This window comes from Prinia subflava, chromosome 1 (genome assembly GCF_021018805.1).
Source record: "Prinia subflava isolate CZ2003 ecotype Zambia chromosome 1, Cam_Psub_1.2, whole genome shotgun sequence".
In the NCBI taxonomy this organism is placed as follows: Eukaryota; Metazoa; Chordata; class Aves; order Passeriformes; family Cisticolidae; genus Prinia; species Prinia subflava.
This window is the reverse complement of record NC_086247.1, coordinates 39,787,011-39,846,919: the sequence shown is the minus strand read 5'-3', so window position 1 is coordinate 39,846,919 and position 59,909 is coordinate 39,787,011. Positions and strand designations below refer to the sequence as shown.

The following is a 59,909-nucleotide window of genomic DNA, read 5'->3' as shown; positions in this document are numbered from 1 at the left end:
TATACCTGCTCATGGAGCATAAACTTCTCAGGGCAAAAGAAAAGTGCATTGGAAAGAAGTTTCCATGGACAAGCTGTTACATGAATAGCAGGAGAAAATAATCATATTGACATAAGAGGTTATTTAATCATTAAGATTATTAATGCAGAAATTATCACAAAATCAATTTATCCTAGGTAGAAAATGAGCATGGTTGGTTTGCCTTGGCATTTATGGAACTGCAGGATATCATTAAGCTGTAACAACTTTCCAGTCCACTGGCATTCTTCCTTCAATGTCTGCACATCATAAAGCAGTAACTCCCACAGAACATGCATACTGTTAAAGACTGCTCTTTTCACCAGCCTGCTAAGCACCATTAAAATTGCATGGGCTCCTTCAGCCAACATACTGTGCTTTACAGTGACCTTTAAATTCCAAAGTCATTAGTACAGTACAAATGGAGAGAAAAAATTATATATATATTCTGAAGGGCTCGACCATATAAAGTTAGATTAAAATTCATCACATAAGCATCATGTACTTACGCAGTTTCTGATTACAAAGGATATCAGAAAAAAGATAAAGTGATGAGAAAGGCTATCATATCACGACGTTAAGTAATTTTGAAACAACTTTGCTGCAAGCTGTTCTTAAGAATGTGTCTTCTGCCATAAAAGGTATGAGTATCATTTCAATGACATTATAAAAGATCTTTTATACTAATGTTGTAACTAAATTAATCCCAAACTCTTTGAAATGAGAAAAGAATTTAAGAGTAGTGATGACCTAGTGAAACAGAAGCTAATATACAGATGTATAAAGTTGTGATTAAAAGAAGTGAAACTCCTCAGGTTTGTTTATATGAATGACTACTATTTCAAGATTCATTTCCAGAGGCATGTGTTTGAAAGGTAATGCAACCACATTTTACAGAATGAAGACTTCATGTTGATGAATTGAGTCCTGTCTAGGCTGCTAAGGGTTGTGAATTTCAATTTAAAATTCATGTATGTGATCCCAAGTGGAATCCTGAACTCTGGATAAAAACTAGGCCCTTCCTTGGATACAAAAAAACCCCAAGATCACTGGACAGATATTTCCCTTCTGCTTAGTGATAGTCAAAAAGAACCATTCAGTACAAGATAGTTTAAAACTCATACTTTCTCCTGAACAAGGTAACCGAATATATGAGCAAATGCATTATATGTGAGAAAATGTCTTCTAATGAAGGATCCAGAAGTAGTGTTTTCTGAGCAACGGGATTCTCAGAAGGAATGTGGCCTCCTCTTTCTCTCTATTAGAATTGTGTACAAACTACCTCAACTTGAAGGACAACTCTGTTCCATCTGAGAGAACTGAAGTGTCCATAAAGGTAATAACCAAACGTGCTATTCTTAGATGGGAGAGATTAATCACCACACTGCTGGCATGTTTCAGTGCATGAAATATCCCAGTGTACTGGGTCAGTCACAGCACAACTGCAGCCCATTAGACAAGGCAGCCAGCTGGAGAAATGAGACAGTCCCAGCCCCACCTTTGCATCCTCTCCCATACAGGAGGGCAGTTTCAGACAGCTGTGAAAACTGCAGCCACTGTTAAACAGAGGTCCATCCAAAGATCAGTCCCAGAAAGTTTTATTTTTCCATTTGGGTAACCAAAATAAATCATAAATAGAACAGACGCATTTTTGAATTAAGTTGTTGCACTCCATCTTTCACTGCGCTCTTTTTACCATGGGAGCAGAAGAGAGAAGGATGAAGGCTGCTACTCAGCCATCAGGTATCATCAGGTGAAATCACACTTTATTTCAACTCCTACTAGGATATATCTGCATCACAGAAAGTGCTACCACAGTTCCGATTCTTTTAATAAAGTCCAGATATAATCTGGTGACTGCAGAAGGACAATTACTACATTTTCTCAAAAGATATTTCTTCTAAGTGTCACAACCAGACACAAAGATTAAAGCACACAAAGTATGAGCAAGGCTATGCAAACCAACCAGTGCCTGCCCAGTATATATATGCTATGAACAGCTGTGGAAATTTAGGTCTACTCTGCATCCAATTTGCTGTCATATTTAACACAATCTTTTGGATTTATTATTTTACAAAGGTCCCCAAACAAAACACTAATTGACAGTAAACATGTGTAATTGGTTTGTTGTCCTCAACAACTTGAAAAAAATTAATTTTACATCTTTTAGTAACTCTTAGGGAGCAAAGTTCCCAAAGGACCTACACACAGGCTAAAAATTAACCCATGCTGCCAGTAGAAAAAAATGTTTCCTAAAGGGTAGTAGTGTAAGCTGAGCTAAAATGTTTATATATAAAAAGCTATGCAAGAAACTTCAAATGCTAAGCAATTTTCTCCTAAAAAAATAGTTTGTAACAAAACTTTTTAAATAATTTTTCCCTTCAGCAGAAAAGCCACACTTCCTTGCATAAGCTGACTAGAAAAGCTTGCTGTATAAAGTATTAACCAAACACTTTTTGTCTCTCAAAGCTCAAGTGTCATCATACTATTTCCAATTCATTTGTTGCCACCAACACACAAAAAACATTCAACGTAGAAAAACTTGTTCTTCCTTTACATTCAAGGAATTTATTCTCCAGGAGCTGTGTATACTCTTCTCATCTCCTCAAGAATAATTTATACAGTGCCAAAATAGACCTCCTCAGCCCCAAACTCCAGCAAATTAAGTAATATAAAATTAGATTTAATGAGAGAATTTAACCTCTTCTAAAGATGTTGACGTGTTTTTCCTTGAAAACACATTTGCAAATATTTCTAAACATGCACTGTTAAAATGCAAACTCTAAAAAAGCAGCATTTATATCATTTCTCATATGGAAAAGATCACAACTTTAATAATTTATTCCCACTTGCAGGTCTATGATTGACACTGGCTACCCTACATCTCAAAAATCATTTCATGAACAAAATCAATTGCATTTAAACGAAAGGAGTACAGCATTATCTCCTCAGCCAGTTTAATGTGATGAATTGGTTAGCTGGTGTTATTAGGATAGTCTAGAACACAATGCCTTCGCTTATTTACAAAGTCTAAACCCAAGTTGGTCGTCAAGCACAATAAGCAAGACTGAACACTCAAATCAGATTTTGACCACTCTTCTAAGACATTCTTAGAAATAATGCCTACTGAGAGAATGTAAAATACATGCTTTGGGCAATAAAATATATTGCATTGATTAAAGCTGGTTACATAAACAAGCTTAACCAACCACTGCAAAAGAGGTCATCATATCCATTAGTAAATATTCAAACGCCATGACTGCAAATTTAGTCCTAGTCCAGAAAGAACACATACAAACTAGAGAATTAATTAAATTGTGTTTTAGTTAACAACTGAGTTTAATGTTATGAGGAACTTATATACCTTTTCTGCTTGCAAAGCAAATTGAACAGAGCAGACAGAGAGAAACAGATTTCATTCTTACAACCGAGCAAATGTGGAGAGGCAAAATACACACAGGAGGAGCGTGTATATTTCAGACCACAAAAAATACAGTACATTATTCACATAGTTAGAAAAAAACCAAGACAATTACCAAAATGTTTAACTGGTAAAAGTTTAATGTCAACTTACTTATAAAAATGAAAAAATATTTTAAAATTCACCATACAATTGAGCAACCTGGCCCTACTGACTACCAGCTATAGGAAGGCATTTAAGGAAATGATGGTTGTGTCAAAATGAAGGCTAATTTGAGGCATGTATGCTGCTTTGAAACAAAAAGAAAAGAAAAACCAAAAATCCCTCTCACTTGCAGGAAGCTAGATTGCTTAGCCTAGTTTTTAAAGCTAATTACAAAATCCTCGTTCATACTGGTCCAGATGTCTTGACATTTTCTTCTTCTAACAGAACTGTCAAAAGAAAAGAATTTTTTATGAGATCTTCATATAGCTTAGTTCTAAATCTTTGCAAGAAGAAACAGAAATACAACACCATGCTTAGGATATGGAAATTGTTGATTAAAAGCATTTGCTTACATTTTAACCATTCCAACAGGCATCTGTATACAGACACTTCTGTAACTGGCACCTTACAAAAGGTTTTAAGGACAGTTTTCAGGTACTGCAAACAAATTTAACTGATTCCATCAAACAACTTCTAAGCTTTATATATTATTTAGATGTCTCAGAGCATGTATTTGAACAATATTCAGCAATAAGCTATGTAAACCAAGATGCATAAAGTATTTTTTATGTGGCAGTTTAATGTATACCGTGGCATGGCCCTGTGGAGCTGCAGCATTCTCAACACAGAAAAATAAGAGAACGAGGTTATCATGCTTCCTATGGCATGCCATCACACCCTAAACTGTAAATTTTACAAGCCTTTATTTCAGTGTTTCTCTGTTTTATTGAACTACCAGTGTTTCTCAGAAGCTTTATAAACTCCTGTTTCACAAACTTAAAAAAAAGATTCAATCAAGTTATCACTGCTCTACACTTGTCCTGGCAGAGGAATACAGCAGCAGTCATCTCTCTTTTATTGCTTTTTCTTTTCAGAATAACAAGAAACCAGAAAAAACAATAGCAACAAAAGGTCTAAAAAAGGCCTGTTACACTCACCAAAGCAGAGATTAAAACCAGTTAAAAGAACTTTGGGTGAAGAAAGAGAAAACACAGTGACTAGCTTGTCACCACTTCGTATGGCAAAGCTCTATTGTAACCAAATGTCTCAAGGACTAAGTCCTGGCTTCTCCCTTTGCCACCAACCTACTTGAGAGATCTCACATCTTCAGTCAAAAATACATTTCTAATTTAAAGCTATTTTGCAATCTCAAAATGTAACACCATTAATGGGTTAAGAAGTAACTAAAAGTCAACAGAAAGTGGTTTGTCACATTTACTGTAAACCCAAATTAACCACAGAGGCTGGCTGCCTGCTATCAAATATGCAGAGCAGTCTAACCGTCTTACCTTCCATCTGTTTCCACATTCATTACAGACAACAAACGTTGTCATGGGTTCATCAGCGCTGCGGGTTTGAACCTTTGGCAAAGGCAAGAGCCAGAGGGGAAAGAGAAAATTAGTATCTTCAATTTTTGTTAGTGTGTGTTCAATGTAATTGTTTAAATCAAAGTTTAACATTAAGGAAACAAATTGCATAAAAATACAAGTTAACTTTATGTATCAACTGAAACACGGCTTTTTGCCTCACTATAAGCCATTATAAACTTAGATTTGGAGAGATTTAGAAGCACTAAAATTCGAATTTCTGCATTGAAACCGTACATGTATTTCTAGGAGTAGATTCTGCACTGAAAGTACAATGTCCAGTACAGCTTCACATACATTTACTGATGCAAAGGCTTAAATGTCTCATGACTGAAAAACAGTTTGCTATTTAAAACATCTTATAAACTATATAAAATATAAATGCAGCTGATCCTATAATGAAAATTACATTCCCTGAAGCACTGTTAAGCAAATTAAAGCACCCTTTCTATGGTTGTAGGAATGACTGTAAATCAGGGTCTAGTGTTAGTCAAATGATACATTAAATATATATATAAAATATACATGTGTATATACATATATATCATTTTCTACTATTAAGTCCCTCTGTAAAAATAAGCTTACACACATTAAAAACAGTCACTCTCCACCACATAAAACCTTCATTAATGTGACATATTAAGAAGAGTTAGCAAAAATTCCGCACTGTAAAGAAAGTGAAGTTTCAGTCTATACAGATACTCAGCTTGGATCTACATAAAATTTTTGGCAAATAAATACAACAAACTTGCTTTATCTAAGCACAACTAAGTAGATACAGCTGTCTTCACATTTTGTAATTTGTCAGCATTTCATTAAAAGTTCATTTCACCATTCCATTTTTTTGTCTGACAATCTTTATATAGGACTTAAGGTTTGAAAAAAGGAAACGAAGAGCAAATAATCACACACCTGGGTGTATGTACAGTTCTTCTTTTTGCACTTGCCACATGTAAACAGATCAGTTTGGGTACCTCCTGTTTTAGCCATCTGGTGCTCTCTGATAGCTTCTTTGGTCAGATTTTTGCGCATTTCTTTCAGCTCATCACTTGCCATTTCCTATAAAGGACAAAGAGCAGACAGAGTTTACTAGAGAATTTTAGCTTTAGAACAAGTTACCACTGTGTGAGCCAATACAATTTTTTATTTAGAATCCATGAACAACAATTCTGCTGAAGGGCAATGTAATTCTACACATTTTTAATTTTACAAGACTTAAGCTGGGATATTTCACAGCACAGAAGCTACAAGAAGTTAAAAATGTTCTCGTTTTAACACAGATAGGAAAAAAAAGCACAAGTCACAACATCAAACATCTAGAAACATTTCTATGATGCAAATACACTTCTGAAGTTCAGAAATGTAAGCAAGGCAAGGTAGAGGACTGAAAAGTCCTCTAAAGAGGCAATAAAGAGGCCCTCCCTAGGTTAGATCCTTGGATAATTATCTCATTAACCTACATAACATTTACTACAGGAAAAATTTACATTACTTTGACTACTTCCATATTTGTACTGATAAATACAGTACAGTCATAATTTATCGTATGTCATCAGAAATCACATAAACTTAGTTTCTAAACACTAACTAAAGAGCCCAGAATCACCTGATTTCTTTTCCCTTTAAAATAGTTTTAGTGCACAAGATGTCTACTAGGTCTAGCAATCAAGTGTGCACAGCAAAACCAATCTGTTACATTTTTCTTCCATACAGTTTTATCAGTTTTATTTGCCATCCCATGTAGATGTGGAATGAGAATCTTGTATCAATGCTGTTTCACTTCAGAAGTAATCTTAACATGAAGAGGGTTTTAACCATTGACATTTTAATCCAAAACATTAATCAAACAAAGAATGTGCACTGGACAGGACAAAAGATATGTTTGTGCATATGTACATAAATATTTAGAACAAAGAAAATCAAAATACATACTGAAGGTACAATTTGCTTTTTTTACACGTTCTTTCACCAGCCTCTGTTTGCCCTAACTTTTATGTAAAGCTATATTAAAAAAAACAAACAACAAACCAAACACAAACAAACAAACACAAAACCTCTCAAAACCCACTCAAGAAACCAACAAAAAACCCCAACACAACCTTCTTTTGGAATAAAGTTAGTCACGATTTTCATTAGTTGGCCACAACTAATTTCTCTCAGTCTCCTTTATACTTCATTTGAGGGGGCAGAATCTAACACATAGAAGCAGAACTACAGAACTGAAACAAAATGTTAACAAGATGCACTTTCATTTTTCTCTCCCATAAAATCTAATTTTCCATTTGACTTTCTAGATCTATTTTGACTTGTAAAGGCACTTTCATGCCCTCTACCCCAACACAACCCTATAATTCAGATTCTGCAAGCCACAATCTTTCAGACATACGGGCAGTTTACATGAATTACTTTTATGGCTAATAAATATAGGTCAGATGTAAGTCCAAGAGGGAAATAGTTCAAGACCTGAGCTTTACTTACCTCTGCTGTCATTTTGGCAAACTTGTCAGGAGGAATGTTTCCACATAATACATTTTTCCTTAGGTTAGGATTCTTTGCATCCTTGAGATTCGCTATCCTACTTCGTACCCTATTTTTGTATTTCATATCAGTGTTTTTTAATTCTTGAAAAATAGGTGCTTGGGATTTAAGGAACAAAACATGGATAAGTAAAATAGAGTAAAACATTAACAAGTAAAAAAGAGCATTAGAAAGGATTCATTCTGTGGGGCAAGTTCTAAACCAATGTACTTGTCCACTGTCCATCAAGTCTTCCCCCCCCCAACCAACAGCTACTTTCCTGTTCGACACAGCAGAATTCACAACCTTCTGAAGCCTAATCATAGTTTAGTACAGGGTCAGTGAAATATGAATTTTTGGGTAGCAGGACCTCAACTGTAATTGTGAAAAGTCACCCGTAAGTTTATGTCCAGTTTCTTGGCCACATCCTGAGAATTAATTAATTTCTGAACCAAATTATTTCAAACAATGACAGTTTACTAACATAATATTTTTGTTGTTGTTGTTAAAAACGAAGCCCAGACCTCTGTTCTGGAACTATTCAAACACTGCTACCAGAACCACCCTTATTCATACTTCGAATTCATTTAGAAATCAATTTGTAGAAAATGAAATAAAGACACTAAAAAATTATTAAGTCTGTTAACAAGAAAAGATTTTTAAATAGCATAGAAGAGCCCAGCATTTTATGTAAGAATGCTTCAGAAGGTACAATATTGCTGCTACAAGAAAAACACATTGAACCGAAAAGAACCCCCACACACTCACCTACATGCATTCCTACATATTTTAAGTCAAATCATTTAAGCTGGGCTGTTTTTTCAAACACTGAATTTATGTACCAATGTGTTGAACACAGTTGCCATTTTTGTTTTATATGAAATATAAAAACACTCAATAATATATAGATCAAGTTAATTCATTTGAAAATTACTGCATTTTTAAAAAAAATACTCCTGCTCTAGAGCATACAGATATACAACAAAGGATATCTTCTTCAATCTGAGAACCCAGCTCTTCTTCATCAGCACCAATAGCAATGTAATCATCTGACAAAAAAAAAAGATAAAATATTAGCAACCTGACACACTGTTCTATATCCCTGAGATCCCTATAGTTCCAGAACTCTGAAACTCAGCAAATTATAAAACACCTGCAGTGAGTCTTCTTTTTGTATATGTAGTTTTAATTTACTGTGTATATAACCTCTCAAAATTTATTACTTGGAAGAACACAATTAAGTGAAAAAAAGCAGAACAGAAGTTTAATAGAATTAAAAACATTTAAAAACAAAAAAACTTCTGACACCTAGTTGTAAACACAAATAGAAACAAAAAATATTCCAACAGGCTTGGCATCTCTCCCATCTCCACAGCCTGTGCACAGAACAGGCTATTATAAAAGGAAAACATTTTATATTGTGTTTAATCAGTTGTTTTAGTTCCACACAATACAAGAATAAGCAAATAAATGTTTTGCATACATGGAAGAGAAAGATTTCATTAGAAACATAGCAATTAAATAACAAACAATCTTACTAGATTTTTTCTAATGAAAAGCAGAGATGTGTCATAAACCACATAAATTAGAGGAAATAGACCACAGCAGTCTTGAAGGCAATACAACACTTGAACTAGAATGTCTCAAGATAACTGTTTATTGTTTCTGCCCAAAATGCTTCCTCACAAAGACATCTACCTTTCCAAGACAGCTTAAGAACAAATTAGATAGTGTATGCCTCCTCATTTCAACACGGGGGTATTTCAGTGAGTAATCCAAACATCATTTGTCCTTTGATCTCATACCAAAGTCCATAAAACAAGAAAAAAAACCTTATTTTTTTAACTCATGGATCATCAGTTTACATGTGCTGTAGAAAACAGCACAGCAAAAAAGGTTTTTGGAAAATGATCTAAAATGAAGACTACATAGAATTATGAATACTGTATATTCATACATAGTATGTGACTGTCTGGTCCCAAAAGAAGTGGATGAACTCTATATCCAGATGACCACAAATTCATGGTCTTTAGTCAGCTTTGCTTATTGTCTATACCTGAATTTATATGAATTAAAAGAAACAATAAAAGAGTGAAAAGAGCACAGATTATTCAGAAGTCTAGTTACATTGGGCTACAAGTTACACTAAGCTAAGAACAGAGAAACAGAAGTTGGGTCACAATTCTGATAAAGAGGAGGATGTATCAGAAAAAAATCAGGTAATTCTGAAAAGTCCAGCTTCCAGTTTGCACCTTATAGCAAAGCATTCAATTTTTCAGTTTAAAGACACCCAAGTGTTCATGAGAGAGAAAAAAACCCAGAACAGTTCAGGAATTTACAGATACTCAGATGGCATGACTCTCTTATTGCAAATTATTTTGATGCAATGTCAAGAACAAATCAAAATAGAAAGGCAGCCTTCAAAAACTAAAATCTGAAGGTTCCCAGGACTTCTGTTGTAAGAAAGACAGTCTTGTATATGGTCACACCCTCTCAGTCAAAAAGGCAGAGAAAAAAAAATAGCAGCCTCTACAAAAAGATTTAAATGAAGCATTAAGGAGGCAGTAACATCCCTGAAAAGATCCCCTGTTGGTATCAGATGAACTGAGCCACACAATGTCCTGAATTAGCAGCACCAAAAATGCACTTTGAAATATTCCTGTGCTGTCAAGGTTTCTCATTACTTGCACCTTGGGTGAACTGGTTTCTGGGTCTACACACACAAAGGGACACAAACAGGGTTTATTCCACTGTACACGACAGGAGAAAAAGTAGAGTGGGAAAGACAGAAGTAGAGAAGAAGGAAACAGTTAAACTTGAAAATATAGTCTACAAAGCTCACCTCCTGTTCTGAGAGCTGCAGAGAGCATTTCTCTGCATTTCACTCGTACAGAGTCTGAAGTGCTTGGAGCCCGGGGAAAAGAAGGGATGAAAGAATTTGAGGGAGCACTACCCTCCTCCTTCCTGCTGCTGGAATTGCTACTTGAACTGCTAAAGAAAGGCAAAATGAAAATCAATATCAATGGTTTTTCCCCCTTCTTCAAATAACTTTGATTCTGGGCAAAATACAGGTCTTTTGCCACATCCATTTGATGGTATTCCAAAATAAGAACACAGGCCACCTTTTAGAAGTTATTTATAGCTCTAGAGTCAATACAATTTTTAAAGTGTCTTTAGACTATTCACTAGGGTATTCCACACAATAGAAACACAGCAGGTATTTCATTCCATTATGTGGCACATAAGCTTTAATTCTCAGTTCTTTATATTAACATGAAATTTTTTTTCCTCCCACGATACATCTCACCAACATTCACTCTGCAGCAAATACCTTGCATTCAATCTGCTTCCTGTTCTGAAGGGGTGCCATGGCCACCCCCCCCAGCCCAATTTATGTAGTTTTGCAAACTGTAAACCAAGTTTTCAGCTTCCATCTGGACATACAGTTAGAGGCTAAACTTCAATTTTAAAATGGTTGTGGAAAAGAGATCACTAAATTCAGAAATGTATAGAAGAAATGGGCTTGCAAATACTCTTTTATAGATGTTCTTCAGCTCCTGCAGTGACATTAATGTATGCTTCTTTTTCTGGTAACACATTTTGTGTTTACCAAAAAAAGTGCAAAATGTTTATTAAACATAAAAGCTAACCCAAAAAAGAAGCATATGCAATTACCACAAAGCAGAGACTGAAAGTTGTTTTACAGTTCTCAAAGCTGGGTGCTAGTACTGAGAGAGGACAGAGCATTGACAGACCCAACAGATGGAGTAAACAATAAACTTGTCTGGCCGTATCTTGACCTATGGGGGTTTTTTTTCATGTCAACAGTAGCACAGTTTACATCCCTAACGACACACTGTTTCTTGTACAACTCTGTCTTTCAGAAAAGAACATGGCAGCTGTCTCTCATATAACAAAATCAGACCAAAGAGTTTAATGTTAATTTATAATGAGTGAGGTTATTTGCACAGCCATTAAGAATTAAGCACCTTTCTTCTCTGGCTTCAGGGCTGTTTTGTGAGGAAGATGCAGGCTCCTTCTTCTTTTCTTCAGAATCTTTATCAGTTGAGGGTCCATCTGGAAACACAAAACATGAGAAACTCTCTTCTACCCAGAAATAGTAACTGATTTAAAGCAGTGATAAAATATCATGATTTCTCCTGAGCCAGTTGGAAATGCTATCAGCTCCCACACTCTGCTTTGACCTTCTCTTGCAGTACAGCCTTCCACTTCCCAACACCCTCCCAATGCAGGAAATGGAAAACAAGTCAACACTTCAGATCCTTCAAGACAAGTCCAGCATCTGCTTAAACAGGCAGTGAAGACATGATGGAAACATAGACTTTTATGATTTATTTTTTCCAACACTCCTGCATTAGGTAACAGTAACTTCCTAGGTATTGCGTCAAGTCTCTGGAATTTGTCTTCCATGCTTTATATATTTAAGTTCCTACTACATACATGCTGTTCTTTTTAATTATGTTGAGGAAGACACCATGGTTGGCAAAATATAATGTCATTTTCATATTTTCAAAGGACTTTTCCAGACATACAGACACTATTTTGTGTCATAGCTCTTAAATTATTTGCCTCAGTATTTAAATAGATTTGAATCTGCCATTCCCATACAGGTTATGTTTCACTACAATTTTATAGAGAATAAAGACAAAAGTCTTTCTGGAAGAGAGCAATCACAACATTTAACTCTAGCACAGCAAGAATGCATACACCCTTCTATTGTAAAGAGGATTTCAGAGTGGCTAAATTGAGTGCCTGCTTTGATTTGTTCTCTAGACAGGCTGGCTCTCTACTGCCTACAGAGAAAGACGAGTGAGATTTGCATCACTGATTGACAGATTTTGTGAATTCCTCTTTCCAAGCCCTTATAAAGCTGTTATTACACTTCTAAATTCGTAGACTGTATTACTGGAATGAGCATATATTACAAACTTTAAAATTAATTAAAAACAGAACAAGAAAAGGAGGGAAATCTGTTAAGGCTCAGTCTTGCCAACAAAGATATCCTGAACTAAGCATGTAAATCCTTGTTTAAGCATCTGAAAGTATCCTTATTTCCAAAGGAACCCCATCCCTGTGCTTCTCAGAGGAACTTGGTTGTACATAACACACAAATTTGGGTCTCTTCAAACATGGAGCTTTTAAATTTTATTTTTATAGAGTAGAAAATAACTGTACTGGCTTTCTTTTTATAGGAACAATAAAGTGAATGTGATTTTGATCCTTTCCTTAACCTGTGAGTTAAGGAATTTATCCAATCAAATACCGCTTTATTAAAAAATCATCATAAAAGGAGAGCAGAGACAGCAGTACTGGATCAGATCAGGTCTACTCTCCTGTCTCCAGCTGCACCTATACAGAGATGCACACAAAATAGTATAGGAACCAAAAAAGCAAAAGAAGCTCCTTCTCCAGAGTATTCCCCCAGGCTTCAAGAGCTTACCCATTGTTTGCAATGTTGTATTCAACTCTTGATGAATTTAGTTTAAGAAAAAAAAAAGATAACTAAACACAGATGATGCACTCAGGCTGACTGTCTTTAATAAGCCTAAATTGTTATTCAAAAAAATTCCTAATAAAGACACCAATTTAAAAAAATAATTTAACTAAGAAAGCAAACAAGACTATAAGCTGAATGGATCACATGAGTTCTCTGCTATGACAACTGAAGTGCACTAAGAGAAAGAAAACAACTCCCATTTTTAACATGCATACTCACTCTCTCTATGGCAACAACTGATTACATGATATAATCTTTAAAGATGTTCCAAATATGCATGCAATCTCACTTAACTTCATAATGTTTTAAGTACATGCTCATTTTTGTCAGACGCTTTAAGACAAACCAGCAGATCAAAGAGGGATTTTGGGGTACAGCTCAAGTCCTGCACAACAGGAGCTCTGCTTCAGCCCATTTATCTACACTTTTTTTTTCCTGGCACACAAGTTGTCAAATTCAGAACTGACCTGTGTATCTCTGCTTATTATGCACCATACACACCACAGTGGCATAGCTGGCACTCTTTTCTCAAACACTTCCATTTAGCCCAGCACCATTTCACCGAGGGCAGGCACCTGCCAATACCCCAATGGCTTCTCTCCCTTACAGAGGGCAGGGTATACACAAGGCACAGAGATAAAGGCACAGCTCCTCCTATAGCTGCAGACCAGTCTATGCAGGGATGTCTCAAACCAAGGTCACACTTGAGCAGCTGAGACTGGAGTCTCAAAAGTATGTCTTCAAAACTGCAGCTTCTTTAATCACTTAGGAGTTTATAGATATTTTTTGTTCAATCTAGCTTCTGAAAGCTGAAAATAAAGTTAATATTATCCTGAGTGTTTAAGTCGCTCTTATGGATTATAAATTGGAAAGCACTGCAAGAGATGCTTTCCATCTTTAAACTCACACAGTAATAAGGATGTCTTGTTTTATTGAAATACTGTATTGACAAAAGAACAGAGTGCAATTAACAGCCTGCTAGGCAGCATTTCATCTATCCTCTGGGGAAAGAAAAATTATCCTTGACAAATTAAAAGTCCCTACTAATTAGCTTATTTTACATCCAATGACCAGACTCTAATAGAAAGGAAGAATGACATCTAATGCGAACTATGAACAACCACAGAAATTCTAACAAAGTAAGATGGAAAAAAATGTCCCTTCGGTAAAATATCTTTAAAATTTCCAATGTGATTCACCTCAGGAAGTCCACAGAACATTATAAATATCTGTATAAAATAAACTACAAGTTGTGCAGTTCCTTTTTGCAACTCCATACAGCTATTCAAACTTACCAATTTTTTTTTCAGAAACAAATGGAAACTGTCACTGATTTTAGGACTGAAAACTGTAAATTTACAGTTTTAGGTACTGCATCTTAAGGCAGCCATAAAAAGATCTCAAAGCTTAGGTTTTTTATAATAGAAGTTCATTTATATCCATACTTCTTTAAAATACAAAGAACATGGTGGTAACAAGAATAGACTATTAGCCATTGGAATAAGACAAAGTTTAACAACTGCACTGCAGTTTGTATCTGGGACTTGCAATTAATTTGAAAGATACTTGAAGCTTCACCAGTGAAAAATCTCTCTAGGGTCAAATAAGACGTAACAGTAGTTTGTGTTATCAAACTAAAAATTTTAATGTAATAACATACAGCCAGATAACATAATTAATCTGAATGTTAGAAGCCATTAATAACTTTCTCCTAGATTTTTCTAACTGTATTACAAGCCAACACTAGACATTTGCTAGTAACAAGAAAAAATTAGAAAATATAAATACATAATGTTATTAATTTATAAATCTAACTTCAAATTAAGAAAAATATTAATTTTTTTTCCCAGAAGTATTAATAAAAGGTGGCTAGTTATTACCTGGAAGCACATGAAAATTTAATTTAGCGGGATATCGTGCGTTGCCTACTCAGGAATCACTGCCAGAACTTGGAAAGTTTTCTGAGTATTCAGTTTAAATAAATTAAAGGAAAGAGATAAGAGAACAGGTATCAAATTACATAGTTACTAATTTAACAACAACCTTCATATTCAATAATTATTTAGGCTTCATTTTCCAGACTCTGACCAAATAATCTTGAGATGCACAAGCAGCTACACTTGTCAGCTATTCCTCTACAATATGTAGTAAGGCATGAATGTAAGAACAGTAAAGTTTCTTTTCAGTAGCAGCACTGGGAGGAGGAATATCTAAAAACCCATAAATAAACAACGAAATTATGAACTGTTTGCTATTTTTAAAGATTTTTTATCATCAGTGACAAAAGACACATGGACTTATGTGTTTTTCTCTCATATAGAATAATGCATTGTGTCTCACTGATTAGCTTAACAAATTACAGAGCTACTAACAGTACATGAACAGTTCCAAACATACACTTGACAGGAGGTGATTTCTACAGCTCATACTCCATATGAAAATGAAACTACTGAAATTGTTTTTGCACTTGGTTCTGCTTGATGTCTTATAAAGACGTACTCTTCTTATCAATAGTTAATAATATTTGTAAATGCTTTTAGACTCTAATTTAAGAACTTGTTTTGCCAGGAACTTTTTTTTTTTGAGCAAAGGCAATAGGTTTCAAGATGTTCTTGAACAATTTCACTTATGACAGCATTAACATACCTGTAAGATAGTCCTAGACTGCACTTACTGGCTCCAGGAGAATCAAATCCAGGTTTGAAATAACAAAGGATTTTGTGAGCAAAGTAATCTTAGTAAAATACTTCTGTGATCCCTGACTGGTGTCATTAACACTTAAACACTCTTTTGAAATAAAATTACTCCAGCACGCTCTTCTTTGAAATAGGCATTTCAAACTGTTTGTGGACTCACTTTTAGTTTTCAATACTGGCAACAGATGATCACTTAATATTATGAATATTGTGCCATGATTCTGCATTTTTAGTTCAGTATATAAAGTTACTGGAGGAAAGTTTACTTAGAGGTCTGGACATTCTTTTCCACTGTATATTCTTCAGTTCAGCAAGTTATTATTTATTATGAGAGTTATATTCTCAAAGAATTTTTGCTGCTTTTCTAACATAGGAAACATTCCTGACAACCTCAAGGAGTAAGCACAGATTCATTATCTGCACAGCATACTCTGTATACTCAGCTACTTGGCAAAACAATCATTATTTGTAAATCTCATGTTATAACTGAGCAGCATTTTATTCTGAGAGCTGAAATTAGCTCCTTATGCAAATTGTGACCATCTCTGCTGTGTAGTTTAACTTTCAGAAAATATCTGAAAGGGACCTTGCACTGTGGCTCACCCAGTGTCACTTCAGACAATGGTCACAAACCCTCTGCTGCACAGCTTCCAATCCCTCCAAAAAACCATTGGTAACCTGGGAAGCTCAAGTCAAACCACAAAGATCTGGTGATTCATAACACACTTTGATTTGTTCTCATGCTTCCCATGCATTTCTGAAAACTAAATTCTGATAGCATTGAACTGAAACATTACATGCAGCCTGAAATTGTTTAGCCTCAACAATTCTTGCCTAAATTCAAAATGTCATTTATAAAAATAACTCACAAAGACTTGAGAGCTCTGAGTACAATGCTCGGTACGATTAACAGCTGTCCGCTTCTGCTGCCATCTTTGCTCCGTACCATTTTACATGCACTATAAACAGCACAATCGAAACTGATTTCTCAAGCAGCTCAACATACGGTATTGCGTATTCTTCCAAGAAAGTCAAAACTAATGATAAAACAGAATAAGAGTACTTTGTAAGATTTCCACCCATACTTATACCCTATCTTTCACAGTTATGAAACTCTATGTTCTAATGAGTTACTGAGCAGTGAAAAAAGAGGCAAAACATTTGCCTTACTGTGCTTTATTATCAGATCTACATTACAACCACAGAAAATTTAACTACCTAAGTTTTGAATGTAAGCAGTGCTGTATTTTCATGATTAATTTGATTTTATGCAGTAAGTGCATTACCACAACTACACTAGAGCTGGCACAATAATGTACACACAATAATATCTATTCTGCAATAAAAATTAGCACATGAATGAAGGTCACATACCCACTGCCTCAAGAAGTATTCAGTTCTGATAAATGCCAAATATTTCTTATTTGCTTTCCAGATCCTTACATGTTTGACTTCGCCTCATGCAAAAAGCCTTAGGCAGAGTCCCCCAACTGTGTTAAAACAATCTGAATCTAGCAAGCTATGAAACAGGAAGCTCCACCTTGCCCCAGCTGTTTGTTACTGCTACAATCCCTGTGCAGGAAACTAACTGCAAACAGGCTGGACCAAAATGTGATAGTTGAAATTTAAGCCAGAAGAAATGAACAAAACAATTCGTTTCCAACTGGTCAGTTCCCAGCTCTGGTCTTCTGGATAGCCACTCCAGGATCAGTTGTAACACAGGAGGGAGCAAAGAGGCTCCTGTGCAGAAGGGAAGTCAGGACTGCTCCTTTGCACAGCAGCCCACACCCAGAATGACCTGCCGTGACCTTCAGGCATCACATTCTTACCCAGACTTCTACAGCATGGACACCCTCCAGGAAGGGGTGACACTCCCCATGTTTCACAATGTTTGAGTACTTAAACACCAGTAAACTTTAAGTAACAACGGATTAAGATTTTACTGATTTAAGGTACTCAATTGTCAACAAAATGAGACAATTATTTTTAATGTCTCAACAAAGGGCAAATCCTTTAGTCAAAGGACAGTGATAATCAGGCAGATTATCCCACTCCCCAAAGAGAGCAGCATCTGAGCACACTCCCACTGAGAGTTCTGTTGGAAATGAGAGTATCTCCTCTACTATGTTGTCTAAGATAAGTTGCAGTATTAAAAATTTGAGCTTTCAAGAAAAAAATCAACTCTCACCAAATATTGATAGCGTTTTGTTTTTAAAACTTAGACTAATAACTTTTAATAACTTGAGAGCTAAATCACTCAATCCAGCAGCTACTTTCAGAAAGTCTTTAGAGTAACTGATGCTACTATGCAAGTCAATTTTTCCACTTACATACTTTACCACTCTTATATACTGATATAATAGAGTTGGACTTCTACATTTAAATTTAAAAATAAAATTATTTTCACTATTTACCAGTTAACTGTGATCAATTCCTATGCTAAGACCCTGTATATGCATTTACTTTTATTATGAAGGTCATTATGAATTTAAAGGTATTTTATCAGCAAGTCTAGTGTTATCTAATTTTAACTACTAAAACTAACATTATTAGTAGGTAGGTTAAAAGTCTTTAAGGTAGCTTGAAAAAGTTTTCTGTAGAGGCTGTTGTTTCTTACTAGAGCATCAAAGTTTAAGTTTCTGACAAATTGTCCATTTCTACAGACACAGTATTTTCTATATCATTTACAAGACAGTAATAAGGTATCTGATAAAATACTTCATAATTGATAAAAATGAGGCTGAATTCAAATGGTAGGGGACTCACACTCTCCTGGTTTTGGCATATTTTTCCAGACAGAATAGTAAATATTTAAATCCTAATGTAAACTGTTTTCTATTTTAAAATTTTAAGCTTCAAAAATCTTGATTTACCTTTAACTTACATACAAAGAAACAAAACAGAGTGCACCACAGTGTATGAATAAAAATAGGTGGACACATTGTGACATTTAATTGTTTTCAGATATATTAAGTACTACCAAATTCCCTCAAATAAAACCCTAAAAGAAAGGGTTTAAGCGTATTAATTGCTTTAAGGGAAATTAAACAAAAAGTATTAAGTCACTAATTAGTAAACTGCTTAAAAACGTGAAAGTTTTAGAAAGTACAGCGCTGTTTCTCACTACCTGTAAGTTCTAACAGATTTTAACAGAATTTTTGCTGGTTTTTTTCCTCTTCACAAATCACTTCATAAGCAAACTTCAAAGTCTCCACACTCTCACATGAGATTTAGCACCAGTTCTTCAGAGTACTTGTTATATTTGACAAAGCAAATAGTCAGGAAGAGGTTTGTTAGTGGTTAGTGCTGCAGTAGTCACTCCAGCTCAACTGCAAGCAGTGAGACTCCAGGAATGAATCACATCAGAGAAGCTGATTTCCTACTGCCTGCCAGCCCCAATAAAACCCATTAACTGTTTCTCTGCATGCACTCTCACAGTAATGGCCTGGTGACAGTCAAAGAGTAAAAAAAAAAAAAATTACACCAATGCAGGAAGTCTCCACATTCACATGAAAGCACAAAAATGTCTAAAGCAAGGCAGTGTCGATGATGAGCACCAAGGCTTCACAGACTTAAAACATGCAAGAGCAGGGATGTTTATGTTGCCATACCTAACAGCTTCTTCCAAGACTTGATAAGAGATTTTGCTAAAGATGTAACCTCTTCATCTGTGCTTTGCTTGCGTATTGCATTCACTGACATTCCAATTCTAGTAGACTGCAAAAAGAAATATATATTATCACAAATGACATGAAGACAATTTAACAAACAAACATACATAAATTTTACTTTGACACTATTTTTTACAATATCTTTATTTTTTTGTTTTGTGGTGGGCTTGTTTCCTTTTTTTCTTGTGATTATCAGGACAAAATACTGCAAGCCTTTATAAAAATGATTTTAACAACATGGACATTTTAAAAAGAAATAGAACAGTATTATCATTTGTTTTCATCATGAAAGTTTGGGGAGGGGTGGGCAGTGATGGTAGGCACAAGGGTTAAGGACTGTATTTATATTTCAGCACTGTAAGAAACTTGCTAACTTCTTCACTGACATCATACTCTTAGAATTCCCATTTAGTGGCTGTAGAAAAAGCTGGGAGCTTTTAATACCAGCTGGGAGCAAGCATGTTTTAGGGACCTAAAAATTTTGGTGGCACTGAGATTTTTTAGAATCCTTAGCACAGAAAGTTCTGACTTTAGATAAAAGCAAAACTCTTTGTGTTTAAGATTTTAAAGAATGAGCTGTCCTATCTTTCTGAAAGGACCAAAGCAGTGACAAGTTTTAAGCCTTTGCCACTACTGCCACCTAGAGTGAATATAAGTTATAACTGATGCCTTTCAAGATTCAGAAGATGAGGACATAACTTTAGCTCAACAGTAACATTTTAGAAAATTTATGGCTAATATGTTCATGTAACAAGGAGAAAATTTCCACCCTTTTAGCTTCACAAGAGGAGAAAAACATTTAACAATACAAATAAGGATTTTATTGTCTTTTTGTATTTTGACTGATGACTATTTTTTTTTATTTGTTGCTAAATGCTCAGTTTTATTGCATTGTCATTTACAGGACTCACTAAATTCAAATTACTCTACTTACTTTTGTGGTGGATAAACTTCCTTCTTCTTAAAAGGAAAATTTAAATCTTTGTGGCTTGCTAAAAATGGAAATGATTTGTTCCTGTAAATTACTTCTTACAACCCAAATAACACTTTCTGAGGCACCATGGATATGCTAAATGACTGGAAACATATTGAAATAATCTGTAGCTTGGCTTTACTTCAGCCAAGTAAACACATCAAATAAGCTCAAGCCTGAGCATCAGCTCTAAACACATATTTTGGGTTAAAGAAAACAGATGGTTACTCACCTGTAACTAAAGTGTTCCAAGATCTCTGCTCACTCACATTAACAGTACTGGCCATTTCTCTTGATATTTTGAACACTTAAATCTCAACATTATGTTCAGACAATAAAGAAAAAAATGTCCTTGAAAATCCATAAAATACCACATCTGGATGACAAAAATGCATCTACCAAAAAACCCAGCCCTCCATTAATACCTGGGCACAACGACAGCCTATGATCACCAGCAAAGGGAAAACACACCAACTTACAGACTTACTTAGCTAAGTAAAATCCAAAAACTCAAGTAAAATTCAAAACTAGCTAGAAAAATTTCTTCTGATGATGACACAAGAGAGACAGTTTATAGGAACTGTCCGAACTGCCAGCTTTCCTAAAGTAGTACATAAAAATAACTCATTTGTTTGCTTTTATAGAGCACTGGATCAGGTTTACCTGAAGAAAGAAGTAATGATCTACTAATTTATCTGCCTGCTAACTGGCACAGATAGTCACAAAAGATCAGTGTTATACTCTCAAAATGACTATGTTTTAGTGACAAACCAGCTGACAGTATTTGAAATTTCCGTAGTCTTCCTGTCTGTAGAGCTGTTCTTGTAATTGCCATTTTTAAGTGAAAAACTCCAGTAATTTCACTCTTCCCCACTTTAAATTCTAGAGCACTTTTCATCTGCTTTCAGAGTAAAGACACTGTGCTGGGGTGACTTTATGATGCTTGTACACCAATCATCTGTTCTGTCTGTGCTGTATATTGAGTTCTGTGCCTTTGAGACTGGCTCTGAGAGCAAAGCAGGGAACGAAGAAGTGCCAAGTTTGTTTTGAAAACAGCTCTCACTCCTGCACATTCCTCTCCAGACTGTGTTCCTCTGAAGCACAGACCGGTGGCTGGGACAGAGATCTTTTTTTGCTTTTTAGTTAGTTTTAGCTAGCTAGGGCAGAGAGGTTCCCTGGACTGTTTTTTTTTCCTTTTTCTTGGGACTCTTTAAATCTGCTCTGGACTGAAAACCTAGAGAAGCACCGAGGGCTCGCAGCCCACCAGGCCTGGGCCTCCAGAGGGACAAGGGCAAGGATTTTCTCAGGTTTACCATCTCTCTTCAGAGCAGCAAGAGGTTTTATTGTTTCATATTATTTATTCTTGATGCTTGTGGGCATTTTGTTTTTTAAATACATAGGTTTTTTCCACTTTTCTCCGAGGAAGTTCTTTTCCCGGACTGGCTGGGAGGAGGGGCCTTTTGGGTTGCGGAGGTTTGCTCCCAAATTTGCCCTAAACCAGAACAGACTGCCAAAGACAGCATAAGACAGCTGTTTTCTCCCTGAAACATTGAAGCTTTGGCCAGCAGCCCTCAGTAGGTGTGAGCAGCAGTGAGCATAAGTAACCTATGACTGAACCCAAAGCAGAGCACACGGTGGCAGCAGGTGCTCCCTAAACCAGAACAAATACAGAAATGTAAGGAACACAGCAAGAGCAACCACTGAAGCAAGCAGAGGTGCTACCAACTTTAAATTGAAAGTCTATGAGGATAGAGAATTGGTGAGCACTTGGACCAAAGTAGAACAAACCAAAGAAGAAATAACCACCTCTGGGTTCCCAGGTCTCCACAGCTTGCTTGCCAGTGAACTGGCCTGAAGCCATTAACAAGGGCTGCACATCACAGCCTAGTTCTGAGCATGTGTGTGTAATTTCCTGTAAAACCTGTCTGTTAAAATAAAGCCTGGCTGTCTCACTCACTATTTAGCTGTGCACTAACCACAATTAGCACCAGAGACACGATGCCTCTAATGCTGTGAAGCTGCTAAACAGATTTGCAAGTCAGACCACCGGATAAATTGTGTGAGGAAGCTTACTGGCTCCCTGCCTAGCTGAGCAAGGATCAGCTTGCTTACATAAAACTTGTCAGATGTAACACAGTGGTATTACTGCCTGTAATCACTGCAGCTTTCTGTGAAAATAAATGTGGCAAGAAAGACACAAGACACCAGCACAAGTCCAGATGACTAATATGCACCTTCCTATTGCACATACCTGTAAAACAAGTCAGAGGACCGCATCATTTCTGAATGATGCTGTTGAAGTAGCAGTGGCATTACACAAAAAATCATCACTTCTCTTATTACACTGGAATAACAAAGCTAGCAGAGCTTTTCTCAATGTAGCCAGCTTTCAAAACTTCTTAAAAATGAGTATAGAAGTATGTTTTTCACTTATGGTCTGCATTTCATCAGCTCGAACCTCTTTGTCAGACGTTTTGATCTACACAGAGAAAGAAAGTGCCTCCACTATCTCATGATCATCACCCCTCTTGGCACTGGCACACTGATGACCCACCTCCAGGGCAATGAGTGTGATTACTGCGCATTTCAACTCTCGCGCCAAGCCCACCATTGCTTAAACAAATTCGGGAGGGCAACAAAGAAAGTTTATGTCAGACTTTATATATTTATCAAACTCTCAAGGAAAAAATAAAAAGTAAAATTGAGTCCAAATATGTTGCTCAATGCAATCTTATGCTGTGGAACTGTTTTGAATACAGCAATGGATATTTATGAAAAGCTTCCTAACTAAGGTACAGTCAATGCACTATGTAAGGATATCCCAAAGTACTTGAATTTCCAGAGCACTTGCAGATTTTTTAATTCCAAAGGCAAAAGAACATTATTATACTTACTGCAAAATATAATTTGCATTGAGAACTTCACAAAGAAATTCCAAAGAATCAGGTTAACGAGAGGGGTTTTCTGGGTTTTGTTCTTGTTTTGTGTGGGCTATTTTTTCTTTGGGGTTTTCAGTTTGTTTTCTTTTTGAAGAAGAAGGTTGAACATAGGGGACAAAGTATCAGAGTTGTACCAGCATTCATGCATAAAAGTGACACCTCAAAATTCCTATTTTCTGTCAGAAATACTATTAGTAAGAACTTACTAAGTACATTCTACAAGTATATAGGATGCATGAATCAAAAATGTCATTGCTTCTGACACCTTTGAAATTTGAACTTTATAGCTAACTCTTTATGTGACTGTTAATTGCCCTTTACAAACAAGTTACTTTTAAGTCTCCAATTAAGGTGTCTACTACAGGAAATCAGGTCTCAGATTTAACTCTGACATTTGAAAATTTTCACAGATAGGGAATATCTGGCTAGTTTGGAACTAAAGTTGCTCACTGATAAATTACATGACAAGCTCTAAAACTTGACATGTAAGGAAAGTTGACCAAGTTTATTTTTTGAAAGAATTTACAAATAATATATGAAATATCGTTAAAGATGTAAATCTAAGCAACATTAGTGAGAGTATCCATGCAACTGGGAGAGACTGTACCCTTCCATCACTCCAGCCCAGGAGAGTAAAAGAATATAATTACCTTAAGCAACACATTACTCAGACTGAGGAAGGGGAGATGTGGAGTGTGTCTCAAATCCAACTTGCCTAAAAAGTATCAACTATGTTTCTCCTCAAAAGGCAAAACCAGAACTAACTACATAAGAAAAGATGGTATCAGCTGTAAGAAGGTGCATTCTCCTTCAGGAGTAAGGAAACACACCATATTTGTGTTAGAGTGACAATGTGAGATTCTATGTCTGCTAAATTTGTAAGCAGCTCTTCTCCTTTGTCCATGGTAAACTTTAGGAGTTTGCTCTTGGAAGAAAATACTTCAGGTAAGTGTCCTAAATCAGGTGAAGTGAGATCGATTACCATGTAACAAAATTGATGCTTCCAAGGACTTTTGACCTAGGAAGCTACTTTAACAGTGCAACCTTCTTTCAAATCTGCTGGCTGCACCTTCTTCACTATGGAGTTAACATTTGCAACATAACAATAAGAAAATCATACCTGTAGTAACTCGAGGGTCATGGGAATATTCTTAAGCTCCTTCAACAAATCAAGAGCTCCAGCCTAAAAAAGAGAAAGAAAATAAAAAAGTCAACTTAGTAGCAATTAGAAATTTCAAATATAATATCAACAATATAATCTTATTTCACTTCAGGGTCATACACAGGGTTCAAACCACCAGTTCTCAATTTATCCACAGAACTAGAACAAGGGATGTTCCACTTCACAAACTCTAAGCATTAACAGGCCTTAACTTGGAAATCAAAGTATTCACTCAAAGACTAGGGGAGTTTTACTGCATATAACTCAACTGACGGTCAAAGCATTCTGTCAATTACTGCTTAACCAACAACATCTTCAAGGGTGCTTCCCTTAACAGCCTCAGAAACCATCCAGACAACAGCAGCAATTTTCAATTCAGAACAATCACATCAGTTTTAGCACAGGAACTTGCTGAGGAGCTCTGCACAGTCCATCAGTAATGCACGCATATATATAAAATATACACAGACACTATTCTTAACTGTATTTGTGTTGATGTGGCAAAGCCATACATTGTGGGTTTTTCTTTTTCCCCTGCTAAGACTGCTAGCAAAGGTACTAACTAATTCTGTGTAAGCAGCTTTCTAGATAGATGATTCAAGTTCAGAGATTGTACCATTAGCTGTTACCAAAGTCTATACCCAGCTACTCCAACAATTCATTCCTTAGCAATATAGGGCTTACTTTAAAAAAGTTTGCATAAATGTGGACTCTGTAATTCTTTTTAACCTCTCCAACCTTTTTGATTTACCACCTCTACTTCAGCAAAGCTCTGCACCATCCACTTGTGACTGTGCACATGGGCTGCCAGCCTACAAACACCTCCCAAAGGCTGAGATGATTTGGCTGTTACTCAAGTGCACGTGGTCCTGAACTTGGAGCTATGAACAGAAGGGAGGCAACAACTGCCTGTGCAGCCAAGAGGCCATTCAGTTCACTCAGGCTCAGGTCTTCACCTTCTCTTCTCTTCTTTCCATTCATGAGGTTTAGAAATAAATCCTAGAAAACTTCCATTTGCAAATCTGTGAAATTTGACTCACTTTTCTTTCCTTACCTCTCAACTCACCCTATTTTATTTTGCATTTTGCTTGCTTTTCAAATTCTCCCGAATCAACTTCTAATATAACACCTGTTGCAAGGAAACTTAAAACATTCTGCTACATCTGCAGTCTTACACTTTAACCACTAAAGATAAAATAACACCAAGAGGAGGTTGAGAAAGATGGAAGTGGAACTTTGGTGTCACATCCAAAAACCCTTAGCCTTGGACACCTTCAAATGTCTGCTGCAACCTCTGTTTTTCAAACACTTCTGACCCAAAGAAGCCTCCAAACCCAAACATTTCACCAAATCCCACTTATACAAATTCAATTAACATTTAAAGCTGAAGTTTTACTATTTAGCCATGGTAGCAAAAGACCATTTAACTTTTATTCATGATATACAAAACTTCTCCAGTCTTAACCACAGTATTTTAGCAGCAGTGATGCAAGACTGAGAAATGTTATGATGTTTTCAGGTGCTAAATTGAGTTGGCATACTAAACCATATCTTTCTCTCAACAGCCATAAGCGTGGTTTCTTCTGTGCAAACACAGATCCAAATAAAGCAAGTGAATTATCTTCACTGCTACAAAACAAAATCAAATTCAAGAAAATTTTCTTAGCCAAAATAAAACTAATGACAGAAGTCAATGTGTCATTTTAAAAAATATAATCTGGTAAGACTTACCTCCAAACCAATTAAATTATTAGCACATTGTACACAGCATGTAATTTCAAAATAAACACACCTTATTATAGTCTGCAAATGCAATATGAAAGTAACACTGTAATGCAAAGTAGCACTTTCTTCATCTCATCTTAGAAATACAGTTTAGTCAAAATTCCTTTGCCTGTTATATCCCTTCCCAACTGCACATGTGAAAACAAATTTATTACTCCCAGAGTAAATGTTTCCCAATACTAGCAACTTGATACATAGCAGGTTAATAAACCATGCAACAACTAAAAAAACCCAAAGAGAAAACAAATAAAAACAAACAAACAAAAAACCCCACAAACAAGAATGAAAAAACCCCCAAACCCCCACAAACTAGAAACAAAAACAAAAAAGCCAAACCCAACCAAAAAACAACAGGTTAACAGATGTTACATTTATGCTGGTTTCTCTACTAAATTACCAAAATTGATAATGCACTAATCCTTTCTAAGCCTTTACTTCTCTAATCAATTATACTGTGCACCAAGAACTAGAGGCTTTAAAATTAAATTTAAATTGATTTTAAACTCATACCAACTAAATTGCTTTTCATAATCACTTTTCTTAGCATAAAGTCAAATGCTCTCTGTATCTCAAAACTAGTGTGGAATTTGCACAGTATAACTTGTAATTACTTTTCTCCTGATGTAAGACTTCTGTGGTCAAAACCCCCCCCCAGCCATAAAGACTATTGTTATAAACCCTCTTTTAAACGCATTTCTATATAATTTTATAGAAAATGAAAGACAATGTCCCATTTTCCTAGGCTGGCTGTCTTTCAATTTACCTTGCCACTAAAATTTACAGAAGTCAACTTCATACAGATCGAGTAGATTACTCCTCTCAGCTTCTTTCAGCTGGTCAGATCACAACAGCACAGAACAGTATTCTACAGTCATATTTTAAAGCTGAGCTTCAGGCAATAGAAAATGGGGTATGTTTTTGAAGACAGCAGAGCTAACCAGTTATGATTTTGTTCTACTTAAAGGAGTATACATTTAATAACACAGACAATTTTATTTTCTTCTCTAAACTCGAGCATTCTTGATTTTTTTTAATCCATGGGTGCAGCCTTAGTTTTCACACCTATTCATTACAGCAGCTTAATGAAAGAAAAGTGTACTTACATAAAAGAGAAGCTCAAAGGAAGGCACTACAGGTTTTAATGTAATCACAATTCTGAAGGAGAAGTAGTGTCTACTTCAATTTGAAGCAACAGCAGAAACACTATCACACAGCGCATTAAATACTAAATCATATTATTTCCTCCTTCAAAACAAAAGAACTGCATATATCATTTCACTAAAATAGTTATGAAATCTGCACAGCTACAATTAAATCCTTAGTCAAAGCAAATGACCAAAAGTCTGACTCAGAAAGAGTGTCCGCATGGCCTGCCCTTTTAACTCATCAAAAGAAATGCCACGGAGCGCTTTGCCACAAGCCAGAGTCACCTTTTGTATGAGATCAAACATTTCTTGTCATCTGACTCTTGACAGCTTCAGAGTGAGCAAGTATCAAAGCTTTTTTTTCTTTCTTTTATTATTAATGCATCTCATCAAATCATTCTCATTCAAAGACACAGACCAAATACATGTTCTTGATGAGTAAAAATGGAGAAAGGAACACAAGAGGCTGTCAAGAGCATAATTAATTATTCAGTGGGTACTTGTGTACGAATGCATTTCTCAATTCTACTTGAGACAATAAAGCACCTCTTCATAGAGACTACCTTAACAATTTTGCTAAAGTTAGCATTTTAACTGCAGGACAGAAATAGGTAGGAAAACGCTGTGCAATTAAAGAAATACCTTGTAAATGATGAAGACTGGTAAGAAAAACACAGAGACATCTCCTGGTTGTACATCCTCTCCTTCGACACAGCTAAGGGTTTTTATCACGCTACACACATGTGCTTTGGACAAACTGTCAGACCTCCACTCTTGGCCACAGTGGCAGATCACTGAGAAAACATCAACCCAACAATGGCGCCACTTACGTGTAGTAAGGAGCCCGCGTGAAGGAGCTCTGTTTCAACACAGTACAAAAGCCCGAGACCTCTGGTGCTCCCACACTCTCAGCTCCTGGGACAGAGGTGAAAATGAAGGTCCAGCTCTGGCTCCAGCCAGGCACAGCCTGGCCCAGCTGTTCAGCCACGTCAGACCTACGCTGGCCCCAAGGAAGTCACCGCAGTGCTCCCCAGAGCTCCGAAAGTTAATCATGTCACACATGCTAGAGTGTGAATACATGTTCCCAGCTGCTGTTAGGAATTTTATCCAAACTCCTAAGCCTCGCAGATCACAGAGAAACAGCCCGTGCTCACCGCCAGCATCCGTGGTATGGCTAATCCCCAGGATCAACAGTTGTTCTCATACTACCTTCGAGCTGCGGTTTTCTTTCTGTTATCAGAAGTTTTACAAATAAAACTCAGCTGGCTGCCCTTTATCATTCTCATGACTCTGATATTTTAAGCATTTCAGTCAGTAAGTTCTCACCCTTTCAACACCTTGTAGGAAAGAGCCACTACTTCAGTTTTAGAGAAAGTGAGACAGCAAATGCTTTTGTGCTTAAAGGCATGGAGAACAGAAATAAAAACAAAGAGGGAAAAATAATGGAATTAACAAATGCCAGTCAAAAAATAGTCTTTCCTCTAGACAAGGGTCTTGCTGCCACAATGTATCATTTGAGAGTTCAAATGTATCAGAGCTAAACTATGCCATATTATGGAACCTCATGGATTGAAGCATGGCTTGCTTGTACTTAGTAATTTTGCTTGTGTTCTGAACTAAACAAACCTCATTGGTTTAATACAATCAGTATTTCTATAAATATGCAAATATTATTAATAATGCTCTTCATACTGTCCAGTATTAAGCAATAACAAAACCACATCTATAAACTGGAATTCCACAGTGTTGAGTTCTGAGCTATTACTGTAACTAAGCTTTTAATGCATTATCATAACATATAGGAAAAAACCCCTTAACTTTATGTATATAATAGTACTTTGCAGGAAGAACAACAATCGCATGTACAAACATGAATTTTCAGAGAGTACCAATGTGCCCACCTGATAAAGAAGTAGTACACAGAGTTTACAACTTACTTGCACGCTATTTTACCTATAACCACGATCAGTTATCTGGCTGTTGCTCTACACTAGGATTTTGCTTACTTTGACGTGCTTGTAGGCATCATATAAACACTTTGTTATCTGAGTTCTGTATGAAGGGCATACAAGACAATAACACTTCAGTTAAGCCGATTTAATCCTACCTAACTATATTCTTCCTCCGTTCTGAGATACAAGTCATTCTCCAGATTAATAAACACAATTAGAAGTGTTGCAAGTCAAAGAAAAAAAAAAGGGAAAAAAAAAAAAAAAAGGAAGAAAGAAAGAAAAAAAGAAAGAAAAAAAAAGAAAGAAAGAAAAAAGGCTCACATTCCCCATCTGTTTGTGAAGTTTACCCACCCGAGTCTGGCCCTGACGCAGCTGGGTTTGAGCTTTTCACTCATATCTTAGTTTTTACATCCCACCTAAAACTCCGGCTTTCACACCTCAAAGCGACAATGCCCCTGTGCGGGGGCCATCCCCGCAGGCGTTCTCCCCGGGGTGACAGGCTTTCCCCGCGCCAGGCCCACACCGCGCTCCCAGCGCGCAGCAAGCGGAGGGCGCAGCCGCTCCCGGCCGGGGCCGGTGCCCGGGCGGGAACCTCCTCTCGGCCCAAGGCGCTGCAGCGAGGGCGGCGGGGCCGCCCCGCCGGGCAGCAGAACCGGCAGCCGGTCCCTTTCCTCTGACGGGGCCGGGGGGAGGCGCCGCAGCCAGCGCGGCGGCGGGGAAAGCGCCGAGGCCGGCAGGCAGCGCGGGGAAACGCGGCGCGGGAAGGGCCAGGCCCCGCGCCCGCGGGAAGGACGGAGCGTGGGGCCGGCCGGGGCCGCGCCGGGACCCGCGGCACCGCCGCCGATCCGTCTCCCGCCCCGTCCCGTCCCGGCGCTCACCGCGTTCTTCTTCTGCACCATCTTGTCCATCTTCTTGGCGATGCGGATGATCTCGTCCTCCGTGGCCATGGCGGCGGCGGCCCGGGCGGCGCCAGGCAGCGCGCGTCGAGCGCCGGCCGCGGGAGCCAGGCAGCGCTGCCGCTCGCCGAGAGCAGGGGCGGGGCTGCGGGCGCCGCGCACCGCGCTCCCCCGGAACAGCGCCAAACGCAGCAAAGGTACAGTGAGGTGTCCGACCTCTGACAGCCTTCGCTGGGCACGGCCCCGAGGCTGAGCGAGCTCAAGAAGCGTTTGGACAAGGCTCTTCAGGCCCACGGGGTCATTCTTGGGGTGTCCTGTGAGCGCCCAGGAGCCGGACTCCGTGATCCGAGTGGATCCTTTCCAAATCAGGACAGTCTGTGATTCTGTGACCCTCCTGCCCTCTCCAGCTCCCAGCAATGCTGCTAACGCTGCCCCTGTTCGTACCCGCTGACACAGTGCCAACCACGCCGCCCCGAATCCCCTTCCTACAGCCGAGCTTCTCTTCGGCTGGCAGGAGGCTCAGAATTACAGCAGGCACTTGGTTTTAATTAGCGCCAAAGGGAGGGGGGATAGCCCCTGCCCCCTCTAACAGAAAGAGTTTTTATACAGACATATTTTTAAGAGGCTTAACAGTTACTTTTATATAAATTGGAGCGAGGGTTTCAAATTGCAGCTTCAGAGTGAAGTTTGGAAGATCCAAATGCCGAGGCAGTACAACAGAGCTGGAGCTAAACTTTGGCAAAGCATCACACTGAGTGTGCTACCATGCTTCTAAGTCTTACATCTAGTATAAATCTTGTGAGTGTTCCAGTGGGACATATCACATTTATAAAGTTTGAGATATAAATATTACACATCATTACTAATGTAATTTTGTTCATCAGCTGAGCTACTTACTTGTTACTGTGAATTTTGATTGAGAACCGCATCATGAAACCAATTTTCCTGCAAAACAGGAGTGCTCACTTCACAAAAACAGTAGGCACATCTGAAAGTTACAGGAAGATTATCTCTTCCTAAGATCCAGGAGGGTGCTTATCCAGCCACTCAAATCCAGTATCAGTAAGCAGTCAAATGCTGTGCATGCCCCAGCTGTGAACTGAGGGCTGTAAAATATGGACATTTTAGAGCATAGGCAAGGCAGACTTTTTCTTCCAACAACACTCAGGGAAGTCACTATGACAAAAACCGTCAACACACGTGTCTGTCGTGCACTGGGCAGCAAGACTGTCCTGTGTTTTGAGGGCAGAGACAGGTGGGTTTGGGCCACGTCTACATCCTGCTGAATGGACACAATGGCCAACACTAAGGCCTGCATGTAGTGGAAGCAATTAAAATTATTTGGGACCTACACAGGATCTTCCCCCAGGTTAGATCTAGGCCATGAACTGGACAAGAATACAGAAACTTTGTCTGCTGCTTTTTTGTTTATTCTCCACATCAGGAGGTGAAAAAAACCTCACAAGAACAAAAATAATATTTTTTAAGGAAAATAATACTTTTTTATTCAGGAGCAGATTTTGGGGAGACAAAAATAAAATGCTGCTTCTCACATTTAAGGGATTGTGCCAGTTCAGGTTTAATTCCATTTTGTCTAGATTTAGTTACCTAGTACCTGTAACAATCAAACACTGGTATTTAACTTGATGTTAACCTCAAATGAAGTTTGGCATCATTGTTCCCCACTATCACATCAATGATAAAAACAACACACAGGGCGTTGGCAGCTCAGAGCTATTGCTACACGACAGGATCAACAACTTGTACGTGTTCTACACTGGGTGCATGTTAGGTCAGGGTCAACACAATCACAAACCTAGAAATCTCAAATCACTCAGTTTGGTTAGTTTAAGTGTATTTAAACTCTGGAATGAAGCCATCCAGACTTTCCTAAAATTTCTTTTAAAAATACAATTCAACACCTACTTCACTGGAAATGCATGGAAAGAGTTCAAAATGCAGATGAAATCTATTAACATCCAAAATGTATCAGGTGAGAAACTGACAATTATAAATTAAATCCCATGAGAGCACTTATAAAAGGCAAAGCACATCACACTTATTTAACATCTAATCTTAAAAAAGTAGCATCAGAGAAATGTTTCAGTAGGGAAATCAAAGAATAATCAGATGGCAACGCATATCCTTTTTTATTTTTTGCAAGTCAATGCATTAAAAGCAAACATAATACAGCTCACATTATTTATATTTTATGCTACAATCCCTGAATGGTATCAATTAACTGAACCAGTGCTAACCAAATTCTTTATATGAGCTGCTCCACCAACCTTGGGACAGCAAGTCTTTATTCAAAAGGAACACACAGCACTCCACATGCTTGTTCTAAACCAAGCAGCTTTGTACAGCACCAATTTCTTCTATAACGTGTCATTCCAAGTCCAAAGAAGAGCAGGAGAGGGAAAAGCAACCAAACTGAACTTTTCCTTTCTGATTAGCATCTTTCTCCTACATTAACACATTAGAAAGAAGAAATACCACACTGCTCATAGCACTGCACTTGTTATGGATGTTATGGCACATCCTCACCATTTTTTTTGCAACATTTTCTAAAGGGTAGTGCACACCTGCTCCTGCAGAAAGCCTGTGTCTAACTCTCATTTTCTGGACCATGGGACTTTCTACAATTCTAAGACTTAGCAGGCAGAGATGACTCTTCCTAAAAGAGTGCACTTACAAAATAATGTTGATTTTAACTGACTAGTCTCATTTGATACAAGACAGCATCTTCATAAATTTGGGGCAGGAGTGGCAACACAGTAGCACATTCACTACTACAGAATTTAAAGAAAAGAATCTTGAAACTGCTACCAAGGCACTTAAAATCCCACATTTTCAGGACTGATTTTTTGTATGGAAAAAGCTCCTCTAATTGGGTAGTAACACAACCGTGCAAAATACAACTTTCACAGCATTGCAAAAGGTTTTATGTAACCATGTTATGGCCATTAACTCTCTCCTCTTTATCTGAGCCCTGAGTGCAACGTCTTAGATCTTCCAAAACAGAGTCTCAGCTGGTCTGAAGGAGCCAAGTGGTCCCCAACCTTTGGAGAGGAAGGAGAGATGAGTCCAATCACAAACACATAAGGGGAGCTATAGCAAACAGAAGTTCAAATTTCTCCTAACAAGATTTTCTTCAAAACTTTCTGAAATAGCAATAAACATCTTGATTAGTTGTTCTATAGCCATACAACAGATGGACTGGGCTTTTTTAATTTACTTTTTCAAAATGCTGTTTACATTTTCAAAATGTACTCACTTTCTACAACTTAGAAGCAGTAACTGCAGGCATTTAAATATAAAAAAAATTAAGCTAATGTTTTGGGGTTTTTTTACTTCTATTTTAGTTTCTAGAGCTTTAGAGTTTGTTAGATTTCTCTATTCTGTGGCAAATTTATCTATTTTTTCGATATAGACTTAAAATATTTAAGCTTTTTAAAGATCCACTCTGATAATTTCAAACACTACAACACAGCTAGCAAATTATTTCAAGCACTAACTACTTTAGGAGTTTGCTTGTATTCACAACTTAGGAACATTCAGACTCCATCTGCTCCATCTGTTAATACAGAGGAGTAGCTCTTTAAAACAAACCTTAGACGGGAGAAGTCTCTCTTCTCCTCACAAGCTAAACCTCCCACTTGGATGCCTGAAGCAAGTTCACTACACCTCAGCAAACTGGCTGGAAGTTTAAAGTTTTACTTCTTTTGCAGATAAAAAAAGAGGAGGCAATAGGTTGCTCTTTTCTAGTAATTGGTCCTAAAAAAACTCGCATTATCTACTGGTTCACTTTGTGGATGGCCATTAAATTATACAAGTACTTTGTTTAAATCAACTTCAATCAGCTACATCAAAGGTACCTGTTCAACTCAAAGAGAATTAATAAAATCTGTTATCCCAAAGGCAAATGTGGCAAGATGAGAGTGGCAAGCAATGAAAAGGGAGGGGAAAAAAAAAAAAGGTGGGAGGTGGGGGGTGGGCCAGGAAGGGAGAGAATCTGTTCTACAGCTATTAATCTCCAAAGAATCACATTTTCAATTTTCAATTTAAGCAACAGACATTCTGGAAACTTCTTGAGTCACGTTCTTCACTTACACCACTACTCTCATACTATATTTGATAAAGTTTAATACACTACATTGTCTTCTTCTGGGGGTTTTTACTATGTTAGTTTTAGGCAGTTTTTCTCACAATTACCTTATCAGGGATGCCAGGGCTGAAAGTAAATAGAAACTGAAGATTACTCAAAATATTTTTCAAAAAATATAAGCTGGCTGATTACTTGTGTAATATTGCATCTTTATGGTTACTAGCTATTCTTGATTTGCCACAACATATTCACATAGAGCACTGCATCTACCACACATTCCCATACATCCATGAAATTCCTCACTGTACTCCACACTGACTGTTGAACATTGCAGTCTGTGGAGACAAGCAGCCCTTTAGATGCTTTAAGCTGCTTGAAGGGGGAAATCTGCCTTTACCACACACAGACCCGCTTCCCTCACTTCCCAGATGATCCCACATTTTCTCTGGAATGTCCTGCACCATGTGTATAGCACTAGTCACCTTCAAATATTAAACTAAATAGCACATGTAACCCCTGACCTGAAAATTGTTTCTTTAACAAATCTGTTAAGTGGTGTGTATGCCAAAACTTAATCAACTTCAAAGCCTTTCCAACAACACCAAACACCCAGAGAAAGGTGCAGCAATACAGAGTGAGAAAACTTTGGGTCTTCAGTGTCCTAGAGTAACTCTACTAGAAAATACCTTAATTTCTTTCACCTTTCAGAATTATTGCAAATTCCAAGAAAATAAGTTAAAATAAAATTCACCCAGAATATGAAAACCACCCTCCAATCATACTTAGGATTCTTTCAACAAAGGAGCAAAACCTAACTTGGCAAGTGATTTTCTTTTTAGAACTAGAAATCATTGTTCTTCTGTATTATAGTATGCATACATTACCATGCAACACATTTTCAAGGAGCCTCTAGAGTGCCTGTTGACAGCATGTAAAAGCTCAACTTCCTTCAGGTAAGCATTAACAAAATCTTCAGTACTTGCCCAACTACCAATGGAAATTTATTTCACAATGAATAAAAATGGAAAGCTTTTACATTTTCCCTAGTACAGAAATAATTTCTAAACTTAAGTTTTCTTATAAATAAAATTAGTAAAATAAATTGCATTTTAGATGTTTATAATAAATATCAATGGCTTATATCTCTTAACACAAGGAGTAAGTGTTCAATATTTGTTTCCAGAATTTAAGAGACACAGGTCTTGTACATATGGCTTCATTAACATCTTACAGTTTGCCCTCAGTCATATCCATCAACCCAAATGGCACCTCTACTATAAAAGATGCATCCAAATGACTTCAATGACGTGCAGTATACTCCAATAGAGAGAACATGTTTTAATTAACAGTTCTAATACCAGTTACAGTGTACAGTACTTTTACCAATTTACTGTGTTGTAATTATACAAGATAGGACAAAGAGATCAAATCATACAGCCCTCACCACAGTACAGACCCCAGTAAAGTTTTACCTGAAGAACACCTGAAAAATTTGGCTTATAATATGCAACTCAACATGTTTATTCAAAAGTGGGCAACATATTCCAACAAGAAGTCAGACTTCTGACAGCATAAAACTGCAGTCCAATTGAAGTACCATTTTGAAATTAAGAACACATTAAGGAACTAGATACCCATTGAAACAAACTGATCTGCAAGCAAGGTATTTTCTTATCAATGCTTTCACAGGTTTGATAGACATCATTTTCTCTGGTGGAAAGTCTAACATTACAAAAAATAAACATTATTGGACAGTTTCAAATTGTAGTTTATGAGGATAGGACATTCATATTTAGAACACTGACAGCCCAACTTCTCCGTTTTAATAGAATGCTATGAGAACTCCCCCATCAGACTGAGCTCTTATTCAGCCTCAAGTACAAGCACTATAACAACAATCCCAGCATCAAATCACTCCAGATAGTGAAGAAGTTCAACTATAAGATCATACCAGCTTTCAAACGAGCTGGGAAGTTACAAAAGACAGCTCAACATACAGTGTAATATGAGACGACACAAAGACTTGAAGTTTCCTCTAGCTTCTGGGCTCTTTAAGAAATGCCAACTACAATATAAACATAGACTCCTGAAGAAAAAAAAATGAGGAGAATTCTTCCTAGAATACAGAAATTCAAAGTAAGTCAAAGCATTTACTTATACTGACTTTCGTAACACAGCTCTTTGTAGATAAAGCAAGCAGCAAAACAACAATATGAAAAAGAATCTTGTTATGATAGCTGAATTTTGAACAAAGTTAACACATAAAAAGCATTTCTAGAAAAACATCTGAAAGCATCATGACAGTGACAGTTGAAGTTGACTTGGATTAGAGTTTTTAATACTAGAATGTGACCACAAACTGTAAACACTGTTCACCAAGTTGAAAAAAGTGTTATGAAGCTAACACAGAAGAAAGCTAGGGCAGATCTCATTTTAACACCTTAGAAATACTTTTTTACACCATTTCTCACAGAAGGAAAAATATGTGAAATGAGCACACAGTCAATTAAAAGTTAAGCCAGATGAACAGAGTCATCAACAAATCTACAAACAGAACATGAAAATAATGAAGGAAAAATTAGAAGCTTGTGCAAGAACTTTGGAAACACACCAATACTCCAGGAATTATTTGGACAACAGGGGAATGAAGATAAATCTAAAAACTAGGAGAAATAACATATAGTTTGCTTACCACGACTGCAATTCAGTAGAATTGCAAAATCAGCTAATGCAATTTGGGAATGACTCCAAGCTAGGACATAATGTTTTCTCAAGAGAATTTTGGCACAACTACAGTAAGAATATTATGGTTTCTTCTGTGAACTAAATTAACTGAAAGACAAATTGGCAGATCTATAGAAGAAAGTGACTGAGAGAAATCATTAATTAAACTTCAAAGTTAATAAAAATGCCCTCAACTACACAGATGGAATATCTAAAACAGTTTCATTACCATTTAGGAGAAAAAACTCCTTTTCAATTTTACATATTAAGAGATGTTTAATAATCCAGAGAAACTGAATTAGAAAAGAAGCAGCTTCCTAAAAATGAAGTGCAACATTAAAAATAAAAAGCACTGAAAACTGGTAACACAGACTAGGTAAACAGGTCAGATCTCTGGCAGCAGCAATGTTAAAGGAGAGAGATAAAGGTGCAATTCCTCATGTATGTATTTCTACTGGCAGATACCTGACGTAAATCCACACACACTGTAAGAGGACCCCTGGGAGAGGAAAAGTACCTTAAATGCACAGTGCCAACATGACAGATACACCCAAAATAGAAATACTCTTTGACTGAAAGCATATTACAGGATAGAACATTGTTATGCAGCAAATTATGCAGTAAAAAGTGTAGTGCATTGTTTAAACATTCCTAGTGTGCTGACAGCCTCTGAACTCTACAGAGCAGCTGTTTCCAGCAGTAAATTATGGCTCTTAACTGAAAAAAGCTATTGAGTGTGCATCAACTCCTGCAAACCCACGCATTCTACAATTTTAAGATTCTGAAAGAAGAAACATTCTGTATCTTGTAAATTTACTCTTTTTTCCCCAGGATTATTCCCTTCATATTCCTAGGCTATAATGATCTGGGGAAATGTAGAAGGATAGATTTGAAAATAAAATGCTTTGTTCCTATAAAAAAAAAAATCAAATCTCACATTGTAATAAGAGAAAGTATTACACAGTATCATCTAAAAGTATCACTTTAAGGTTTAGTTATATCCCAATTGCACTTACATTTCTATTAAAAAATAACTCAAATAAGAGTGTGTTAAAGATGAGAGCTCAACAATACACAGAACTACCCAGCTGCACTATTTTCAGTTATTTACACCAAAGCAGAAAAAAAATCAAACCAATATTTTGTAGTTGTTCACATTAAATACATAAACAAATGAAAACTAAAACAACTAAAGCATCAGATGAATATTCAGTATGAAAACAAGAATTTTTTTAATGAAACTCGAATCCCATGCACTTCTACTGCATTCTGTTCTAAGTCAACATTTGCATTGAGTTTAAAAGAAAAAAGACAATAAGTGACAAACAACACGCTAAGAAAGAATGAGTCCCTTTAGAATTTCCACAGTATTTATCTATATGGACATTTTAAAATTGAGGTGGTTTTAATATAAGAAATACCTTTGCTGACTTCTAACCACTATAGAATAACCCTCCTTATCTGTTAAACAATTAACATATAATCCTTAAAGCTTTATCCTTGGTAGCATTTATTCTGCCATCATATGCCCACTATATTACATGTTCTCTGTTTTATGTTGTGTTCTTTGTGCATTCATTACATAAAAGAAACATTGTCATATGTTTTCAGTAAGTATTAAGAACAAATCACATCTCAAGTAAAACTAAACAGGTCACATCTATGTTGCTCACTTAAATTTAGGTTTTTTATTACTTGTACAAATAGTTTGAAATTCTGCAATCCAGAAAAAAAATAATCAGACATCTTTAAATTGTTACATTCTCTCATTGTTACCTAGTTCTCTCATTCACATCCTTCCCACCACTGGGTGATAAATACTAAAGGATTATCGTTTCTTGTACGTGTGTATTACTTAATCTTCATTGTAAGTATAAATTTGCAACACAGTAGTAACACTGCAGGTATTAAAATAATGTTTCCTATCAGGCATATGAAAAGATTTAACGCTCTACCACAGTTGATGCTGGTGTATTTATACAGAAGGCTTCTCACAGATCAGCTCAGTCTACGGGAGGTAGATGATTGTCTATGAACTGTTTTACATCCATCATCTCCTGTTTAAAGATAAAAGGAAATATTAGTTGAAGTCCTCTACCACTACATAATTAGCTATACTAAATCATGCTTGAACATTTGAGTTATAATGAGCAGCTGGTCTAGAAATATTGAGCAATTAGTTACTTGATTACCACTCTGCACACAAGTCAAGGCTGATAACTTCACGGCACTATGCACTCAGAAGAGGCTAAAATACAAGAAAAAAGCAGAGACTACCTTTTCTCTCCCTCTGAAGTTGAACAGGCAAGCTAGGAATTAATTATGAAATGATCTTGATAGCACCAGGCTGACTATGTATATGGTTTCAATGTAGCTAAGGCCTTAGCTTCCTGTATACTTTAAACTTTTACAAGTTAGCAGCAGCATGAAAAGCCAGTTTTCATTTTCAGCATGCTTTCTTTCCTTCCTTAAGGAAAAGCAATACAGCAAACTAGACTGAGAAACTAATCCATGGTCATTTTTTTAAATTAAGTCACTGTTGTAAGAAAGAACACATTAATAATATATTTGTGTAACAACTCAGCAATTTTGCAGTCGAATTGCAAGACCACTCTAGGAAAGTTACAAAGTTGTTCGAAGCTGCAGTTCCCACAAGATACAACAATCTAAATTAACAGTGTTACTGCTGCTGAGGAATAGCAAATCTGTTCTTTGCCTTCTCTTTGGTTTCTTGCTCCTGTTACCTGCTCTGTGTGTGTTGTGATGCTCCAGCCCCCTGCAGCTGCAAACACTGAAGGCTGCAGCTTTGGCCATTTTAGCAAATTCAGATGATTGAAGGAAGTTTCTGATCTGCCCCAGAGCTGGTACAAGGAGGAAGTGAGGGCCACAAGATCACGAGCAGAGAGAGTCCACCCCTTTCTGGCAGCAGGAAGTTACTGAATCAGCTCAGCTGGCTGCTGAGCCAGAGCCATAAATACAGGTTCTGAGGCTGCCTCTTCCATAGTGTCAGCCCTCCCTCCCTATTCCTTCCATGTCTCCCTCCACAGAACTACCAGGATTCTTCTCTCCAAAATACCATCTTTTATTTATGCTATAGGAATTTGTCTTTCAATTTTAATTAGTTATTTTCACTAAGCAAATAGTAAAAATTTGGGAAAGGGAGCATTTTATAGACCAAGTTGCCAAGTCCCTAAAATACAGTCTTACAAGGAAGTTCTCACTAGTTATATAAACTTTTGCTTCAGATGCTTTTTTAGCCCAGAATGCAGTTACTCACCAAAATAAGTAGCACAAAGCACTTATTAATTAAAAAAAACCCAAACAAACAAACAAAAATTAACCAACCAAACAAAAACAAAACCAATTGAACAAACAAACTATATCCCCTGCCCCGAAAGCCTATAAGCATCAGTTTTGAGGGTCAAGAATTAACTATACCCAGCTAAAAGGGGGTGTATTGAGAAAATTACCTCAAGAGATGAACTGTGCATCATGCCAGAGTAAGTCTTGAAGGTTACATTGGCTGGATTTATCATGGTCTTCAGCTTCTCAACTGTGAGGGAACCGAACATGACAGGAACCAGAGGGTCACAGTCCCCGTGGCACTGAAGAACAGCAATGTCCTTGTTGACACCACTGATAGGGCCCTGGGAGAGGTGGAATTAGACAGGAGAAGAGAAGAGAGAGACACGAAGTGGGGATAAGGCTACCACCTTCGAAATAAAATAACCCCATGGCACCCCATCCACCCTGTGGCATGACAAGCAAATTGAATTCTGAGGGGAAATAGTACAATGGATAGTCTGCAAGCAGCTTCTCATGAAATAAGCTCTGTACCTGACAACACATTAATCTCAAAGACCTTTAAATAAAATTTTGGCAAAAAAAATTTATAACAGAAAGTCATAATTTCTGGCCAAGTAAAAAACGCTGAAACTTTGCTCAAACACCCAGTCTCTAGTGAGATAGTGCCTTGCAGATGGAACAAATGGCAGATAGAAAATTAACCTTCAAGGAAAAATTTGTTATATCCTTTAAATTTTCTAGTAGTGTCATTTTAAGCAAAAATAGCTACTGAGTGTTTCTTCGTTTTCCTTACTCAACAAAATCTAAAATTTTAGGGCTCTATTTTAAAATCTTCCAAATTATCAAACAACAGTCACCATCCAGTAAAACCGATGACCACTAACTCTTGCACAAGATTCAATCTTCAGATATACTCATTCCCCAAGTGCAAATCGTCTTAGGAAAGAAACAAATACCTGAGGAAAAGAGGCCCGTAGAGGAAGCCAACAGCTGAGGGCTATGACACCTGCTAATTTTTGATGTGTTGTAAGAGCTGTATACAATGATAAAGCACCTCCCTAAAATAAAGAGATATAAGTATTAGAATAATAACTGTAAAGTTATTGTTAATGTTTGCTTCAAAATCTCTGGTTTCTCCTTTAAAAGTCTTTTCCTATTGCAATCTATTCTTCTTTAGAGCCAACAACTAAAACCAGTATTTATGTACGACATTTGTTTTGCTTTTTCTCCTCCCCTCCAAGTCCATGTGTTCAACTCAGAAGTAAGCCAGCAAATTACAGCAAAACTGTAACAGTTGTCAAAAAACCCCAGAAGTATTATCACTACTTTAATATTTAATTTATTTGCATGCAGACTGGGGGAGTTGATGTATGGACCAATTAATCTACTAACCTACCTACCACAGATGCCTTACAAGTATGAAGGAAAAGATTTCCCAAACAAATCCAGACCACCAAATAGCTACCAAATTCAATTAAAAATACTACCAAAAATTTCAAGCAAAACTATGTGGGTTATTTGCACAAAGATTTTAATCAGACTATTTATTTTAGTACCTTTTTTACACAGGCATGTTCAAGTTCTTGTGAACAGTAATTATTTGCACAAAACAAAAAAACTTCATTTGTTAAAGCAAATAAAAATTGACACCCTAAAATTTTTGTCCTCTAACATCAGCTGATTTCAATTTAAGTGTCTGGGTTTCCCAAGTTAATAAAGCTGGGTTACTTCCCTAGAAAAAAGACAACAGTTCTTTCCAATCATACCTTACCTGAGAAAAGCCTCCCAGAATAATTCTATTAGAAGGAATTCCATTTTTTACTTCTTGATCTATCAGTGCTTTAACTGTAACATAAATAAAGGCCAGACATTAAAATCCACTCCATTCTCTAGAAAGTCCAGAAGAGGAAAGATGCCTTATTCCTGGCATCAAGAGAAAGCTAGTGAAAGGAAAACCTAGGCTGCTATTCATTAAAAGTACCAGAAGATCTGGAGCACAGTCAGAAATTTCAGTGCCACTGTATCATTTCCAAAGAGGAAAACATGCAAATTGGTCTTGCAAAAGCACCAGTGCTGAGAAGATGGTATCCTCTTCCAAGTAAAAGCAAGACAACAGGATGCTAACACTGCTCTGACCTGCTGCACTACCCAAAAGCTCTTAAAAAAAACCTGCACTTGTTCCCATATTTTAGAGTATGAAGTGTTTCTTATATTGGTGAATTACTCTACATACTAATAAAGTTAAAAAACAAACAATGAACAATTCATCTAGCTAAACTTTGGTCAGTGATAATACCATATACATATATCCTTTTCCCCCCAAAAATATTATCTTTGGAAAAACTGTTTCAGGTTGATAGTTCCTTTTCAAGAATACCTGGAAGTACTTTTAAGACATAAAAAATACTCCTAAGTATACCATTCTCTGCCGCCTGCTTGATCCCAGCTTCATCTTCCTGTGAATCTGGAGAAAGTCCAATGATATCAAACCTTACAAAAACATCAACAAGAGCATTACTCATTAGAGCATCCATTCCACTTCCTTAATACACAAATAATGAAATTGGGATGTTTTCCAGGCAAAAATGTTAGCTGTCATATTATTTAGTACCAGCTACCCATAGATCACAAGAAACAGTGCACAATCTGTGAACGTGGCTTAAAAGACTAGATCTAGTCAACAAGGCTTTTCTGAGTTTTGACATCTTCTGTAATTTACTGCAGATTAGGCAGCACAGTTTTGGTATTTGCTCAAAAAATATTAGCAGGAATTTTGCTGCATGTACAAATTAAAATACGGTTTGAAGAAATACAAGAAAAATAAACACAAGTTACTTAAGGGGGAGTGGGGAAAGCCCAGAATCCAATAAAACTGAAGACTGGTTAAAGATAATTGAAATCTACTATATTCTTCTTGTTCTCTATTAAAAATAGATGTTCTTAAGAACAGTTTCTACATATCCAACCAACCCACAAAATATTATTCACTAGTAGTAATAACATTTCCACTCCAATCTCTACTTCTACTGTGAATTCACACATAATGTATACTATAGACCCTACCTGTAATATAAAATGGAGTTTTGTTCTAAAATATACAGATTAGTCCTGAGGAATAATCACTACCACAGACACAAAAGGATAATTAGTGTACTCATGACAGCCCTTTTATAAGAACAGAACTAAAGCAAAGAGATTTTTACACTTGCATGTGATTAAAACCAGCTACTCAGGTTGTTCATGATTTTAAATTAAGAACAATTAGTTCATAGTCCCAGATATGATTTGATTAGAACCATCTGCATTGGAACAAATACTTACCATGATGGCATAGACATGTTCATGTTCAAAGAAACAGGCATAACTGGCCTAGAAATGAGAATGAACACTCCTGACATAAGATATATACTGAAATTCAATAATGCAGACAGAGTAACATCATGAAATCACATATCCTCTAACTGTCTTACTTTTAAGCAGTAATTAACATTAGCTGCTTTGCAGCATCTGCTGAAGAAACTCTCTTGCAACCTGCCAGCCCAAGCACATTTAATATTCAGGGTTGAATTACCACTCTCTGTGGAGAGCAAGCAAAATGTTAATGGTCTGCTTTAAATGTGTGTGTGTGCAGGTGCATATATCTCATACACATATGTTCAATACACATCTATTTACTTATTTGATATTAGGAGTTATTTATCACAGTTCCATTCACATATTCAGTGGACTAAGGCACAGCAGCATCAGCAGGAAGCAGCCAAGAGCAGCACTGGTGGAGCCTGGCCTCGTGTGCTTCTGTGCAGCTGAACGTGCTTAGGCAGTGCTGCCTTCAGTGCTGGGCTCCTTCCCACCACTGCTGCTGTGTGCCAGCTTTCAGCACAGCAAGGCAGCTTCAGTGGATCACGCCATGGACCAAATCTGCCTTAGTTTAATTACAGGAACTGAGCAGCGTAAGTTCTGTGGGAAGGACTGAAGGAAGACAAAAGGCAAGCACAGAAAACAGCAGACATTGCTAAGCTCCTTTTGAATGGTTCAGCAAAGCTTGGCCATGGGGTAAAACAAATGAATAAACCACAGCTCAGTAATACAACAAAACATTGCTTCCTTCTCTCCCTATCATCTTTGCTCCATGTCTGCCAAGACCACTGGAGCAGGAGACAATCTGAATTTTGTGTTAAAATAAAGATTATACTTTATTAGTTTTTCTACCACCAAGTCAATAGTAGATAGATCTTATTGCCTTATTTACTGATGCTTGACCATGCTTAGAAGTATTTCAGTTCTCAAATGGCAAACAAAGAAAGCTCAAATGGCATTATTTGCTGAAAATATCCTGTCAATCTTTAAATTTCTTTGTAACCTACAGCAAGTTTCAATCTACTATACACACCCCCAAGTTTAAGTACATGTAGCTAATGCAAATTATGTGTAATGGCAAGTAAAACACACACAAAAAAAACCAGCCCTTGATAAAATGTTTTTTTACAGAATACTGTTGGGGGAGAAAGAAACCAACAACCAACCCAATCCACTGGAAAAAAAAAGTCAAAATGATATAACTTTGTATCTAAAACTTTCCAAATATGTTTTCAGTCTGAATAGGTACCAGAACCAAATTACAAATAAAAATACAATTTTGCCCCAAAGTAAATCACACAGAATTTCCTGAAAAAAACCCAAATGTTTAATAGCATCATATAAAAAAACCAAAATGCCGAGATAGCCAGATACTATCTCTGAGTAGATAGCCTGTTACTATACTCTTCTGGGTTGTCTCTCTGACATCTGTGCAAGTGTCTTAACAGATGATGTCTCCATACCAAAAGGTAAAACAAGAAAGTTACAAACTTACGCATGAGGGCAAATGTATTTCACATGGGGGCTCTTGATACCGGCAAGAGCTTCTGACCATCCGTGCCTGTTAACAAAAACATATTCAGTTCACGTTTTGGCTTAGCTCTTATTTCCCAGTTGGTGCATCAGCGCAGATCAAGTATGAAACATGCTGAATTAGATCAATATAAACACACTTCTAGAAAGTGTTTACGTAAACCACCGTATACTATGAATGTAGTACTAAACTTAGAAGGTTTGTTCAGCCCTTGAATTCTTGTGGCATATATACAGTCAGGAAGATTTGATCTAATTTGGCTGCCACAGTTGTGGCGCAGCTAGAGAAATATCACTTTGGCTCCAGGCAAAGCCCACTCCCTATCTGTCTGGCTTTATTAATTTGTGTGCCACAGCAGATGCACACAGGTATCCTGCTTCCAGGCAGCTCAGAGGCTGCTTTGCTGCTCCTGCAGAGTTAAGACAACTTTCCTGACAGCCAGCTTGGCATTCTGTGAACCACATTTCCTGATGTGGAACGGCAGCAAACTGACACCTAGGCTAACTCCACATGGAGCCAACCCAATCAATCAGCCCTATTAACTTCAGCTCAGCTTGGATGCTCTTGGATTCAGGCAGTCCTGAGCCTGAAAACACCCCAGATTGCAGGAGCTTTTTAATCTCAAGCAGATACTGTATATGAATGCTCATAACAAAACAAGATCTGCACAGCAGGTGAGTAAATGAGCTTCCTCCAAACCAGAACACTGGAGACTGTAAGGTCAAGGCTCACTCCAGGCTTCATCTAGACAGGAGCTGACCTTGACCCAAATCTCAACCCATGCACAACCACTGCACTTGGCTTTCCAGAACACTCAATAGCACCTGCATTTCCTGATTTTTCTCATTGTTTAGTATTCCTAACTCACCCACTAAATTAGATACTGGAAATTTGATTCTAAGCAGAAAACACCTCTAACAAATTCATCAGCGATACAGTTGAACTAATCAGACCAACAGCAGACCAGCCATAAAAGCATATTTGGTTTAGTTTTAAAATCACCCTGAAAAGTTAATTAATGTATGCTAACTGAAGTTGAAGGCATTTCCAACACACTGACATCACAGACATTTGAAGCACTGACTCTATCTCAGCCTTCCTGTATCACTGACTTCCTATCAGTACTTTCAGATATGTTACTAACAAAGTGCAGGAAATATGACTTGCACAATATTTGCAGTAACACAGAAGGTTGAGTAAGAATCTAAAGGAGAAATACGACTGAGAAAAAAATAGATAAGCATTTGGGGACATTTTTTAGCCAATTACAAAGACTAATTTGACAAATTTGGAAAACAACATTGTGTACCTATTAATGCTGACTCCTTAGAACAATTCTCTACATTGCACTTTTGGTTCAGATTTTTACAAGTATGTACCAATCTTTAAGTGCCATTAAATAGGAGCTAAGACAAAAAAAAAAAAAAGCATGTAACCTCTGTTAGACACTTTCCAGAGTAAGGAAAATACAGCTGGTAAATGGAAGTGATCAATTTAGAAATTTATGTGAAGTGGAACAGGTCAGTTTAAGCTGGGGGAAGTTATAAAATTGTTAATAGGTTTGCTTCAGACAATTTTTTGGGTTGCTACTACAGCTTTTACTTAAAAAAACCCCAAACAGCAGTCTGTCAAAGGCAGTCTGTCCAATCTAATCTGCACCAGACTAGAAGAAGAAATACACCCAAATCACTGTGTTTCCACAGACATGTCATGTCTCGTCAAATGCAGACATTCCAGTATGCTCAGTGCATTTGCAAGATTGAGGCTGTGCATTAGCTCTGACACTGAAATGGAAATGCCACCTTGCCTAGGGAATACAACTTAGGTTAAAGAAAAAGTCTCTGTTTTTCACCCCTTGCCAAAACCAACATCAAGCTGATTTCAAATTCCAAAAGCTCCAAAGATCCTGCAATCACTTGCTGAACATTTGGTGCCAAGATGCAGGCAGTGCTGCTGCCTCATCTGGGCCCTACCAGCAGAAATGAGGAAGGTTAATGCAAACAAGGCGTGTTGTGTGTCAGCAGAACAAATCAGAGCAAAACCTCCACTTGTAGAACACTGCCAAGTGCATGGACTTGACGCTTTTTAAACTTACTAAACGCCCAGGTTATGCAAGTTTCAATTCAGACAGCTAATTTCTGTTAGTTTTTTGGAAAAAATAACATGGCAAGTTTCAACCTAGAGGCAACATTCGAGTTCCAGATAACAAAAAAAAAAGCTCTTCCAAAAATTATGTAATTTTAGCCACAAGGGAGCACAACAGACAAAGCATTCACACTACTTATTTTCAGTATCTAAGTGCCAATTCCTTTAAAGTCTTCCACTAAAAAGGCTTCAACACTCTCTTGTTAGTCAATGGCTTTAGTGAATGCATGCTTATTTCTGGGCACACATAAGCTTCAAACAGAAACATTACACCAGAGCTAGAATTCTTCCCAGAAATTCCCTACTCTTTCCATTTCTATTCAAACATGGAAATAATAGGAACAAGGCAACAGGGCATTAGACATTTTATTTGGGTGGAGTTTTTTGGAGTCTGAAGGCTGTATTTCAGAGACAGAAACCTGTAGACATTAGGTGACTACTTTGGAGATTGCTTATACAGATCAAAGAGGTCTGGATTTTAGTGTCAGTACAACATACTGATGAAGAAACCACAGACCAACTGCAGCTATGGGCAAACCAACAATCCACAAGCCTGGAATCAAAAAGAACTCTACCTTTAGACAAACAGGAATAACAGAAACCCACTCGCAGGAAAGCAAATGATCAGAAAACCACAGACTTCTTTTACTACAAAGTTTGTCTCAGGGACAAAAGAGAGATCACATTCAGACCAAATTAGGTGAGTAAAGTTGTCGAGGACTTGGTGGAAAATTTTAATAAATAGTTGTCACCATCATTGCAGGACCCATGAAGTTTTGCCTGTCGTTGGGTGCTGCATTCAGTAAAGGGCAAAATAAGAAGCTTAAGTAAATTTTAACGGCTCACGTGCTTAAAATATGCAGATTATATTTGAAAGTATAATAGCTACTGAGTATGCAATAGATCAGAATACACACCCGGTATCTCCTAATCCGTGAAGAAAAATGACCTGAGGGAAATAAAACAACAACAAAAAAGACAACAAAGGTAGAGGTTTAGGATCACTGAACAACCAAACGCACCTCGCCCACGAGCCCCAGGCGCCCGGCCAAGGTCAGGCACAGTTCGGAGCACGGCACCACTTTCTCCCAAGAAAACTCCGCTTGGCTCACTTCCCCTCCCCGGCCCCGCCGCCATCAGCGGCCGCTCCCCGCGGCACCGCTGACCTTCCAGGTGCCGAGCCCGGCCCGCCTCTGGCAGGGAGGGAACGGGAGAGACCCGCCGGGGCCGGGCCGGGCCGGGCCGTGCCGCCCGCCATCCCCTCAGCCCTCAGCCCCCCGCCCGCGGCCGCCGCGCCAACAAAGCGGGGCGGCGGCGCTCCCGGCCCGCGCCCCCGCCCGCACTCACGGCGGCCGTGGCCTTCCTGGCGGCCGGGACGATGGCGGGGAGAGGAGCCGACATGTTGTTGCCGCACATGCACCGGGCTGCGGGGCGGCCGGCGGGACACGGGCCAGGGGCGGGAGGCGGCGCGGGAGGGCGGCGGGGGCCGGTGGGAGGGGCGCGGGCGGGCGGGCGCCTTGTGCTGTGGTATAAGGCCCGGGGGGAAAAGGAAATTACGGTATTCTTAAATAGGTAAAATATAAAAGGCTAAGTCACGGGAAGGCAGGAAAATCAGCACAAATATAGCAAACGGCACGGTTAGCCGGGGCTCGTCTGTCCTCATCGGGTCAGATGCCTTCACCACCGAATTAAATCTCCTGGCTTACGGCTCACAAGTCACGATTCTTACTAATTTTGAGACGTGTTAGGCTATTCAGGCACTCTTGTTAAAGTTGCTGGATCATTCCAGTCCATTCCAAATACTTGGACCGACTCTGAATATGTATGGCAAACATATTTCTATCAAAACGGAATACTTTGTTCTTTGTCTTCTATTCCATACATCTTTGTCAGATATTCACTCCCAGAAGATCAATATGCTCATTGTATTTGCCGGCTGGTAAGTGGCCGGCATGGATGCTTGTTTGGCAGCTCCACCAGCAGCTGAGCGCACACTGTACTTCCTTCACATCCTTCCCACTGCTGGGTTCCATACCGAACAGGGACAATTTTTCACAAAGCTTTTGCTCATCAACATCACCAGCATTGGCTGCATAAAATGTATTGAAAGAGCCTTTATGCCAGCTGTGTAACATTGAATACACATCCCCTTTGGCCATGACGGTTTGGCTGCTTTGATATACAGTGTTGATGCCAGGGCATTCCTGTTATTGCTAAACATGAATTATTTTCACTGTTAACTTTTTGAGGTTTGTCTCTAATTCAGCATGCGCTCCTGCTTTATGTACTGTACCCAATTCAAATCTGTTAAGAAAATACAGTTTATGCATTAAAAAATGTTCAAAGATTAGGAGCTTCACATTATGTCAGGTGCTTATTAAGTATGCCGAACCTGACTCTTGCTCTAGATCATCTTTTTGGGACATGAACAGAATTTTGCTTTCCCTCTCTACTCTGCTATTTACCATGTAAATGTCACTTCCATAAGGTGAGCTGCTGCTGAACCTCCAGCCTAAGAAGTGATAGTCTGCTAATAAACAGAACAAGATTTTAATATTTTAGTCATAGAGCTGGAATGATCTTATTTGAATTCCCGGTTGCTGCTAGCATGGCCTGGGGGGCACTGGGGAAACGTGAGCTCTGCATGGATTGGGCATGGGGCAGTCTGCTGGTTACAGACAAGTGTTCAAGAAACTGACCTTCAGGGATCCCAATTTCAGCAATTTCAGGAATTGCTGAAAACATCTGAGCTGTGAACATTTCAAAAACTGGTACACTGGCTGTCCCTGCAGAGTGAGGTATCTATCTTAGGTATGACACTTTTCTATCTGATTTGAAATTTCTGTTTAACACAGTGACAGTCTTACAAGGCAAAGCATGCTCTAAATTATGTTGTTTTCCCTGCCCTAGAGACTAAAATGGGCACCTTATGTATTGTTACAATGTAATTTTTCTTAAATTTTTGAAGGGGGTAAGAAGCCCTACAGATTTCATACTGAAACTCACAGATTTCTGGAGCATGATTTTCCTTTTACCTCCATGTATTCTCAGGACTGGCAGAGCTGCTGCCTGATCCCTTCTCCAATCTGAAGTAGACATTCAACATGGAAGAAGGTACTGTCAAACAGAAGTTTCAGGATAAAAAGCAAGATATTACACTGAAGAGTGTCACCTTTAACAATGGGAACTGTCCTTTCTACTCTGTAAGTCTACAGTGGCAGCTTCTACAATTCAGTCCTTCACTGCAGTGAGCCTGCACCCTGCACACCCTTCCCACCAGACCAATATTCCAACGGAAGCTGCTGTATACTTTTCCAGTAGGTACACATTTATATTTAAAAGACTAAAATAATACATGTGATCAAGTACTGCAGCAGTACTAGGAACGTCTCGATCTTGACTGGAGTAATTTTCTTCCCAGTGGCTGGTGTGGGGCTGTGTTTTGGATTTGTGCTGAACACAGGGTTGATAATACAGAGATGTTTTGGTTATTGCTCAGCAGGGCTCACACAGAGCCAAGGCTTTCTCTGCTTTTCAGGTTGCCACACTCATGAGAAGACCGGGGGTGCTGGGAGGGTGGGAGGAGACACAGCCGGGACAGGTGACCCCAACTGACCACAGGGACATTCCAGACCTTACGGCATCATGCTCTGTGTCTAAAGTGGGGGGAAGAAGGAAGAGCAATGTTTAGGGTAATGGTGTTTGTCTTCTCAAACAATCATTACAAATGATTGGGCCTTGCTCTCCTGGAGATGGCTGAACACTTGCCTACCCATGGCAAAAAGTAAATTAATTCTTTGTTTTGCTTTACTTGGATGCGCAGCTTTTGCTTTTGCTAGTGATCTGTCTTTATCTCAGCCCATATCTTTATCTTTTCTCGTTCCAGTTCTCTCCCCGACCCCCCAGGTGTCGGGGTGAGCCTGTGAGAGGCTCGGCTGATGTCTGGGGTTAACCCACGAGAGCCTCCAGCCGCAATGGGAATTTCCAGCACCGGCACGGGGTGCAGCTGAGCGAGGTTCGCTGCAGCACCGCCCAGCCAGGTTTAGATACAATCCGGTGGCTTTAAGGACTCGGCTTGGAAGCACGTGGCTGAGGTCCCAGTAAGAAACCCGCAGGTGCTGGAAGCAGAAAGGCAGCAAGCGCCCCCTCCTCAGCCATGGGAACCCCGAGCTGCGGCACCTCACCCGCCCCGCCGCGGCTGCGCGACACCGCTGCGAAGGCGCGGCAGGGGCGGCTTACGGCGCTGCCGTAAAGCGCCGCGGCCGGGCGCGATCGCCCTTGGGAGGGAGCGGCCATGAGCGGGAACGGCGCGAACCGGGCCCTGGAGCTGCTGCGCTCGCTGCCCAGGGTCAGCCTGGCCAACCTGAGGCCCAACCCCGGCTCCAAAAAGCGGGTGAGTGCCTGCAGGGTGGGCCCTGGCGGCAGGACTGTGCCCCGGCAGCCGGCGCTCCCCGTCGCGGTGTGATTTGCCGCAGGGATGTGGGGAGGACGTGATCCTGGCACGAGCAGGAGAGCGGCCTGGCCAGAGCAGGCGTGGCAGGGCAGAGGAGAGGCGGGCATGGCACCGCTCTGTGTGTGTCAGCCCGCCGATTGCCCTTTGAGGGCCTTGTGACCGTGCGTGTGGCCATCTCCACAGAGCTGGCGGAGGAGTGGGGCTGGCTGAGCCTCAGCACCATTGCCGGGGATGGAGGGGAACAGTAAAAGGTTTCTAACTCCAGGTCTTTTTGGGATAGAGTGATACGTTTGGATATGGAAGGTTAGAAGGCGTACAAAGAAAAGGAATGTGATTCCAGCAAACATTCTGTTACTATTTTTCGGAAACAAACCTGTGATCTGTTTCCTTATAAAGTGATAGAGAAATTACAAAAAGAAAACAGAGAGAAACCCTTGTGGTGTGGGGGGAGTATTAGTGAACAGGGAGATGAGGTTCAAAGGCTGAAACCATAGGAACAGAGAAGGGAACAGCAAGCAGCACTCTCCTAAAAGTGCTGAAGACTCCCTAAAGCTACTAAATAGTACAGAATTCAAGTGCAGTTTTGTGCTAGACTCGACCAGCCCTGCCACCAAAGGAAGCTGTCATGTCCCCAGACTATTTGTGGTGCCAGCCTAAAGCTGAGCTCTGCAAAAATCACATTAACTGCTTTTCTATTTTTCCAGTTAGAAAAGATCCATAACTGAATTTTTCCTCAAGAATCATCATTTTGCTCAGTTGTTTATGCCTCTGAAATCTAACGTTTTATAGGTACTGGTCTCAGAAATAGTTGTCTAAATGTATCATTGATTGCTTTGAAGGAAAGAAGACGTGGCCGTGGAAGATACGGAGGTCGGAAGTGTGGCCGAGGTCACAAAGGAGAAAGACAAAGAGGGAATCGCCCCCGGTTGGGCTTTGAGGGTGGTCAGACTCCATTTTACTTGGCCATACCAAAATACGGATTTAATGAGGGACATAGGTAAGTTTCTCAAGGTTTACTTGGAAATTAATCAGTCTGCTTTTCTTGATCTTTCTCCTGAAGCAGGAATCTGCTGGAACAGGCCTAACTGAAAAAGTTTGGCTTCCCAAATTGCTCTCAGGTTGCTAGCTACTTTGCCAGAAGAATCTCCCACTTTTTTTGAGATTATTCATTTAATTAATTATTTCCTGTTTTACACATCTGCTGATTTACTCTCTTCTCCTCATAATCCTTCATGTGTAGCAGGCTACCCTTCCTCTTCCAGCTGAGTGAGTTTCTCCTCTGAAACGATTCCTTCATTCCTTCTTGTTTTTCTTTTTGCCTCATGACCCAGTGAACTGACTGGGAGCAGTCCCAGTCACTGGAGGGAGGATGTTGGGCATGGAAGTGTAATCCAAAGCTTTGTTGTTTCTCCTCACTTTATTCACCAGAAGCTCTGATCTGCTGCCAGCCAAACAATTCTTCTCTTCATGGTTCTACCTTTCCAGCCCTCTGACACTGTGGTGTTTGTCTGTGCCCTGCCTGTTCCATCTAGGATCCTAACAAGCTCTTTAATACCAGTTCCTCTGAATCTTAATAGTTTTGAAATGTGACTCAAATTCTATTTCCAGGTACTGTTATTTCCTCCTGTTTGTTAAATTATTGTGAGAGTAAATAAGAAGCACTTTCAATAGCTGAAAGAAGAGTGTAAATCCACAGTCCAGCAAAGAAATTGCTGCAGAATGCAGACACTCAGCTTCTTACGTTAATAGTGGCCCCAAGTTCATGAATAACCAACAGCAAAAATCTAGCCTCCTGGAGTGACAAGAAATTATTAGGATCTTGCTGTTTTTAGCAATATCTGACAGCATGTGAAAACAGAATAAGTACTCTGTAGTTTCAATGTTTGCAAAATTTCAGTGTCAGGCTACTGTAAATGTTCCTGTGGTGACCACTGTAAGTGCACTCGAGTGACACTGTTGGGGCAGGGGGAGCACGCTGAACAATGTCTCTGCCTGTTTATCTTCACCTCACTCCTCCACTTCTTGAACTTTCTCTATAAGGGGCTGTCTGGCAGCACAAATTCTTGTTTCTTGGCTTTGGTACGCAGCTTGCCAGTAACAGAGATCAGCTGCCTCCTGCTTTTGGAGCTGCCACTCAGAGACTGCCGATAGCAGCCGTCAAACGCGTTGTAGGAGGAGGTTTTGGGTATCAGCAAAAGTGGTGTGCACAGACAGGAACAGACTCTGGCATTGGAAAGCTGCTGGGGATTGGTTTGTACAGTAGAGTTAGAACCAGAGAAAAAACAAAAGTAGGTTCTGCTGAAGCCAGTGGCTGTTGACAAGAGATTCTGCCTCCCTTTGGGGAGTGTGGGTTAATGCATATCTTCTCAATATTTCTCTTCCTTGATGGTACTTTGAGGGAGATTCCTTTCAATACTTGCTGACATGTTTGGTACAGTGGTAATGGATCAGAAAATCTTGTTGTATGTAAGCTGTGTATGTACAGAATTCTGCTGATAGTCTTTGATAAGTTTGTATGAGAGGAGGTGTTTGGGTTTTTGTCTGTCTATCAGCGAAGCACTGAAGGTGGATTCACTTTGAAAGTGGTAGTTATTTACAGACTTGTTGGTTTGCCAAGAAATGCTGACACTGTAATGTCTTAGTATTTTTTTTTTTGGTGTAGGAGTAGATAAAAACCAGAATATTTCAGTTGACAAGTTGCTATTAAAACTTCAGTTTAGTAAACTTCTCATTGTTTTGTTTGTTTGTTTCTCCTTTCTCTCCAGCCTCAGACGTCAGTACCAACCTCTGAGTCTCCAGAGGCTGCAGTACCTGATTGATTTGGGCAGAGTTGACCCCACGCAGCCGATCGACTTAACCCAGCTCATTAACGCCAGAGGTGTGACAGTGCAGCCTCTCAAGAGGGATTATGGTGTGCAGCTGGTGGAGGAGGTATGCAGACAGCACACCTGGTACTCCAGGCGTTCAGGTTGTCATTTCCGTGGTTTGGAAGCATCTTTGGTTCTCCAAATTAGTTTGCTCTGGGACTTCTGTGGGTCGTAAATCCACTAGAGGGCACTGTGTATCAGCAAAAAAAAAAAAAAAGAAACAGCTCGGGAGGATGTCTTCATACCCAGGGGACTGCAGAAATGAGAGTTAAGGAGTACATAACAAAAGGCTGAAGAAGTATTTCACAACAGAAAACTAAAATGTACTGAAAAAAAAAGTATGAATACTTCAGAAATGGAAGGAGGTTTTTTAATGAACCCAAGTGCCTGAGAGCAATTTGGTTACCTATCTTGGTGCAAGAAACAGATGATTCTGATATTTTGTGGGATTTAATGTTCCTTACAAATTTTCAGAGAAAGGTAAATGTAATGTCTTAAAATACTCATTTTAATGTTACTGTAATATGTGTTGAAATTTACAGGGTGCTGATATTTTTGCAGCAAAAGTAAATATTGAAGTGCAAAGGGCATCTGAATTAGCAATTGCAGCCATAGAAAAAAATGGAGGAGTAGTAACAACATCATTCTATGACCCAAGGAGCTTGGGTAAGAACTTCTGTTAATTTCTGCCTTTTTTTTTTGAACATGCAAAGATTAAATGATCCAAATCAAAGTTTCAAACACAGTTCTTAGTAGAAAGTCATCATCTTCTAAAAGCTTCAAAGTTACATGCATATTTATATAACCATAGAATACTTTGGGTTGGGAGGGACCTTAAAATTTATCTAGTTCCAGACCCCAATGATGAATGATAATGTATCCTCAGTTTTGCCTTTTTTAACCATTCACCTGTTTAGTCCTTCTGGTGGTATTGATTGTATACCGATCAACCAGTTTAGGAAATCTGAATAGCTTTGTAGAGGAACTAAAAATACAGTTTCTCTGAATTTTTGTCTTCTGTTTCCCATGTTTAATAGCACTAGGAAAATTCAGGAAAAAATAGATTTAAAAAACACAGTGGATGTTTATATTTTTAATTTAAAATGCTTTTCCACTTAAAGTGAGGAAGTAAGTTAGAGAAGCTCAGAATCATTCCAGTTAAAATGGCTATTGTTTTCAGAACACTTTCACTGAAGAATGAGGCTTTGCTTTGCTTGAGGCTGCATCCTGCCTAACATTCATTCATACAGCTTTTATTGACAATAACACAGCTTTCATGTGTGAATGAGGCTGAGAAAAAGAGGAATAGACATTTTTAGTGCAAAATATGTAACTCTGGAGTGATATAAGTTCTGAGATTTTTTTCATTCCACAAAATTAAAAAAATAATAAGGCTAAAAGGTTCTGGAATATAATTTACCAAAATCAGTAAAATTTGAGGAAGAGACGGTAGTCCCACAAAGGACTAAATAGGTGCATGTGCCATTGATCCTTTATTTAAAATACTTACAGAAACACTAAATTTGATAATAATTGGTACACTGTGTAAATAGTCATGCAAATGCATTGCTTCAAACCTGGAAATAGTCATTTAAATAAGCATAGTTATAGTTATCTTTCCAAGTAGGCATTCTAAATGTATTAAAAGTAGCAACTCCTCCAGATTGGCACTATAAACATCAGTTAAAACATAAATATCAGTTATAAGTATCAGTGTTTGTGTGGTTAAGTGAAACTTGCAAACAAACCACTACTTCATTCTGAACAAGAATATTCTTGAGATTCGACTTTTTGCTTGGTACTTGTTGATGGGCATGTAGTAATCAATTAGTACAAAACAAGAAGGTGTCATTTAATGTCTTTAAATCTGTGTTATGAAGTGTAGTCACTGATCCTCTCTCATGTTTGCCCACAGAAATTTTATGCAAGCCAGTAGTGTTTTTCCTGCGTGGCAAACCTATCCCGAAGCGAATGCTCCCACCTGAAGACCTCGTGCGTTACTACACGGATCCCCGGAGCCGGGGCTACCTGGCAGATCCAGCTAGGGTTGCAGAAGCCAGGCTGGAACTTGCCAAGAAGTACGGCTATGTCTTACCAGACATGACTAAGGATGAACTCTTTAAGATGTTAAGTGCACGCAAGGATCCTAGACAGATATTTTTTGGTCTTGCTCCAGGGTGGATTGTAAACCTGGCAGACAAGAAAATTCTAAAACCAACTGACGAGAGTCTGCTGAAATACTACAGCTCATGAATTCAGGACTGGACACAATTGCAGGTGTACAGGAAACATCTGGGTATGAAATAATGGATAGAAGTGGTGTGTGTTTGTTTTTAAGACTCCTATTATACTAGAAACAACATTTTTTCTTCATGCAATCTTCTGGTGTAGCTCTTAACTTTTTTATTGTCATAATAGAGTGTATCAGAAGTCTTAACATTTGCAAACAATGTGGAGTCTGACATAAAGTATGGGTCTGGGCACTTTCTCTTCCAATGGTTTGCCAGTTATGTTTTCAGACAAAAGGTTTCGGTGTTGCATTTGTTTCATAGGATAATTCCAAAGAGTCATTTGACCTAATAATTAGTTTGTTCCCCCCCTCCCCAATTTAAAATCATGACTGTGATTGACTGTACAATGAAAATGACTGTACAAAACTAAAACTAGTTTTACAGTCACACTGCATAAAATTATAAGTTCTAGCAAATGTATCTTGAATAGCTCTAAGAGCTGTTTTTGGTTGGGGAAAAATAAAAATAACCAGAAATAAAAAAGTACTAAAGATTGCATTAACCTTTCCAATTTCATAGCTATTTTTTGGATTTTGCCATTGCCATCAATAGCACTAAAGCTTGAGAGATCTTGATTTTTCTTTTATTTCTTAATGTGCAATTGAGGAAGACAAAGTGTGCAGTTTAAAATAACTTTCTACCTGTATTTGGGCCTAGAGGGGAAGGTAGCTATCTTAATTCAATGGCTTTTATTCTTCAAACAGAATTTAAAACTTGTCCTGACACAAATGTAATTTTACTAATAAAATGCATAGCAGGATCCAGAGTCAATGACTGACAGTGACAGCAGATCACGAAGGATGGGGATGCGATGGACGAAATGCACAATTGGATTCAGTTTTCAGCATGATCACAGATTACATGTGTGACAGGGACAAATGAATTTAAATGTTTTGAAAAGTTATGAACAATTTGTGTTGAGGGGAAACAGCATTTTAATCACACCAACTTGATTAAGTCTTGAAAAATATTTTTCAACAAAGGTTTGTTTTATCAACCTCTCCAGAATACTGCATTATTTCTGTGCAAGAGTTTTGTAGGTTTTGTGTGGAAGCTTAAGATTGGGCATTTGAGACACTGAACCAGACAGGAAGGAAGGATGAGAGGGGAGACCAAGATGATGTATCAGAATGTGCTCTGACTGCTCAGAAGTTAATGGGCTGCTTCCTAATTATGTGGTTTGTTGGAAGGTGAATTTAGTTTTAAAATAGTCATAATTTGATTATAAGAAGGCAGGAAACAGTCTAGGAGACCAGAAGCTTTCCAATTTTCACGTGCCTTTGGAAACGCTACTTAGAGTTTCCTGTAGCTGCCAAACCATCCCATCTCATAGGGAAAGTCCTCTGTGTGCTAGAATCTCCTCTTTCCCCTGTATGACATCTGTATTTTGCTGATATAACTCAATGGCTGAGGATTTAAGAAAAATCTTCTTTTTCTTTCAGATAGTAAAATGAAGTGGATGAATTTTTGTTGGTGTTAGTCAACCAGCCCAGATTTTTCCTTCCCTCAACAACCTGCCTTATCAGTTAATATGACCATCTGTAATCACAGAACAAAACAAAACAAGTCTTCTCATTCTGATTAAGTAGTCTGAAATCAAGAGATTAAGAATAGAAAGGCACTAAATTTTGACAATTTACTCTTCAACTTCTATTGTTCTTTTGTTAACGTGTGTTAAATGCTATCAGTAATGGTCATTCCCCTGACTTGGGGTTTAAGTGTAGGTAAAACACAGCAAAACAACAGCAATATGAAATCGAACTATGAATAGCAGAATTTTGTTTTAGTGGCATTAACATTCATTTTTATAGGGCACTCAACACTTTTTTGGCACGTTAAGAATAATACTGTGTGCCAAAAAAAGTACAGTTGGTGTTAACTTGAATGTGAAGTAAATAACTTTCTCACTTTAGATGTATCCTGTTCTGCATCCTGATGATTGTTGGTTTGGAACCTTAAATGACAAGCAATACTTTTTTTCTTTTTTTTTTTTTTTCAAGTTTTTGTTATTACAATAACTTTACAATAACAGTATTACTACTGCCTCCATTTGGGGAAGGAGTTGGAGAGGGGGAAGAATATTTATTGCCTTCCCTTATTTGTGCCATAATGTTTCTGTTTTTATGAATCAATTCACAATTGTATTTTGTGGAGGTGGTGGTACTCAACAGGAAAGCTACTTAACTGGAAGTGAAGAAGGAAGTTAGTCATATTAGTGAAGACCAGAAGACAAAAGTGTTTATGTATCATTGTGTATTTTGGGGAGGAGAAGACGGGGGGAAGGCAAGTTTGTTTCCATTTCTGCTCTTTGTATTAAAATGAACAAATTGCTCTCAGCAATTTTTTTTCTAAATCAAGTTCTTTGATACACACACGCGTGCATGCGCTGGTTTCTGTAGGTTTCTAAATGGTTTTCAGGTGAAAGGGTAACTTGGATAAAATGATAACAGTGAAAGAAGGAATGAAAACAGGAAACAGATGTCTGGTGACGTCGAGGGATTGGATAGCACTTATTCAGTGAACGATGTCTTAGTCACAAGGCAGCTGTATCCTGGCTCTGATACTACAACACTACAAATACCTTGGGGCCAAAACAGCCACGTTCCACAAAATCCGGTCATTCTACTTTATAAAGGTGATCTTTTATCATCTTATAATTGGAGAGGGCAAAAAAGGGCTGTATGTTCCTTTATTTAAAATATGCAATGCTTGTCTTTTTTCCTCACTTCTGTTAACAGTAGCCAGTATTCTGTATCAGTTGTTTGAATTTTTAGTTACTACTGCAAAAAGTCACAAGGCTATAGAGGATTTCCTGTTCATTTTATCTCATCAGGAACACAAGTCTCCTAGCAACCAAATG

The 59,909-nt window shown here is 38.3% G+C and overlaps 2 protein-coding genes across 6 annotated transcripts; one reads left to right on the top strand and one right to left on the bottom strand.

The window, feature by feature from the left end:
- Nucleotides 1-4,812: 4,812 nt before the first annotated feature.
- On the bottom strand, nucleotides 4,813-48,916 carry LOC134548920 (transcription elongation factor A protein 1). 5 transcript variants are annotated; one of them, XM_063394180.1, is made up of 16 exons: nucleotides 48,786-48,916; nucleotides 48,356-48,387; nucleotides 45,255-45,320; nucleotides 43,724-43,771; nucleotides 42,822-42,892; nucleotides 42,174-42,247; nucleotides 41,359-41,460; nucleotides 40,567-40,743; nucleotides 24,445-24,507; nucleotides 19,353-19,458; nucleotides 11,517-11,604; nucleotides 10,370-10,518; nucleotides 8,520-8,576; nucleotides 7,489-7,643; nucleotides 5,923-6,069; nucleotides 4,813-5,004 (listed from the first exon to the last, which is right to left on the bottom strand). In XM_063394180.1, the coding sequence occupies exons 1-16, from the start codon at nucleotides 48,852-48,854 to the stop codon at nucleotides 4,828-4,830; spliced, it is 1,581 nt and encodes a 526-aa protein (XP_063250250.1). In that variant the 5' UTR covers nucleotides 48,855-48,916; the 3' UTR covers nucleotides 4,813-4,827. The 5 variants fall into 5 exon arrangements, with proteins under 5 accessions (XP_063250250.1, XP_063250265.1, XP_063250257.1 ...); XM_063394195.1 differs by lacking the exons at nucleotides 40,567-40,743; nucleotides 41,359-41,460; nucleotides 42,174-42,247; ... (3 more) ...; nucleotides 48,356-48,387; nucleotides 48,786-48,916 and adding an exon at nucleotides 30,247-30,726 and having other exon boundaries at nucleotides 10,370-10,515; XM_063394187.1 differs by lacking the exons at nucleotides 40,567-40,743; nucleotides 41,359-41,460; nucleotides 42,174-42,247; ... (3 more) ...; nucleotides 48,356-48,387; nucleotides 48,786-48,916 and adding an exon at nucleotides 30,247-30,722.
- Nucleotides 48,917-51,673: 2,757 nt separating this feature from the next.
- On the top strand, nucleotides 51,674-57,815 carry MRPL15 (mitochondrial ribosomal protein L15). Its single transcript, XM_063394156.1, has 5 exons — nucleotides 51,674-51,831; nucleotides 52,731-52,888; nucleotides 54,657-54,822; nucleotides 55,301-55,424; nucleotides 56,674-57,815. The coding sequence occupies exons 1-5, from the start codon at nucleotides 51,733-51,735 to the stop codon at nucleotides 57,009-57,011; spliced, it is 885 nt and encodes a 294-aa protein (XP_063250226.1). The 5' UTR covers nucleotides 51,674-51,732; the 3' UTR covers nucleotides 57,012-57,815.
- Nucleotides 57,816-59,909: the final 2,094 nt, after the last annotated feature.

Excerpts from the sequence above, each read along its gene's own strand:
- LOC134548920 (XM_063394180.1), bottom strand. The coding sequence starts at position 48,854 with ATGTGCGGCAACAACATGTCGGCTCCTCTCCCCGCCATCGTCCCGGCC. Across the intron at positions 41,461-42,173 it reads TTCTGGGAGGCTTTTCTCAG|GGAGGTGCTTTATCATTGTA; the intron begins GTAAGGTATGAT and ends TCTTTATTTTAG. Across the intron at positions 40,744-41,358 it reads TACGGGCCTCTTTTCCTCAG|GGCCCTATCAGTGGTGTCAA; the intron begins GTATTTGTTTCT and ends CACCTCTCCCAG.
- MRPL15 (XM_063394156.1), top strand. The coding sequence starts at position 51,733 with ATGAGCGGGAACGGCGCGAACCGGGCCCTGGAGCTGCTGCGCTCGCTG. Across the intron at positions 54,823-55,300 it reads GTGTGCAGCTGGTGGAGGAG|GGTGCTGATATTTTTGCAGC; the intron begins GTATGCAGACAG and ends TGAAATTTACAG. Across the intron at positions 55,425-56,673 it reads CTATGACCCAAGGAGCTTGG|AAATTTTATGCAAGCCAGTA; the intron begins GTAAGAACTTCT and ends GTTTGCCCACAG.